The sequence below is a fragment of the Prunus dulcis genome, chromosome 3 (genome assembly GCF_902201215.1).
Source record: "Prunus dulcis chromosome 3, ALMONDv2, whole genome shotgun sequence".
Taxonomy (NCBI): Eukaryota; Viridiplantae; Streptophyta; class Magnoliopsida; order Rosales; family Rosaceae; genus Prunus; species Prunus dulcis.
Window position 1 is genome coordinate 14,705,662 of NC_047652.1, and position 70,443 is coordinate 14,776,104.

Here is a 70,443-nt window from a genome sequence, read left to right on the forward strand (position 1 = left end):
AAACTCACCGGTCTACCACAAGCAAAACCCCAAAATTTTCGACTTGCCTTACAGCACCAAATTGCATGTACCGCATCTCCACCCCTCTTCCCACAACGTAAGCACAAGAAGGAAGGAAGCACCTTTCACTGGACCAACTGCACACCAGTAGGTAAAATATCAGAATCATCTCTCCAAAGGAACTACTTAATCTTGTTTGGGATCTCCAATTGCCACAATTTTTTCCAAGAAACCTTGTGCTCTTAATTTTCAGTTCCATCACATTGTTGAATTAATTTTCATATGAAACCAATGGCTGATAATATCAATTTTCTTCCCAAAGAGTTTGGAGACATATTGTAGCCAACAAACCTTAAATTTTATACCCACAATCAGAGGCGGATCCATTAAGGCGCAAGGAGGTGCAGCTGCACCTCCCTTCGCCGAAAAACCATTGTAGGTGCTTCAAACTGCCCATTTGCTCAACTGGTGTACAGATTACCTTATTTGCATTTTCAACATTTAAGTAAATGTCTTTGTCCTTTTACTTTAATTTATTTTTATATTACTCCATTTACTTAAGTTTACAATGTAAATAAGGAAGTACCCCCATTTGGATTCAAATAAAAATACTAGAAAATCAAATTCCTACCAAATCAAAATATGAAAAATCGGTTTTAGTGCAAAATACGATTTATGCTAAAAATGATGGCTCATTAAGTCAATATATACTTCATACTAAAATCCCATAAAATCAAGTTTTCTTATTTGATTTGTAAGGAATAAAAGCCGCCAAAAATTATCTTGAAAAAATGATTATTCCGAAAAACCATTTTTCATACTTAATCAATTTTGCATCTCCGCTAAAAAATTTCTGAATCTGCCACTGCCCACAATACAAATGACCTAATCCAATTCCAAACTTTGGTTGCTCTAATCTAATCAACATCCAAAGCAAAACTAATCTTGATTAATTTACAACATAATGATCATTATCTTGTAGCAGCCACAGCCTGACATAATTAAAATACTGGGTTTGGTTTCAAAGAAAGGGTTTGTTTATTCAGCCATGTCTGCCTCACCACCAATACATGAGATATTTTCAAATTCATTAATTAATTCATTAATTATTTCAATAATGTCAATGGAAATCGTTAATTAATCAACCACATGATTTCTAATTATATCATGCCGTCACTAGTTCATCGTTATCGTGCCGTCACAAATAAGAAATTTGATTGATCTCATGGGACGGCGACTGGTCCCACCTTTCCCCATCATTCTGTCAATCAGTCATCGATCACCAACAATAAATGTCGAAAGTGTTCGTTTTCTTTTTTCTTGGTTGAATTTTTGTAAATCTTTTTTAGTTTCGAATGCTTTTTTTCTTCACATGAAAAATGCTCGAAACCAAACTGTGCAGGTGATTGATTGGATGAGCGGCATGCAGCTGCTGGAATTGCCCTTTGTAATCATTGTGCGTGCAGGAAACTTCAAACATTAGGCGAATTCTAATAAGCCCACCATTCTTTTTTTAAAAATTTTTGTTTTTATAGTAGATCTAGTATTTATTTGAGTGCATGTAATACTTTTGTGGTGTATATAGAGGCCCTTCTTACTTGGTTGATGTTTTTTTTTATATATTTAATTAAAGAGGGTCATGATTTTAAATCTCATAGACGACAGTTGTTGAATAAAGAAAACGAATAGTTCATTTCTAAAGAATGAAATATTTTGTTTTTTTTTTTTCGCCAATAATTCATTCGTAATGAAATTTAAGAGCATTAATGAATCCAAAAATGGTGAGATAAGTGATAACTACTTAGATGGAATTTATAATTTTCAAAATTCCAAGTATTTTTTTCGGGTTACTTTATGTTTTCACAAAAAGTTCAAAAGTTTTGGAAATTCTATGTTTCGAATTGTTTCCCAAAACCCCTTCGATTAATTTTCTGCCTAAAAATTATTGATGTCATAAAACAAAATTTTCTCAAAATAAGTTAACCTCTAAGATGCTCTACCTTATCACAACTTGCCCTAATACGATATGAGGAAATATTATTCCCCGTTAATGAGGAAATGTTACTTGGTGCAGTGCTTGTTGATGAGCATTTAATAATTAAATTAATTTTGATTCAAATTCTTGAAATGATAAAGATTTCATAGAAAATTATCTTTATTCTCATTCTCGTTTCAGATAATTAGTAAATATTTTAATGAGTATTCCTCATTCCAATCCTGTCACATTTTGATTCTGTTCTATATTGGTCGTACAAAACATGGCATAAATGAGAAATTATACTTAGTAGAAGTACAAGTTTATTTAATCCGAAAAGGTTCCCTCAAGTTATTAAGGCCTAATGTTAACATAGTTTACATAAATATTTCTGAGGAACTGTCATTGTCATTGATCTTCAACCTAGAAGTTCAAAGCACATGCATGATACTGTTAACAGAAATGTTTAAACAAGTTTCTGAACCAGATTCTGAAATAGCAAGAAATTCATCCATAAAAAAAATATGAAAAAGAAAAATCATGAGTAATCAATAGAAACTGAAGGCTCACAAATGATAATGCATAGTGTTCCATTAAATACAGCTACAATCAATAAAAGCATACATAATAACACAATAGATGATCAAGTCCAAAATGTACAAGTCCTACAATCGGCATTTCCATCCCGGGAGCTGAAAAACGAGAGCTCGTGATGGTCGGAGCATTTGAGAAGGAGATCACAAAACCGTCTCCCTCTCGGGTGGTCCAGCCTACCTACACATATGCTATATACCCTACAGACATTATAATACTACCCACTAGCAACACAAAGCATGAAACAGATTGCCACTGCTGAAAGGCCTGAAAAAACAAGCAGCCTTTTGCATAGCAGATTGGCCTGGAGAGAGAGTGTGACGGAATAAATGCAGGAATTTAAAGGAACTGAAAGTCAGAACCAAAGTGAATTTGAAGCTTCAAAGATCCCTTGTAAGAAAAAGTCACAAGGCTTCTAGGATCATTGGCTGTGTTTAGAAAATCTGCAACCAGCTGTGATGAGAAATTAGAAGAGGGACTGAGGACTAAACTGATAAAGTAAGAAGTAAAGGAAGAAAGACTATGTGAGTGGAGGAGTTTGAAATGCAATTTGGTAGGTGTTTGGAAGATTTGTCAAGGGAATTTTGCCTAAAACTACTTCTACAACCTAGAGGTGTGAGTGTGAACCGAGGACAGCCTAAAGACTATAATTCCCTTACCACTATGCAGAGCTCAATCTTTAGAAAGAAAAGAATAATGAACTTTTCAATCTTGGTCCTTCCAAAAGAAGTTCTTCATGGGATATGAAGAGGAAGAGGAGGAAGCCGAACCCGAGTGGTCTTGCTGCCTTTCAAGTTCAGGACAAATGTTATTAAAGTCCTGCTGATTTGGATTGGTAAAAGGGAGATGTGATTGCAGCAAAAGATTGTTGTTGGTGTCCAAATCATCCCACACAGGACTTCCTGGACCCCAACCTGCTGGAATTGCATTCATCCAAGCCTCTGCCATATCCCCCCAAACCAATTCCTCCGGCTGTGAATTACCTCCTCCTGCAGCATTCATATTCGCCTGAAATTCATCACTCGTTTTAGCTTCACTTGACCCCAATCCCGAATCGTCATCGGTATTGTCTTCTTCGGTATGTGGCAGTGGTGGTGGTGGTGGTGGTGGCATTGCCTCCGTATTTGAAGCTTTAGGGTATTTCTGAACTTTTCGAGATTGCTTACGGTTCCTGGTTGTGGTAGGCATTGAACTTTCGTGAGCTGTTGGAGAAGTAGCTGTTGAGCTTGGAGCTGTGGAAACTGATGTGTTGTCTTTATTGAGGAACATCTCAGGGAAATTAAGCCTAGCATTCTCTCCCCTCAACTTGAAGGCCTCGCGGTCATAAGCCATGGCAGCATCTTCAGCTGTGTCAAAGGTGCCGAGCCAAAGGCGAGTCCTGTTTCGAGGAAGACGAATTTCAGCTACCCATTTCCCCCAATGCCGTTGCCTCACTCCCCTGTAAAGCTTGGTAGTATTATAAGGCATTGCCGGCGGTCGAAACAATGGTCTTCCATCAGGCCCCAACCTGTTCATCATCATAACTCTCCCTCTTGGACTTAAATTCAAAGCATCACTCCAATACTGGAGAATTTGATGCTGCTGCCGTTGTTGCCAAGATGTTGAGTCTCCGAGAAAGGGGGGCGGATAACTCATGCCATGTTGCTGCTGCTGTTGCTGCTGCTGCTGCTGCTGAGAAGCAAAAGAGATCATTTGCTGCTGATTTTGTTGTTGTTGCTGTTGTTGTGAAAATGGTGAGGGGTATATAGGCACAGCTGTGGTATTGAATTGGTTGGGAAATTGAACAGGCTGCTGAGAGCCATCAAAAGCAAAAGGAAAAACTATTCTTGAAGATGATGAAGATGGACAAGGAGTGGTTGATGAAGTTGCTTGATGAGCTGAAGAAGCAGAGGATTGAATTGGGTCTTGACGTTCAGGGCTCTTGATTTTCTTGAGAGGCCTCTTTGACATCATGGAAGCTTCATTAAAACCCAGCTTCCATGGCTGGCTCTCGAAGCTAAAACCAAGGTCCTTGTCTTCATTAATCTCCCAATCCAGGCTTGTTTCCATCTCGCTTTCCTCCACACCCTTCTTGGATTTACCGCTTTTTTTAGCCGCAGCCATACTTGCTGATTTTACCTTCTCGCTTTCTTTCTGAATCTAAGGCTCTCAAATACAATCCCAGAAGCCAAAAAGAGATTGAGATTCAAGAGAACTTCAGATGGGTCACCGAAGTAAATACGCCAAGAAAAAACAAAACAAAACAAAAAAATCGATTCCGATAAAAGAGAAGAAAATTCAAATAACCCAGAAACAAATTTTGGCAAAGGAATAAAAAAAAAATAAATACAAAGACTGAATTTTGGAATCCGGGTTTCAATTTGAAAAGCTAATCCGATCGAACGAAAAACAGAATCGGATACCAAAAGCGCAAAATCTTGAGGAACCCATCTAAATTCTCTGAATGTAGAGCTTGAATTCAACAAAGAGAACGAGCAGGGCACGGCAAGTAACGAATATGCGAGAGGTTGTTGATGAAGTGCAGAGTGTTTGGGTGTGAAGACGAAATGTTTTGGTGCGGCTAGAGAAAAGCAGAGGAGTGAGAACAGAGGAGTACCTAAAAATCTATGTGAGGAGAGACAGAGCAGGAGAGGGGGGGTTTATAAGAGAGGAGATAAAGATTTTGAATAAAGACTTTTTGAGAAAAGAGAGAGAGAGAGAGAGAGAGAGAGAGAGAGAGAGAGAGAGAATATGTAGAAGTCTCGGGATTGGTTGGCTCTGCTTGGGCCCCACACGGCTTGCTTTCCTTACTTACACTCCAATTTCTCTCTCTACCCACTAACCACCCCCCATCTGTCCTTCCGTCCGTTTTTATCTGTAATTAAAGCAAGGGGATTTCACTATTTGTTTTAAAAAATAAATAGAGGAAGAATTCGCTAGTGTAGTGGTTTATAATATTTATTCCTTCAGGTAAGGTTCTGGGTTCGAATCCTAGTATTTATGTTGTGTGTATGAGTTTAATATACTATCGGCTTTTTCAATAAGAAAGGTCCTAAAAAAAGAAAGAAAAAAGAAATATGTTGCTTGTATCCGTACAGTTTATGTGGCATGTATGTGTGTATTGAGTGTTGCAAGTATTTGACTGCTACAAAATTAGCTTCACAAAACATGTGTTGAATTGAATAGTAAGATGAGTGAAATCTTGTAGAAAGTACCAAATGGCTTGAATAAGGTGTTTGAATATTTATCATTTGCCTCATTGGTCCCATCCCAGTAGGAGGGGGGTGGGATAAGAAGTCTAGAATGTTGGACCCCCGTTAGAATTTTGAGTTTTGAACATTGCATTCTAAACACATTCCCAACTCCGTGTCAACTCTTTTCTCATTTTCTACTTTGGGACTTGAGTTGTTCCTAGAAGATTTAGGTTAGTTCTAACTGCATTTCTACAGAAAAAAGGCCTATTTTATTTTGCTTTTTTTTTTCTTTTAAATTTCCTTGCAGTAGCACACATGTTATCATTTCGTAGAAATCGTAATTTTGTCGAATAAAAACTAACGAAATGAAAACTGCATTTCTCCGGAATAAAAACTGCATGTCACTAGATCAAATGATCATTACGCATCTTACTTTCATAAGATCTCATAATTCGATCACAACTAACGAAATTCATAAAATCAACTTGATTTCATGTGGATTCATTTTATGTAGTTGGACTAAATTGGATGCAAATTTTGAAATTTTTTATTACAACTATGTTTGGTAACTTTAGGTCCGATAAAAACAAAGTAGTTTTTCACAAATATGCCCATTCTAGCATGACATTTTATTATTAAAGTAAATCATTCAAGTTTGATACTTGAGAAAAATTTGTAACACATAGGAACCAATTAAAAATTGATAAGTGACTAATTGCGGGCATATTTTTATTTTTATTTTTTTTCTCAAATAGGCTCTTTAAATTATTTTATTAATATTATAAAATATTGTGTTAGAATGATCTATTTATGAAAATCACCCCCTTATATTACAGTATTCATTACTTTTTCAAACTGCTGATGGAGTATGATAGAATAAAACATGATCTTGGGCTGGCAAATGGTCAACCAAGTAGAAATGATCATTAAACCCTAAACCCTAAACCCTAAAGAAAAGTTACGTCACCAATTTTCCAACTCCAGCCGGCCAGCCCAATCATTTACCAAAAATGAAGTTACTAATAATAAAGTTGCCAAGTAAATAATTTCATAATTGCTATAAAATAAATAAATAAATAATTTCATAATTAGGATTTAAACATGCTTTTAGAAAAAGAAAAAGAAAAGTTGAAGTCACTTCAAAGAGATTTTAGACATGCTTTTGTCTTTAATTACAGAACAAAAAATATCTTCAGAGTTGTGATACGTGGTCAAATCTTTATTATGGTGATTGGATGGTGTGGTCAAATTTTTATTTATGATCTCCTACCTCTCACATACAAAGAGACGTTTAAGTAATTTTAAGCGGTTTATTAAAAGAGCCCCGGTGAAATTAAGGCCCAATTTAATATTACTTTAAAAATAATTAGTTGTAAAGTAAAATAGTTTTATATTTAATAAACAATATTTTTAAAGTTATTTTTAAACTCTTCCTATATCTATAATGTTAAAGGTTTTTTTAAACGAAAATTTTATAAATTGTTCGTATGACATATATGTTAATTCACGTGACAAATACAACGTGCAAGTAAGCGAAAAATGCGTCAATCGGGCTGCTTATCTGAATACATACTTTAAACCAACTGTTTTAGCATGTCGAAGAAAAATTAAAACAAAAAAAAATTGAATAAGCTCAGAGGGGTAAGCTAATTAATAAGCATAAGCATATAATGTATGGGGTTTGTTTGTGTGAAACAAGTGATCCACGACTCCTCCACGTTAGAGGGCTCTCACTTTCGGTGAGAGCCATTAGAAAAAATAAAATTGTCATATCTCGTTTGTCGTTCCGTAAGTCAACAAACATAAAACGGTTTCCTGAAAGGGGCGGTGAGAATCGGCACGTGTCGGTGGTCCACTCTTCATCTTTAATCATTTTCTTCTTCTTTTTTTTTTTTTTTTTTTTTTTTTTTTTTTTTTCTATGAATATTTGTCCAAGTCCACTAAACAAAGTTGCTTGTCTTTTTACAAATTATCATGCCCCATCATAGATATTTTGGGGAGCTACATAAATTCACAATTGAAAGTTGAATGCTACGCATAAATTCTTTTAGTTTGAGAAAATTCACAATTGAAAGTTGAATGCTACGCATAAATTCTTTTAGTTTGAGATTGTGAATTTGCTCTGATGCTGTTCTAGATATTCATTAAATTATAAAATTATAAAATGAATTACAATAAAGTAAATTATTTGAAAGAAAAAAGGAAAGTAGCAATAACAATAACCTTCGACTTCCCCTAACTTTTTGTGATACATCTATTGTTTAAGCATGTAGGATCTAGCATGTTTCTGAATGTGTTAGAAAATTCACATATGTGTTTTTGGATGACCATATAGAGGTGTTGGCGATGGTGATTGAGAGCTTCTACTTTGATTCTTTTTTAGGAAATTCCTAAACTGACTTAGAAAGTAAGTCTTTTAGTCGGTCTAGAGATTTTCGAGGCGCATGACAGCATTGAAAAATAATCATGTGCACAGATAACTCGACAAACACATGTTGTATTATTGTATATATAAATTTTATATTAGAAAAAAGTTGAAAATTTTACAACCATAAAAATGAAAAATCAGGCCTCAAAGAAAATACCATTTTATTTTTGTACTCTCTAACTTTTTATATATAATCAGTCACTGGAGACAGTACAAAAAAATAAAGTAGTAAATAGAACAATCCGGAATGCTGGTTTCCGAACTCCTTTTTAATGTAATCCAAAACTCAATAAGACGTTCCACCACTAAAGGAGTTCTTGAACAACTTTTACAAGTCGAAAAATTTGACCACCTTTAAGATGATTGGCCAGAAAAGAACAAAAACAATCCCCCTTATTAGACATCTGTGTGCATAAATAAAAGAAGCTTCCTAAGTTGGGAATGAAACGTGGCTTTGATTCGTGCATTTTGGTTGCTTTCACAATCTATCTAGAGAAATGGAAGATCTCTTCCTCCTCCCAAAAACCATTTGGTTTATGGACAAAGAAAGACTGGTCTTTTTCTTTGACCCCCTCTCCAACAGTATACACAATTCACCAACTTTTTCTGACTCTCTTGCCAATGAAATAAAGAGGGGATGCATTCGCATGTCATGGCATTTCTATAGTTCTTGGCAAAAACATGCATATGTAAAGTGTGTCACGCTCACAAATGATGGGTTCTTTCCTAATATGTGATTCAATATGTAGCAATATTATTATTCTTTGTATGACAGAGAAACAAACCTAAATATGCCATTTTTCAATACGATTACAGAACTATATGCATGCATTATTTGACTGATATTGATGAGCCAAATACATCAATTATAGTGAGTGACGTGAATCACGTGTAGTCTAATGAAGCATTGTATCTGAATAAATTGTTTGTTCTTTGTACCATATTCACATTAAAGCATCCAATTCAAGATAAGGGTGTTTGGACTTTAAGCATAAAAAGAGACCCTATATGTATAGAGGAGGCAATATATTAAAATTGTTGTACTATATAAATTGAAAGGCTCTCATTTTAAGTAAAGCTAGTTCGAAACTCCTATGGAAGCATGCACCGTCAAAGTTGAATAACAATTATTTCATACAATGACAGCAAAATACAAATTTAAAGAGAAAAAAAAGAAAAAAGGATCATGACAGAACTAACACATAGATCGATCATGCAAGAACTAACTTCCCACTAATTATTCTCTTTTTTTTTTTTTTTTCCTTTTTTTTTTTGGGTCAAAGTTAAGAAGGAGAGGTGTTCTCACACACACACACAATGTCAGGTACCATAAAGATTCGAACCTAAGATCATTAATCTGCACGTCAAGTCTTTTCCATTGATTTACAAGACAAGATTCTTTTTCCAATCGGGTACCCATTGACAAATCCTACTACTTATCCATTGATTGTCAGCCGGAAATTCTTGGGTATTTGATTGATGCATATAATTAGTCTGAAAACTCACGTAACCCATATATATATAAATATAATATATATTCTATCAACTGATATAGTCAATCAATATAATACTGATGAGTGGTGGTGGTGAGTGCATGAAATGGTTCTCATATATATAATGGAGTCCTCGTGGTGGAAAAAACCATGGTATTAATTAGTGAAATTCTAAAACAAAGACCCACCTAATAGCCTAATATAATCAACAATCATTCTAATTAATTACTTCCTTAATTATTAATAATATCTTTTGTTTTTTGATCAAGTTATTAATCATATCTTAGCCTCCAAACCTTTGTGCAAGCAATGTCTAGCACAATGTAGCTTGGACACGTGTCATGCATCCGATAGTACATACCTCATTATTTAGACCACTCTTATTAGTTAAAAATGGCCATTGACAGAGAATGCAGGAAGGTGTGTTCTTCTGCCATTGGCCAGTTAGAAAACATAGGTTTCCTCGAAACGAATTGAAGTGAAACCCTAGCTAATTGGCCAATTCGAGGAAGTGTTTTGCACTGACCAAAACGACATCATAATCATCCTCGTTGGCCCATTTTGGTAATGGCCTAAATATTTCAATAATAAAGTATATATATATGCATTTCAAATTCTCGATGCTCAGTTGAGGATTGGTTATGGCTGAAACAGGATGGTGGTCTCCACACACTTCCCTTTCAAGTTTCAGGGGTTTTGAGTGCATGGCAAACACAATCGTGAGTGTTTTCTGTACAGTTTCCTCCACCTTTTGTGTGCAGGGGGTGGTTGACAAAGATAAACTTCAGTATATAATATTGGAAGGTTGGAAAGTAAGAACAAACAGATAAATATAACTACAAGATATTTATTATATAACGACGACAAAATAAATACTTAATTGATCTCATGTGTGGTGGGCAGTCTCCAAGATGCAACAACCATCTTGTACGATTAGTTCAGATGCATCCCATTGGTTTCTATGAGATGGATATTCTTAGGAAGAGTTCAAAATGATTCTAATATATACCTTTATTTATAGGTTATGTTCTAACTTATGTTAAAACTTCAAGGACCGGTAGTGTAAGGGTCTTATAGTTTAAGTGGTTAAAAGTATTAACTTATTTAATCAAAACTCTAGGTTCGATTCTCCCCTCCTTCAATATCGCCTATCACAAAAAACTTCTAGGACTAATTGGACTAAAGCAAAGAATCCAATTAATAGTTGGCTGGAGGACTAATATAAAGAATCTAAATAAATGGAAAATTCAATAGTCTAATAAAAAAGAACTTAAAAACTAAACATTTCTAATTAGAAAGAAAAATTTGCATAAATACCACCTGAACTAATAAGGTTGTGAGCAGTTATCACCCAATGGAACATTTTCGACGGTTTGCTACTCAAAACTTCACTATTTCGTCTAATTTTTCGTAAAAAAGTTTGTTATACATACAAACATGTACATGTAGTCAAATTCAAATTAGTCATAAACTTTAATTAAATCGAAATAGCTAACTGAACAAAAATCGAAAATTAACTCAAAAATATGGAAACTAAACCAATTGAAATATACTGTAAATCACCCAACTGAAAAATAGCAAACCAAACAATTATGGAAATTCTTTGATTTGGTTTTGGTAAGCCCTATCACAGATTATAACCCGCCGAATGACAAGCTTAAAAATGACAAAGTCCAGGAATTGTAATCAAGCGGCGGATCATCTTGCGTCGCTGGCACTATCGAGGAGGAGTACAGAAGTTTGGGTTGAATGGCCCCCCACCTCTCTTGTGCACATCCTTTGCAAGGATGGACTCCCTTGTCCTCACCATGCCTAATTTGGCTGTTGATTGGTCTTGAATCGTTTTGACATCCTTATGGTTGGATTGTCTTTCTGGCGCTTTTCTTCTTGATCAGTCTAAATGTATTGTTTCTTTTATGGACTCTCTACGCATTGTCTGTTTCCTTGCATGGACAGACTTGTTTTCCTCTGTATGGGCGTGGGCCTCTTGTTTAGGGGTTTCTTATGCTTTGAATATAAGATCTTTTCGACCCCAAAAAAAAATACAATAATAAGACAAAGCCCCCTAATCGACATACCGAAGAAATTTAGTACCCCATTTCACAAGTAATAGCTTTTAATATATGATAAAAGCAGCCATCTTCACTTATATAAATCTATCTTGACCTCGTATGCTTGACAATGTATACATGGTATGCGCCCTATCAAAAGGGGATGACAATAGTTGGAAAAAAAAATAAAAGGGAACAAAAATAGTTCAATAAAGAAATAAGATTTAAAAAGAGAATGTAATGCCAACGGGATCCAGTCTAGTGGAAAAGAGCATTGATTTGCAGAATAAAGGTCTCACATTTGAATCTCCACAATATCATAGTTGTGTGTGTGTAAGAAATCCCCCTCCTATATAGTTTAAACTATCGCTTCTACTAAAAAAACAAAAACAAAAAACAAAGAGAATGCAATGAATGATAGGCCTGCGAACATGGAGGCCAGGCAATGTGTGTACTGTTGAATGTAGACCCATTACGACATTTAGGCCCAAATGTAAGGGCCTTCTACCATTTTTCTATTGGATGTATTATTTCTACAAGAATTGATTTTTCTTGAGCCCATTACCAATACAAGAGGCCCAGAATCTGGCTTTCCACCTTTCACTAACTATAGATTGATTAGAAAAAAAATGTCTTTCTGCCGCAGATGCAGCAACATCCACACAACTTCCCCTTGTTGCTTTACTTATCTATAATGCATGATTTATGGCGTAAATGCATGGAATCCACACTTTTGAAATTTGTCCTCATTATCCAGCAAAAAATTTCCCCACTCTGAATATTGACAGGTTTTTCTAATTTCTTTTGGGTGTCGAAATGCCCTCTCTTGAATGGCAAATGTTTGTGTAGATGTGAGTTAAGTCAGTTGGCCAAGATAGTGTGTCTATCCTCTTGCTCCAGAGTTCGATTATCCTCCCCACACATTAGAGTAGTTTAGAATATCACTTTGTTGAAAATCAATAAAACAATATGACAGAGTTCTTTCCTTAGAATGAGCCTTTTCTCAGCCATTGGGCCAGTTTCTCTCTCTCTCTCTCTCTCTCTCTCTCTCTAACTAGGCCAATGCTCAATGAACTTATGCCAGATCACAATGCTCTCATATATTTCATAGCCGGGCAATATTTTCTTGGAAGTCCTAGTGTTGCATCCAATCCGTTAATTGGCCAACAAACTTCTTTTTAGGAATTGGTGAAGCAAGGTGATTTATGACCATGGCATAGACCAAAGCGAATTGTTCCCACCCTTACTATTTAGTTGTTTTTCATTCGACAAAAAAATATGGTGAGTGCTAAAGAAAAAAGAACAGCAAACTGTGATAAGTAGCACCACAACTTGACCACTAGCTATAATCACCTACCAAGTGAAGAAACATTCTATCTAATCTTTTACATACATATTCGATTTCTTGTTTGACGCCGGAATTAACCTTACCCTAGACCATTACATGTTTAATACGAACTACCACTTCAGTAAAGGGTCTACTGTAAAAAGTGAAAAGTTACCACCTAACGAAAAGTAAAAGTGAAGAATTACCCATATAGGATTTGAAAGGAGGAACGGGGTCTATAACATAAAGACAACATACTAGGATGAGAGGGCATGGCATGAAAAAGACCGCAAGGGAAAAACTGACCAAGAAAACGGTGAACCACCATCACTCATTCACGCTCTCCCTTGGATTAGATAAGATAATGGAGCGCCTTCCACGTGGCACAGTCATAGTGGTGCCTAACGATAAGGCTAGCATTCAAAATGTTCCTCTGCTTCATGTGGTCTATATGGTGTAATGTCAGCATTTTTATGATCCAAAGGTCCAAATTTGATTTCAGTAAAGTAAATGGAATTTGGACCCTAGGATGTGAAATAGCTAGTCAGACCACTATATATAGGAAGGCTGAACAGAAGCTGTGCAACTCAACTGAAAAGTAAAGACCTCTAGCAAAGAAGAGGGCTAAAGAGAGCACAGAGCAATGGCTTCCTCCATGATTTCTTCAGCTACCGTGGCTTCGGTTTACGCTGACCGTGCTGCCCCGGCACAAGCTAGCTTGGTTGCACCATTCACTGGCCTCAAGTCTGCCTCAGCTTTCCCCGGCACCAAGAAGACCAATGACATCACCTCCATTGCAAGCAATGGTGGAAGAGTGCAATGCATGAAGGTAAGACTACTTATCAACATGTTGCTACAATTAATTTACATTCAAAACAATATACCCAAATGCATGTTGAAGTAACTACTTCACGGGGAACGGAAATACATAACTTGTGAATATACAAATGAATAGTCTGGATTACAGTATGATAACCTAATATGTCGCAAAAAAATACAACTTTTTTCATAATCGTAGCATATTTACATACCCACTATTAACTATATTTAAAGAAAATGTAGTTTATTTCCAAGCTTACCAATCCTTTCGTGTGCTTCCTGGCCGCTAATTACTAATAGTTCCTCTATTTTGTTGGCCAAGAAGGTACTAATCGAAGTACTAGAACATCAATTTATCGAATATTTTGATTGATACAGGTTTGGCCAACAGTTGGACTGAAGAAGTTCGAGACTCTCTCCTACCTTCCACCACTCTCTCCTGAGTCTTTGGCCAAGGAAGTAGACTACCTTCTCCGCAAGAACTGGGTTCCCTGCTTGGAATTTGAGTTGGAGGTTAATAATTTCTTTTTATAAACTTATTTATATATGTTAGCTTCATGTAATATTTGTTTGCTGACTTAATTTTCTTGAACAAAATTGTGGTTATATAGAAGGGATTTGTGTACCGTGAGAACCACAGGTCACCAGGGTACTATGATGGAAGGTACTGGACCATGTGGAAGCTGCCCATGTTTGGATGCACAGACTCTTCCCAAGTGTTGAAAGAGCTCGAGGAGGCCAAGAAGGCTAACCCCAACTCTTTCATCCGTATCATCGGATTCGACAACGTTCGTCAAGTGCAGTGCATCAGTTTCATCGCCTACAAGCCTGCAGGCTACTAATTTCAAGTTTCATGATTTTTATTTTATGTTGTTTGTGGCTTGTTAGCCAAGGGTCTCAGTGGTTTGTTTAAGTCTGTACTTAATTAGGCCTTTCAAGACCTTTGTTGGTTTCCTTTCTTTCCCTTTTTCGAGACAATTTCCTTTGTTTTCGAAGTTGGTGTTTTTCGGATTCATAATGTGGTGGTGTTGAGAATATTCATGAATAAAATGATATCCGTCTTTTATGTTCAGTCCGAATAAAGCTACATGTAGCATGTTTATTAATTACATTACTAATCACATCTCTCGTTTCTTATTAAGACACATACATTCACGCGCATATTTATATCTCACTTTGTGAGAGGTGTGGTGAACAATGTTATTGGTAATAATGTAATAATAGTTTTATTGTTTTCTAATTAGCATTTTAATTCAGTTTCTAATTTCCTTTATGAGTTTGGGAATGTACACAGATGATGGTGAATTATACTGGGGAAAGTTGAAATTTGTTCTGAAGATTACTCAAGGTGAATAAGATCTCTTCAATGATTTGCTCAAAATACTTCTCTTAAATGCAATTGTTCATGAAAACAATTTAGCCAGATAAGTAACTAAAGTCAGTATAAAATTAAAAATTACCAACAAATTGCAGTATTTGTATGTACCCAAAAGGAAAAACAACAAAAGCTTTCTCAAGTCTGTTTAAATTGGATATATTCAAACAAGATATACAACTTTTTAAGCTCAATCCTACGTTTTCTATTGAAGCATGAGTTTATAACTAAGCAGAACATTAAAGTCGTTAACCACGTCATAAGCCCTCAGGTTATAGATGGGTACCAAATTACAAAATCACAACTTAAGCTCAGTCCTACTTTGATGGCACATTTTTTGAGCCAGAATTCAGCTACTAATTGCTAACTTAATTCTTGCAATATTTCTTTATTTTTATTTTGAAATTCAATAAAACCTTCTTCAAGCACTTGTGCGCTTCTATCAATTTCGTATCACACATTTTTTCAATTGACCGACTCATTTTCTTGGACCCTAGATAGCTACACTTGTGGACATGCATTTCTCCAGATAAAGAAACAGATAAGCTGGGTCATTTCAAAGTCGCCGCACTAAAATTACAACTTTACCCTAAACCCTATATTCATATCCACACAGAAATTTCGAAGCTGGCTTCCAACCGTGTTTTGTGTTTACACGAGCTTGATGACGACCAGGGCCGGCCCTGGGTGATTTAAGGCCTAGGGCCGAAGTTCAAGAATGTGCCCTTTATAAACAAATAAATAAATATAATTACAATTTTTTATCAAATAATAAATTTTATTAAAATTATAAGAGTTTACAATCAATAATATAGAAAACTTTGGGCCTCAAACGAAGGAAAAAGAGTACCCGATTGAAAACATTACAATCAATAACAAATTAACTTGCATGTCCCTATGCTTCACCTTCATATGCACCTACAAAATAAAAATAGCAATGAAATCCTAATCACAAAAGATCACTTAAAATGTCTTCTTGTTGCAGTTTTAGAAGCAAAATCATCAATTATACTATCATATTTAATGTTTTCCAACATGTCTCTTTCAATGCATAATATAGCTAGTCCATTTAGCCTATCTTGAGCCATGGTGGTCCGCAAATAAGATTTTAATAATTTTAATTTAGAAAAACTTCTTTCAGCAGATGCCACAGTCACAGGTATAGTCAGTAATATCCTATAAGCAACCATTACATTTGGAAACATATCCACACTCTTCACAAATTCTAGAATTTTAATGGATGTCCATGGTTTATCTGTTTCAATTGCTTCACTTGGTAACATCACTTGCAACACCTGTAATTCTGACTCTAAATCTCTTGCATCAATATCAGTATCATTGTCATTTTTTAAAGCATTTTCAAGATTCAAACAAGAGCTTCTCAATTCATTTTCATCCAAAGAAGTCAATTTTGCAGCATCAAATAAGAACCCAAAAATAGATTCAAAGATATGCAATTGTTCAAACCTACTTTTCAATTCACCAAGAGCAATATCCACTATGACAAGAAAGTAATCAGTTCTAAAGGATTCTTCAGATGATTGTTGTTCCCTCTCATTATTGGAAATCTCATCAAAATGTCTCTTTCTACAGGTTTGACGTTTTTTAAGAAATATAGGCTCAATTTCCATATCTAATGCAATTACTTTAGCATCAATCATGGCAGAAGTAAACCCATTTATCCTATAGTTTTCAAAAAATGAAACGAGTCCTTCTAATTGTCTTACAGCAACATCAAGACGCATGTCTTCAGATTGTAATTTTTTACTAACTAAGTTAATCTTGTGCAAAATGTCATACCAAATAACCAAGCTTAATATAAACTCGAAACTTGAAAGCTCTCCTGATGCTAAACTTTCAGCATCCCTACTCAATTTAGCATCTTCACTAATTTCAGCTAATTTAAATAAAGCTTCTCTGATTTTAGAAGCTTGAGATTTTATTGCTTTAACACTTTCTATGTGACTTTCCCAGCGTGTAGTTGACAATGATTTCAAAGTTAAACCATCAATATAATCAAGTAACACATTCCACCTTTTTGTTGAATTAGAGAATACCGTATATATGCATTGACATGCTCCAAAAAAGGATTTTGCTTTGACACATGACTTGGCCATATCACAAAGTATTAAATTAAGACAATGAGAACCGCATGGCATGTAAAACGCTCTAGGATTTATATCAAGTAATCTTTTTTGTACACCCATATTTTTCCCTTTCATATTTGATCCATTATCATAGCCCTGCCCCCTTACATCATCAATATTTAGTTCAAGCTTTTTTATTACATCTTGCAATTCATTAAAAATTCCTAATCCAGTTGTATCTTGCACAATTAGAAACTCTAAAAAGTACTCTTCTATATTTATCGGAGTACATGAAACATCTACACACCTTAATATTAAAGTCATTTGTTCTTTGTGACTTGCATCAGGAGTACAATCAAGAATCACTGAAAAATACTTTGCCTCTTTGACTTTTTTAATAATTATTTGTTTAACATTTGATGCTAAAATATCTATCAACTCATTTTGAATTTTATGGCTAAGATAATGATAATGAATTTTCTTATCTTGAATGAGACGAAAATGATGTTGCATTACTGGATCAAACTCTGAGATCATTTCAAGTAGGCCTAAAAAGTTACCATTGCCATCTTCAAAAACTTTTTCATTTGTTCCACGGAATGCCAAATTATGTGTAGCAAGACATTTCACAACATCAATGATTCTTACCATAACATTTTTCCAGTGTAATGTATCTTTCTTGATTAGCTCTTGTAGTTCTTTATCAATTGTTTGACTTGTTTTCAATCTTATTTGCAACTCAACACAAGACCTCAAGTTAGTAATGTGTTCAATACTTTTTTCATGTTGTTTAAGCTTATCACCAAGATGTTTCCAGTCTCTAGATCCTTCACTTGCTAACTGACTTCTAGCATGCATTGTTTTAAACAGCTTACAACAGAAACAAAACACTTTATCCAACTCCTTTGAGTACACTAACCATTTTCTATCATGAGTCTCCCCATTTGGTAATGTTCGAAGATAAAAATGTGAAGAAAAATGTCTGCATTGTTCATCAATAGGGAATTTGTGATTATTTTCTCTTATAGGACCATTTTCTAAAAGTAAATCCCTCATTTTTAGATCAAGATTATCCCAGACTCTTGGATCATAAATGTTCAAATTAGTTTCATTTTCATTTTCATTTGTGTTCTCATTTTCATTATGTTCTTCAACTAAATTTGGTACTTCACGGTTCAAATTAGTTTCAATTTCATTTTCATTTTCGTTCTCCTTTTCATTTATGTCATTTTCATTATGTTCTTCAGCTAAATTTGGTGCCTCACTATTTTTAAGGAAATATTTATTTAAAGATCCTCTTAGGTTTTGAGCAATTTCTTCTTCCTTTTTCTTTTTTTGTCTTTTGAGATTTCCAGAAAGTTGCTTTTTAGAAAACATTTTAAAAAATTTATCATAAACACACAAGCAATCAAGAACAATAAAAGTAAAACTAATTAAATGAAGACAAAGAAAGAACAATAAAACCTGTATTTTGGGTCCTGTATGCTGTGCTCTGGTGTTGGTGCTCTCAATTTCGGAGAGAATAATCAGCTTCCAACTCAAAGTATAGCTTTGTTCCTTCCTTCCACACTTAGTTCCAGAGAGAATTAGAAATAAAAATCGATTTCAAGCCAAACTGCAGACAGAGAGGTTTTGCTTCTTGGGAAAACAATAAGGACGTTGACTTTGTTTTCTTCTAGATCTGTTGGCATCCTTTTTGTATTATTGTTTTACAATACCAAGTAAAACTCTTAACTAATATCACATATGCCCTTCAACTATATATATATGGACTAAAAAAATTTTGTGTGCCCCAATCAATTGTGGGCCCCGGGCGATGGCCCTAGTTGCCCTGACCAAGGGCCGGCCCTGATGACGACCCTCCAGATGAAATTAGTGATTTGTTAAAGAATGAACCAGTCTGGTGTGAAATGACCAAAGGCAGTTGTCATGCAAAGCCAGAAGAAGAAAAAAAAAATAACGGACAATCATGCTAAAATATGAAAATTATGAGAGAATATTTGTTTGTGGGAATTTTCTGTGTATTCTTTTCCTTGTAGGAGGTCATATTTATAATACAACGAGCCCTGAATGGACAAGTAAATAATAAATTCCTAAATCTATTTACAGTAAGAAATCATGAATTAAAGTAAATCAATTACAATTATAATAGGAATTCTTGGTGTGTAAGGAAAGGAAGTCAATATCCACAAGTCACGCCAACACTCCCCCTCACGTTGGTGCATAGATGTCGCCAATGCCCAACTGATCTAGTGAATTGTGGAATGCTTTACTGGAAATTGCCTTTGTCAAAATATTCCCCAATTGATCCTCGGATTTCACAAAAGGAAACTGAAACACTTTAGCCTCAAGCTTCTGTTTGATGAAGTGTCAATCCACCTCAACATGTTTAGTACGATCATGTTGAACCGGATTCTGTGCAATGGCTATAGCAGCCTTGTTGTCACAAAAGAGATTCATTGTGGATGTAGGTTTATACCCAAGTTCAGTAAGCAACTTTCTTAACCAAAGAAGTTCACAAATTCCTTTAGTCATGCCTCTGAACTCGGCTTCTGCACTGGATAAAGCTACTACATTCTATTTCTTGCTCCTCCATGTCACCAAATTACCTCCCACGAATGTGAAGTAACCCGATGTGGATTTTCTATCTATTACATTACCTGCCCAATCTGCATCTGAATAACCATCAATATTTAGATGACCATGCTTTGAGAACATAAGTCCTTTTCCAGGTGTAGACTTCAAATATCTAAGTATCCGAAGAACTGCATTCATGTGGTCTTCACTTGGAGATTGCATAAATTGACTGACAACGCTCACCGCATAAGCAATGTCTGGTCGAGTATGTGACAAATAGATCAATCTTCCCACTAACCTTTGGTATCTTTCTTTGTTAGTTGGAACTTGATCCGAATATTCTCCAAGATGATGATTCTGAACAATAGGAGTGTCCGTAGGTTTACAATCTAGCATTCCTGTGTCTGTCAACAAGTCCAAGACATATTTCTTTTGAGAGAGATATATGTCTTGCTGCGATCGAGCCACCTCAATTCCCAAGAAATACTTGAGCCCACCTAGATCCTTCATCTCAAACTCCGTAGCCAGATAGTCTTGTAGCTGTGATATTTCCTGTTTATCATTCCAAGTAATAATCATATCATCAACATAGATTATTAATGCTGTTACCTTCCCTTTTCGATGTTTCAAGAACAAAGTATGATCTGAGTTGCACTGTTTGAAACCATTGTTCTTCATTGCCATGGTGAACCGTCCAAACCATGCACGTGATGACTGTTTCAATCCATAGAATGTTTGGTGGCTTCCCACGATTTTGCCTGAAAGGTAATTGATATCCAATAGTTTTATCATCTAAATGCATAAGTCTAGTAGGAGTAGTTACCTCGAGGATATTCTCAGAAGATTGGTATGTTGGTACTGTTGAGTTAGAGGGGGGTCTTCATCTTGTTGTTTTGTACTGTCTGTAGGTGTGAGACTCGGATCAGAAGTATCTTCGTATGGATCAGGTAAGTCAGGCAATTGATCGCTTTTTGACAGAGAGTAATCTCGTGCTCCATACTCGGGATGATCAATCATTTCTGTACATAGGAGAATTTCTTTGTTTTTCAAGTTGCTCCAATTCTGCTCTTCACTTTGTATCTCCCCATGAAGCGTAGAATTGGATGATGGGTCATGGAAGAACAGCTCAGATTCCAGAAAGGTCACATCCAAAGTAACATAGGTTCGTTGGGTAAGAGGGTGATAACAGCGGTAGCCTTTCTCACATCCAAAGTAACATAGGTTCGTTGGGTAAGAGGGTGATAACAGCGGTAGCCTTTCTGATGAGTGACATAACCCATAAAAACACAACGAAGCGCACAGGGATCAAGTTTGCTACGTTGATTTTTGTGGAGATGAATGAAAGCCACACATCCAAAGATTCGGGGTGTGAGTTCCAAAACAGAGGGCAGAGAAGAATGTGGATTTGAGCATTAAATTGAGTTTTCATCTGTTTGTGGAAGGACTAAAAACGGGAAAACACTTTGTTTTTATTCTTCAGCAAACAAAGTCATGTCATCCGTGTACAATCATCGATGAATGTGACAAACCTTCGAACACCAGAAGGAGCAGTGATAGGCGAAGGTCCCCAGACATCAGAGTGAATTAACGTAAATGGAGTAGTACACTTGTTCGTACTCAACGGGTAGGGCACACGGTGACTTTTGGCCAAAATACAAGTATTACATGTGAAGTCGGAGTCCTTGAAACCTGAGAATAGATCTGGTATAAGATGCTTCATATAACTAAAAGACAGATGTCCCAATCGACTGTGTCACAACCAGATTTGCTTTTGTTTGCTATCAAAGGGATGTGTCACACTGTTAGCCACGCTGGGACTAAAGTCATCGACATAATATAGCCCCCCTCTCTTAGTATCACGACCAAGAATCTCCTTAGTGTGAATATCCTGAAGCAAACAAAAACTCGAGTAAATGAGTACATAACAATTCAATTGTTCAGTAAGCTGACTAACTGACAACAATTCAGTAGATAAAGATAGAACAAGTAAAGTATTAAACAGCGTGAGAGAGGATGAGAGTGCAACAGTGCCAGCCCCTGTCACAGGATAAGTAACACCATTGGCATTTGCAATACAGGTTCGTCGAGGTTGTGTAGTATTCAGAAAATCATCAGGATCAAATGTCATATGATCAGTTGCACCGGAATCAATTATCCAGCTACTGGAATCAATCTTATCGGAAGTATGGAATCCATAACCAGTACCATTACTGGTCATATTGCATTGTCCTTGATTTGTAAGAGTAGCCCACCAATCGAGGTAGCCATGCAATTTAAAATAAGTCTCACAAGTGTGTCTCGGATCACCACAATATGCGCAATCTGGTCCATGTGTCGGGGTTGTTAGTCGAGAAGTCATAATCTGTGCAGCGGAAGATGCATAGGATACAAGTTGAGTAGGAATTTGGATCGGAATCTGAGCCTGAGTCGGGGCAGGAGTTGGAGTCGAAATCGGGATCGGGGTCTAAATCAGAGACAAATTCGGGGTCGGGGTCATCATCGGAGTGGGGGTCTGGGTCGTCTTCATAGTCGAGGTAGGGGTCGTCGTCGTCATAGTCGGGGTCGGGGTCAGGGTCGTCAAAAGATGATCCTGATTCTGGATCGGGTTCGGGGTCAAAGTCTGCATCTGTAAGAGCTGAGCCATCTGGCCACTCAACTCAACGATGGTTGGTTGAGAATGAGAGAAGGAGTCGGTGGTGCTACCTCCATGAGGGTTGAAAAAATCATCAACCCCCATAGCGGCGGCGGGGGTTTGAAACTAGAGTCAGTAATTCCAAAACTTGGCTCTGATATCATGCTAAAATATGAAAACTATGAGAGAATATTTGTTTGTGGGAATTTTCTGTGTATTCTTCTCCTTGTAGGAGGTCATATTTATAATGCAACGAAACCTGAATGGACAAGTAAATAATAAATTCCTAAATCTATTTATATTAAGAAATCATGAATTAAAGTAAATCAATTACAATTCTTGGTGTGTAAGGAAAGTAAGTCAATATCCAAAAGTCACGCCAACAAATCATTGTGTTAAATTAATTATCCAAATCATTCAATCTTTATGTTTTTTTTTTAATGATTATTCATGTAAAAAAAAAACTAAATCGGAAATTGTTTAGACATTTAGGTACGTAGGATGTGTGCACTTTTCTTACATGAAATATAGGAATTGAAAGAAACCCAACTGTTTTAATCCAAAGGGAAGGCTAAATCTCATGAAACCAAAGAGAAAAAGATTTGCGTACGAATCGAAGAAAATAAATAAAAATATGCTTGAAAGAGGTAATCTTACAACAGGAATGAATATCATGGGGAATGAATAAACTTCACAATACTCAAAGAAAATCTCGTTGTGGTGTGAAACTTATTCTGTCCTCAACGACTCATTTCTGGTGTTTTCCAAGACATAGTAGCTTGATTTATTTATAGTGAAATATGACAAAATTTCCAACAAAATTATGGAAACATAATTAATCGTATCCACTATTGGGATATTTTTTACATAACATTTCTAAATTTTCCTATAAAAAAAATAACATTTATAAATTTGATAAATATACCTAGATGCGAATTTTACGATGTTGCAAAATTAATTTTTTTTTTCCATATTTAAAAAATTTATGTTATTCACCAACCACCATAACTCTAGTGGCAAGTGTACTTATTACTAAGAATGAGGGAAGTTATGAATCAGGAAAATTAAGAAAGGGAATAAGGAATTGGAATTGAAATCGGATCAACTACTCCCCCAGTTGATCTGATTTCTAATTTTAAGGGTATTTAATGACGAATTTTAACATGAAATTTACATAATTTTTTTATTCCTTAATGGAAGTGGCCGACAGCCCTAGCCCACTTCGTCCTTTCCATCATGTGGCTTGCAGCTGAGTTGGATTTGGGCTCCACATAATTTCCGCCAGGATTGCAATTTGGTCTTATATTCCACTCGAAACCCCAATAGGGCCAAGTTTTAGTCCGCTGCTATACTTGGGTTGGACAACCATTCTAGGACACGAACATTGTTAAATTGCTCTTCATTGTTTTTATGGGCAAATATCATTAAAATTATAAACCGAAGAAAAATTATGTGAAAAAATTAATTCCTTTGATCAAAATTGTAAAAACAAAAAGTAAACATATCAAATAATGGTTTCCAGTTCTGTATGGGACATTGAAAAATAAAAAGAAAAAGAAAGACTATTGAGAGTTTGAGAGAGATGATTTTAAGTTTAATGTGTTCAAGATGGATGGAGACAAATAATTGGGTAGAGTACGAATTTTTTATTTATTTATACAAGCCATATTGGAAGAGAGAATCGAACTTAAGACCTCAGTTGCATGAGTAAACATCCTTAACCACTTGACCCACAAATCCCTTGCTTATAATTTTCTTTTTTGTTGTAAATCCGTGATAAGATGGATGCCCACTCTAAACCCACCATACCTACATACACTATGTAATATCTACCTCTCCCACTACACCTTTGTGATGTGATTGAAACCTACTACTTATGTAGTAAACTATGTATTTCCTATGCCTATAAATAGGCACCAAAGATGAATGAAAAACACACAAGACTAGATGAGTGGAAACTCATGGTTGAGCTCTTGAGAATTGTTCTTCCAAATTTCTCTCCAAAATCCTCTTAATTCTATAACACGTTATCAGCACAACTTGCTCACCAACCAAGGTTCTTGGAGAGTTTGAATCTTGGTATATCTCTTCCTTATTATTCTTATTGAATTTCAATTAATTTGTTTTACTAACATCCATATATGCTAATTTATGAAGTTTATGGCTAATTCTTTCTTTGCACAAGGATCCTCTAAAGTTGAAGGCAAAAATACATATAGATGCTATAAAAGAAATTTTTGTTTCTCATGTTTAATTGATCACAGCTTTCTTACCTTTTTGAGCAGGATCTTCATCTTGTATATGTTATTCAATATAACATAAACATGCTTATTGCTTTAAATATATATATAGTTTAGGGTACTTATATGCGCGCGCGCACACACACATATATATATATATATATATATATATTATAATATATGGTAATATATTATACCTATATATAGGTGGTGGTTTTATTCCCATATTTACCTTTTATTTAAAGTATGAAGTAAAATTAGTACCCATACAAGCACATTTATTTTATCATCACATTTACTTGTTATTTAAAGTATGGAGTAGAATTAGTATCCATACAAGCACATTTATTTTATCGTACGTTTACTTTATTATTTAAAGTGTGATGCGGAATTAATGTCCATACAACAAGCAATTTACTTTATGAATTTATTTTACTACACATTTACTTTTATTTAAAGTGTAGTTGCTGGTATTAATTGTGTGTTATGATGAGTTTTATAGCATACACAGATCAAGACTAGAAGTTCCTTGATCCTCATCATACAACTACATCCGGACCTGAAGATCCTTGATAATGATAATAATATGAGAGCTGAAAGTCTCTTCGGTACTATATTTGTAAATAAGTGATTGGACCTGAAAATCCTTGATCCTTGACATGTAAATAAGGACATGAAGTTCCTTGATAATGTAATAGTACCGTATACATGAAAAGTGTCGTACACATAAATAGTAAATGTAATGGCAAATGTATTATGAACAGTAACTGTGTATGCGAATGGTGTCGTACACATGAATGGTAATTGTACTGGCAAATGTATTGTATACTTGAATTTAAACCGTATTCATGACTTGATGAATAGTATCATATACATGAATAGTGATGTATGCATGAATAGTAATCATTTTGGGTGAACCGTCAATATATATATAAAGGGACATGCAGTTCCTTAAACTCATGTATGAGCAGTTAAATGAGTTGTCAAAAGTTCCTGAAAAATATGGACAGCTTGAAATATGTACAAGAAATTATAAGAATGTCCATACCATGAGAATATGTGATTTTGTGACATGCAGTTCCTTAAACTCATGTATGAGCAGTTAAATGAGATGCCAGAAGTTCCTAAAATATATGGACAGTTATGTGAGGGCCAAAAGTTCTGAAATATGTACAAGAAATTATAAGAAAGTCCATACCATGAGAATATGTGATTTTGGTCCGAAGTACAAAATCTAGCAATGTTGAGAAGTTGAAGTTCTAACAATTAAATGGACAACCCTTGATGTATTATTACAAGTCGTGGTATACCACATATTTCTTTGGCATAAGAAAATGATGAAGCTTGATTTTATCACACCTTAAGAAGAAATATATTTTGTGAATCTTGGTTGTTAAAGATTCACCGTGAAATGAATAATATCATGATAAACCTTAAAGGATGAAATGAGGCTCCCCATATTTTGTTATATTATATGATTTGGGCCGAAAGCCCATGGATCCCAATATGTCAAAAATCCCAAACCTGAAGTTTTGGGTATATAATAGTTCATGCTCTTCACTACTATATTACAATATTATCATGGCTTTTCCTCAATTTATATTTCATGCCTATTTGAAAAAGGCAATTAAATTATGAGGTTGTATTTAACCCGAGCCAGAAGTTCCTGGCACACATGCGTTGAAATATATAATTTGAGAGATTTAATGTGATCATTTTGAAAAGACGTACAGGTGCAAGTTTAAGAATTTGCCCAATTATTATTAACAGAAAGAGAGTATACAACAGATAAATTGTTTTCACCTGTAAGAAATAAAGCAGACTTTGTAAAATCTATCAAGCTGCATTATGGCTTAGAAGTTCCGGGAGAAAGAGAACAACGCCTCTTGAGCTTAGCCATGAGCCTCTCTTGGTCTTTCAGAATCTTTTCATTGGAAATCTGCAACATGTCGAATTTTGTCTGCGTATCTATTGAGTATGAACTCACCAGTTTCAACAAAGTCTTATTTTCCTTTTTAAGGTTTTCAACCTCTTGCTAAGAATTATGAAGCATTCTCCGAAGAGATGAATTTTCAGTCTTCAGCTCCTAAATCTTGTTTGCTTTGGCAAGCAAACGATGAGCCATGTTAGAAACAAAAGCAGCACTATGAATGCTAAAAGCCATTGAGTCATCAATAACCTTTTTGTCAGACCTTCCCATTAATAATATCTCATCCATTGGAGTAAGGAAATTCCTATCTACTATGATAGCAGTTGTATCATTCATCATAACAGAATCATTAACCGTGGGATGACGATTTTGGGATACAAAGGATGGACGCTAGACTTTGGTGTCATGAGTTGTTTTAGGAGCAATATTTAAATTGAAATGTTTTGGGCGAGAAGAAGAGGAAGTCATTTTAAAGGTTTCAAGGAAAGTCTTAGAAAAGCTAAACTTTCAGAAAATGGAAGGAATTTGAGTTATTCCAATTAGGTCATACAAAGACAATATCTATAAGCAGAAATGTGGCAATATTTCTAGGATCCCAATATGTCCTTTTACTTTTCCAAATTCCAAAACTTCACGTGGCTTTCATTAATGTCTGTCGGCACTTTAATAGTTTCAAGGACTATTTTTGTCAAATTGATCTTCCTTTTATGGATTTCACGGTGTCACTTTTTCAAAAGTGTCTCGAGAACTTCAAAAGTTTTTGTAGTTAATTTGAAATTTAACGTCTCACACTATTCCTTTTCTTGTGTATAAATATGTTACTAACAAACTTCATTGCAGATCACATCTTATCCAAATGGTAGAATATCAACTTGTTTTTCCTATTAGTGAGCACTTGATGTGCTTGAGAAGCGAGACTATCTCTGATCATTTCTTTAGAAAGCGAGACAATCCCTAATCACGCCTCTTGTGATCTCAAGGGACTGTAGGGCAGTCAAGAACGAGCACATCGCTCTAATCTCCTGAAGTTCTCCTAGGCTAGGAGAAATAAGAGTTTGTTGTCTGTTACCTCACCAGTTTCCTTCCCTAATTGCTTACCTACCTTGCAATCAATATCACAATTCTTTGTATCTTTTCTTTCTTTTTATAACTCTCTGTTCCTAGGGGATTTGGTTTCTTTATAACCTTCATTTGAAGAACAAATCCATGTTTGAACCTAACACTTAGGGTTATTTTTTTGATAGGGACGAAAGAATTGAATTTTTGCTCTTGCAAGATATAACTAGATTATCAAGCATTTCATTATATTTGCTGAGCTGATACGAGCTTGAGTGATATTTGAGCAAAGTTTCTCTCAACTAAGGATGTAAGCAATACTTGTATTATTTCATGTTTGTACTCTTATTAGTATTTTGATATTTTTTACGAAATCCTTAGTGGTAACCAAATGAGGACATAAGACCGTTCTAGAAAAATGACTTGTATCATGACCATTCCAGAAGAATGGCTTGTATTCATGAATTATTAATGCAAATTTTACAAATTTCAAGTTGACTACATTGATAATACATTGCATAGATTAAAGCCTTAGAAGAGCAAAACATGGGTGTAGCAGTGATCAATATGATGGACACCCATTTTGTAGCAAATGATATGGATTAAGGTCCTGGAAAGACAATCCATTAACATGTCAATATTAAAATAATGCACGCCTAATACGTAGCAAATTATTTGGTTTAAAGTCCCAAAAGGACAATTCATTAACATGTATGTATTAATCTGTGGCATAGCTGCAACATGACAGATATATGGGTTCAAAATATCTCAACTCTCTAAATGGAGATTATCCACGCCCTATTATAAAATAACACTCCATTGGAGGTTATGATTTACATTCTCACATAATTCATCTCACAAGAGATGTCTGTTTGGAAAAAAAAAAAAAAAAAAAAAAAAACAATACAAGCAGCTGGAGTGGCTTGGGTACCCAAAAGCAAATAAATACTTATAATTGATGCATGCACATGCACATGAGAATGGTGGGATCACAAATTGATGAATGAAATTTTTTGATTTTAGAGTAGCTACTCAAATCATCAATGAGCTTTGTTGATTGGAACCACGTTCTATTATTAAATGTCGACAAAATCATTGGCCAAAATGGAAAAAGGCAATTCCATTACAGATCATAATGAACGTGCAAGAACAAACCCATAGTATGAACCCCAAAAAGATGTTAGCACTGCAGGTTATACATAGGTGTTCGAGATAAAGAGTAATACACTCACTTTATATGACACAAATGTTTATGGTAGAACCAAGGAATATTGAGGTTCTCCATATTTACACATGCAATCGTGCCTTCTTATTGCATATTTACGGAGACCAATATGCTATCTTTAAGGGTTATTAAATGCATGGAAGCATATCACTAGAAGCGATTCCCTAAATATGTATAAGAGGAATAAATAGCTGAGTATAAAGCTATAATGTGTGTCATGAAGTGTAATCCCTTAAATTAAATACCTGAAAGATTAAAATTGTATGAAGCAAGTCTTTAAAGGACACGTGCCTGAAGCACAAATTTGTACTCAATATTAATATGTACAAATTGCCTCAGAGAGTACTTTGATTGAATTCAAATTTAAAGATGTTGCAACGTATTCAAATGTTTAAAGTTATGGGAAATATTTAGACTCCTGAAGAGCCTACGAAGAATAACATATGCAATTATTCTTAAAATATACAAAAATATATATGAATGATTGACTATACCATATAAAGTTTCAATACTCTTATCATTATAAATCTGAGCTTTTATTTATTTATTTATATATATTGAAAAACCTATGAAATTATTCAAGTCATTGTATGCAGTAAAATATTTATAAAAATAGCCTAGATATTGTTGTATTATTCTAACCTCAATAGGGATTAAATAAATGAAGACATGCATACATCCTCCAATGATGCTACAAGAGCAAGTTTTATACAGGCATTACAAAAGCTCAATCTGTGAAGGACGAATGTGATAGCAATATTAGACCATCAAATAATCCATGTATGGAGTTATCAAGGAGAGTAGTTCTTTAGGGGGAGCATCCAACAATGTGCAATATTGATTCACAAAAGTAGTACCAATTATGACATTCAGAGAAAGTAAACAATATGGCTTAAAAATATTTTTGCTAAGCATCAAGGAGAGCGTGCAGTCAATAAAGATAATGTCGCATGCGTGTCAGGGTTATACACAGAGTTTTATGTTACACATGGTTATATACTTTTTTTTTCCTTTCGACCAGTTTTTGTCTCACTAGGTTTGACTGGTAAGATTTTTAATGAAGTATAGTTCATGCATGGTAGACATCCAGGAGAGTTGTAAATCCATGATAAGATGGATGCCCACCATATCTACATACACCATGTAATACCTACCTCTCCCATTACACCTTTGTGATGTAATTGAAACCTACCACTTAGAGCATCCACAATGGGCTCCCTAAATCACATCCTTAGACAAATTTTAGGGAGGAATCGTAAAAATGCAACTCCAACCACGCTCCCTATCCACCTCCTAAAATAGGGAGTCCTCTAAGAGCTCCTAAATCTGAGGAGAGAGAAAAGACTCCTAGTGACTCCCTATAATTTAATGCTGCTTTATTTAATGAGTATTTCAAACCTTTATTTAATTCTAATTATTTTTTATTTTATTTTTTAATAGAGATGGATCAATCAAAAAAGAGTTATAGCATTTATGACTCTCCAAATTAGGGAGTATGGTTGGAGTTGAAATTTTTTAGAGAGCTACTAAAATAGTTTTCTTATATTTTCAGCTAAATTTTAGCTAAGAAATAGAGAGTATCATTGTGGATACTCTTACGTAGTAAACTACGTATTTCCTATGCCTATAAATAGACACCAAAGATGAATGAAAAATACACAAGACTAGATGAGTGAAAACTCATGATTAATCTCTTGAGAAATGTTCTTCCAAATTTCTCTCCAAAATCCTCTTAATTCTATAACATTTTAAAAATTTTAGTTTGGTCCTCATGATTTTCATCAAAATATGACAAGGCGCTCTTTCCCTGACCCCACCCCCACAGCTCCACCAGGATCGTATCTACGAATTACATTCACCCTCACCCGAACTTCTTCCCAGTTCACCTTAAACATCAGCAGTTTCGAAAGAGTTCGACAACATGGGTTAAAGTCAAACACAAAACAGCAGTCCATGTGGAACGGTCTATAAAGAAAAAATGATACAGTTGAGTTTCAAGGTGAGTCGTCCTTTTTGGAGGTAACGCGAAAATTGGACCATTGTTCCAAAGAGCACTAGCATAATTAGGCCTTGCCAAAATACATTTACAGGGTAACAGATCAAACTAAATAACCAATAGTTTTATACAGACTCTTCATAAACATCAAGACCCATCTTATATTACAACAGAGCCAAGGCTTTAAACATATACATACCTTTTCTCCAGTTTGACACACTTTCGTGATGTTCCATCAAACCTCTAGCAGCGACATTAGCAATGAGATGATCACCAACAAAAGCACATATCCTATATACAATACTAATAGATCTCAGTTTCTCCAAAAATTATCAAAACTCCCTCCTCTTGTTAATTCTGCTGTATTTGTGAGCTGTGATGGCATTTAGCTCTTCTATGTACACTTCTTTCAATGAAGTTTAGGCAAATGCTGGGATGCTGGAATTTTGGCGATCCCTATTGAGACAATCAAATCCCTCTACTCTAACTGCAGCAGGTTTAGGTCCGTACTTCATTCTAACACAACCTGCTTTGCGTGGGGACGATAAAGTTGATGGGGATGGAGATGCCGAAACAGGAGTAAACTTCTCATCTCCGAATCGGGCATCTTGAATTAATGGGTTAGAAGCCCTACTGGGAGGGGAGCCACAAAAATATGGGGGTGAGGAGGCAACATCGTTCAAAGATTGTTCCAATCCATAGCCCTCCTGTAGACACCAACATGTTAGTCAATCAAAATACCCCATACATCCAATACAAAACCATAACATTACAGAATCAATCTAAACAATCACATCTATAATATTTTGAAAATTGGGAAATGACACATTGTTGAAAGCATAATTTATGTCTATCCTATAAAAGATTAATTTGTTTAAAGTTTAAACTTAAGATAAAGTTCCCATGAAAGAATTCTCCAAAGAACAGACAGGCAGCAAAAGATTAAGTCAAGGGATCACCATGGTTGCTGCATTGGAAAAACATAAAAAACATTGTTTTGCAACAGATATGATACACATTTTATTTTATAAGGGAAAGAAAAAAACACAAAGATTAAATCAATTGCAACTCCAATTAATTGCCTATGTGCATTAACTGCAGCCAGATTATCATCAACATAATATCAATTAATCATAAGGAAATGAAATAACTATTTACCTTCCTGAGAATGAGGTCCAGAAGCTCTGCCCCAGCTTTTGAGTCACTAAACTCAGATTGATGACTGCTGATTACAAAAGAAAATTGTTATCAGCTAAAAACAAGCAGAAAAGTAAAATAAGGTGGGAAGGACAGCATCGGTTAAAAGAGGTACCTCATCTGCCATCTCAAGGGCCTAATGGGGCTGTTGGACAAAATCCCAACTCGCCTAGGCTTGGGGCACACCACAGGGTTCTTGGTATCAGAGATAAAGGCAGACCCTCTGACGTCTTCACAGCCCACATAAGAGGCGTTCTGGTGCTGAACATTGAAATGGTTCATTTTCGAAACCGTTTCTGTTCCACAAAAGAACGCCTGTCCATATTACAGACAACACCATCAGAAAAGAAAACAAAAAGCAGATAAACTTCCCCAGAAATATTCCAAATCCATAGAAAATCTTAAAATATTGTTTCACAGAGTTGATCTCCATTTAGTTGCAAAATAAAAATGACCAAAATAATGAATCCAAGTCAGACACGCACATGTTCTATACAAATGAGCATAGAATTTCATGAAACCAAAATAACTTGGAAAGAAACATGCACAAAAACAAAACCCGTAAACTTTATCCCCTATTGGTTTGATTTATTCTTCTATTTTCTAGGCAATCAAACAGGAAGACAGAAGATGCGGTCGATTTCACAACAGATCTAAGTCACACCTTCGAAAAAACGGAGCTTTCCTCCGTCACATACACCAACTTCAAAACAACACCACCCAAAAAGCCGTAATGGTTCGCATCAAAACCTAAGCTGAGACGGCTTCGACACCATTTGGAAGTCTCCCAAAATCGCAGAAGAAGTGGGGGTTTTAAATTGGTTTTAGCAAATAGTAAATACAGCTCAAACGATTTTACACAACAAAATTTGACCACAAAACTTAGCCTTCACAAAAATTACAAAAGGTAATATAGAAAATGAATAAATAAATTACAACGACGAACATTTGACTCGGATCTGTTACACAACAGTTTCTGGGAAATAGACTAAAAATAGGAAATTAATAACAGCCAAATATTCAAAGCAATAGATCTAAAACAAACAGAAGCAAAGCTACTATGATTTTTGCACAGAGAGAGAGAGAGAGAGAGAGAGAGAGAGAGAGAGAGAGAGAGAGAGAGAGAGAGATACCTGAAGAGAATCCTCCGTAGGAAGAAGGAAGAACGCAAAGGGAGGTCAGAGCCACAAGGAAGAAGCGAAGAAAAGGGATCTGGAATTCATTTTATACTGGTGAAAGTAAAGTCTTGCCAAGGCTGACACCACGCCATTTAATCCACGTGATTTTTTATCTGAATCCGCGTGAATTTGTTGTGAAACACTGAAAATGGATTTTGGTTTCACGTATTTGTGATTGCGGGAAAGAGTCAAATTTTTGTCTCTTTTTTCTTAATTCTTTTTTTGTGCCAAACTTCTTAATTCTAATTTGGGTTAACCACATTTTACTCCCTACATGTTCGGAGTCATTATCAAAATAGGCCACGCGGTTTCAATTTCATCAATATCAAACTCAACGTTCTTAAATATGACAAAATTACACTCTTCATCAACTTAATCGTTTAATTTTTTGTAGGCTTAAATACTAAAATGGTCTTTGTGTTTTATCACGTTGGCCAATTTAGTCCTTATTTTTTCAATTTAGCCAATTTGGTTCATATGTTTAGCACTGTTAGCCAATGTGATTCAATCTGTTACACTTATGTTAAAATATTAATAATAAATAAATAAATATTTTGAATTCAATTTTAAAAATAAATAATTAAGAAATAAAAATAAAATTTAAAAGCTAAAAGAAATAAAAATATAATTAATCTTAACCGCAACACCCTTCTCTCTTTTCTTTGTCCCCCCATCAACCATGGGTAGATTCACAGAGGCACAAGGAGGTGCAGCACCTCCTCTCACCGGAAAATGCATTGAAGATGCTGGAATTTGCCCATCTTTTTGTGCCTACCAAGTGTTCGATTAAATGCCTCAAACAAGCTTTTTTGTTGCTATTGTGTGAGACTCTAAATATTTACCTTAGATTGTTGGGCTCGATATCATGATCATGTAGGAGAAACGATTCGTCAATTAGAGCTCCACAACCAAAGTTATGAATTTTAGAAGTTTTTGAAGAATTTTGAAGCAGAACAGAGTCTATGAGGAAGATGACTCAGAATGTTTGTAGTTACAATCCCGTGCTTCTCAACTTTAATTCCTTTTCAAAATGGGCCACTAGCAAGGCGCCATATGTCAAATTTTAACTAGACCAACTTCAAAAATTCATATGTGCTCCGAAAAAATCACCGATAATTACCCCAAACTCGTAATCACATGTACTTTTATCTCATGACCTCCAAATCACATGTAATTTTGGTTAGATTAATTTTCATTGATTTTTGTTAGATTCATGGATGATTTCATGTGAATTTTGGTAAACTAATTGTGTAATTGACATTGATTTTGTTCATATTTGATATGAATTTTGGTAAATTAATTGTGTAACATAAATTTTGTGCATATTAATTTATATACAAAATAGAATATAGTCAGTTAGCCTTAGATGTAAGGGCTTTTTAGTTTTAACCCATAAAAAACTTAACTAATTTGGAAGAAAGATAATTAATTTTGCTTAATTAATATAAAACCAAAGCCACCTAATTTTATCAAAAGGACATCCAACAATCCTAAAATGATTACATGTGCCATTGTAGAATTGTATCAGAAGGGTAGAATTGTCTTATCAGAAGGGTAGAATTGTCTTATTATCAGTTGTTATTTTTTATCTGGCCCAACGAATCTGGGCCTCTCTTTGAGCTAATCCAAAATAGTAGTTTTTTTCTAGGTATTAAAAATAAACCAAAATATCCAATATCTTACAAACTAATTAATAAAGTTAATTATGTCTAAAACCTAATTTTTCTTAGATGGTAAACTCTTATTTATTTTAATTATGAATAACATTAGTATTATTTAATTTGTAAGGGTATTTGGTTGTCTATTTTTTTTTTTTTGGTTCCCTTTTAGCCTTTTTAATATTGCCCCACTCTTGAAAAATTCATGGATCCACCACTGTACCACCCAACTACTATCCCCACGCACACCCAAAAACCCCAACTTCCCCAGCCACAACCACACCACACTCGAAATCTAATCCACCCCACCCCAACTACTAATCCACCCTACCTCTCACCTAGATCTAATCCACCCCAACCCAACAATTCCCTCGCCATTCTCTTATCCCAATTGCGTCGCCTAAATCTTCCAGCGCACTCTGCCACGTGGTCGTCACCCTACTCCCTCATGCCTATCTTGGTTTTCTTTTTTCTTTTTTCTAATGAAGTTGCAATATTTTTTTGAATGAATTCAATTTTTATAAATGAATTTTTATGTTTTCAAGAGAAGAAGAAAAAAAAGGATTATCATGTTATTTAATGGCAATTTTAACAGAATGGACTACATTGACTAACAGTGCTAAACACACGGACCAAATTGGCCAAATTGAAAATACATGGATTAAATTGGCCAGTGATAAAGCACAAAGACTATTTTAGCATTTAAGCCTTATTTGTCAAATTAATGACTTGGCGAATGAGTTCTGTTAAACTAGTGACATGGCAATTAAGATACCCACTTTTATGCTGATGTGTTAAAAAATATATATATATTTTCCCCAAACCACCCAGCAAAACGAGGAGGGCGATACTGATTCAATATGATGCAGCAGCATCAACCTTCGTCAGTATGATCATTTGTCCTTAGAGGGTGTGAAGAGGAGCGGGGCACGATCATTTGTCCTTAGAGGGTGTGAAGGGGAGTGGGGCACGATCATTTGTCCTTAGAGGGTTGCTTCTGCCGGACTAGTGGTGGTTATAGTGTCTGCCACTCTTGCCACTACTGAAGGTATGCTGGTAGCCATTATTCCTCTTGGGGTGCTGGGTACCCTGGTTATCTGGAGCAGGAGCAGAATGCTGATGTGTGGCTGGGGTGGGTACCGAAGCAGATGGGGGATCACCAAAAGTGCTACATGCCGAGGTGGCTGGGCCACGTTTGGAGTTAAAGTACTCAGTCTTTGCATGGATTGCTACATGCTTCATGAGTTCAGCATAGGTATTCCATGGGTTGCTGTGGACCAAGTAGCGGAAGTTGGATTCGCGGAGACCATTCTTGAAAGCTCCGAAGGCAGCTCGATCGTCAGTATCCAGGCAACAGAAGTACTCGTGGTTGAAACGGGTTGTATACTCCTAAAGGGGTTCGTCCTACAAGTCATCCGCGGAGTACAAGTGATCAGTTTGGATGATAAAGTAGTTGAGGAAGGTCTTCTTCAGATTGTCGAAGGAGTTGATAGTGCGGGAGTTAAGCCGATAGAACTAGTTCAGATCAACGCTACTAAAGGTAAAAGGGAAAAGGAGACATATGCCTTCGTCATTGAGGCCCTTGCATCCGAAGGCAGACTAAAAAGAGTGGATATGGCTGAGAGAATCCTCCGTGCCAGTGTAGAAGGCAATACTGAGTGGCTGAATGTCCTTCTCCTGGTGATAATTGAAGATACGTTTAGTAAAGGGCCCAAGGTGTGGTTTCACCTAGAGGGGCTACTGGCTGTGGTGTTGCTCACTCTCAAGATGTCTGACCTTCTCCAAGAGAAGCCTCATGACCGGGTTGGCATGAGGGAGAATGTCGGATGCTGAAGGCCTGAGGTGTGGGTAAGCCCCACTCTTCGAACACTTCGGTATGGTAAGACTCCAAGTCAGTTATCTGGACGATAAGGTTCCTAGTCATTCGAGTCCCCTGCACATTCTTTGGCTGGTAATTGGGTGGGCTTCTGTGGGGGGCCTAGGTGTGCCACCCATGGGTCATTGAGGTCAACATGAATATGGATAGGATTTGGCTGAAGGTTCGAGAGATGGTCCTTGCAATCCTTGTAGATCTTGGTCGCTTCATGGGGCCGGTCTTTCGATGGGGAGATGAGAAGGAGCCGCGACTTGGTCATCTCCAGATGAAGGTGGCCTTTACCCTTACCGAGCCCAAACTGGACCGAGGCGCTGTAACCGGAGATCATTGGCTGGTTCAGCTGGGAATGCTCAACATCCTGGGTAATGTCCTGTTGGGCTCCCTAAGGGTAGGTTCTTTCCTAGTTACGCTTTAGGGCGCGATAATCATGCTCTAGTTAGACATTCTTGGTATAAAGACGTTCGTATTTCTCCGACATCTTGGCAACACTGGCATGGAGGCGCTCTACTTCTGCCAGACATTGATCTCTATAGAAGGTTTCTTTATGGAGGTATCCCCGGGGGGGTATGGTGCTAGGTATTATGGCTTGCCTCGCTCGGCATAGCAGAGTGTGGGGTGAAGAAGAGGCGAAGGGGCCTGATGGGGGAGGGAATTAGCGGGGCTAGTAGAGGGAAATGAGATTCCGAAGTCGATTCTCATAGACGGCGCCAAACTGTTGATGCTCTTTTTGGGAGGCTCAACTTAGAGAAGGATAGGATCTTCAGCAGGGGAGAAGGTGAAGACCTTCGGAGTTGGAAGAACCTATAGAAGACAAGAAGGAAGAAGCAGTCGTCAAGCTTCGGACACTGGTGTGGTGCATGCTGAAGGCTTTCTGATGCTTAAGTTAGTTATATGTGATAATTTTGGCAAAGTAATAGTAAAGGTGAGAAATTAGTTAACCTTTTTATTCGGGTACTGTTCCCTATTTATAGGGAAGTGAAAATTGGAGTTTTGCACAAAGTTTCGACGTGGGACTTTGTGCAAATTGCTGTGGTAATGACATGTGTCCTTGGAGGTTAGGTTTGGCAGTTGGAAGCTTTGGCAATCGGGAGCTTCGACAAGTGTTTGCCGCTCCGGAAGAGTGTCTTCCTTTGACATTAAGGTGATGACGTTTGTCACTTCCTAGGGATTTGTCTGTGTGTCCCTTTGAGGTATTTCAGTAAGGAAGAAGACGTGTCTGTCATAGTGCTAGTCGCTTTGGCGTTGAATATGCTCGGTTAATTATGGTGTAAACATATAGTATTATTATATTACAACTTCCAGAACGTACAAGTTTGACTTCTAGAGCCTACAAGTTTGACTAAGTCTTGCCCATATTAGATAATATAGAAAATACAACAATACAAGAAGTTGGCAGAGGACTTGATTCTGTGTCCTTAGAGGACATAAATAGACCCAATCAAAAAAGAAAAAACGGATACAAATAGTTAACATGTGTTATTGTTGTTCTAGAACTCTAGCCATGTTTACAGACTATGAGTAGATTGTGGATTGTATTGGATTGGAAAAGATAAATATCATTCATTCGCTACCGGATCTTGGGTTTGAGATCGGGGGATTGGAGTAATGAGATTATGTATCCCACCTTTTTGGTAGATTATCCTATAAAAATGCACATAATATGATTACGGTGAGATTATCCTTTATCTTATCAACATTCATTTTTCACAACCCACCAAATAAGGCATCTAGAATTTTCTTCCTTTTCTTCTTTAACTAGGATACCACGTAACCCTATGTGGCCTATTTCTAGCCTTTTATGCCGAAATTTCTTTGGCATTTTGTGATCTATATCTGGATTAACCCTATATTGTTACTATGCTTCTATATTTGTATTACCTATTTGTGGGCAGTTGTATTTGCCTTATTGGCCGATGGTCTTTGTACCTAATGTATGAATACAATTAATGCTTTTATCTCAACAACAAAAAAAGAAAAAAAAAAGAAGAAAAGGATACCACATAACATAACGTGTTATTGTTAATGAACCGTTTCAATTGTATGTCTCAAATTGTCAATTACTCGTACTTTTTTTTTTGTGTTGGAAATCAATTACTCGTACTTAGACCAAATGGTCGACGCCTTTGAAAATTACAATCTGACGTACTAAACCTTCCCACTGATAATAAAACGGCCAATTTGGTCCCATTATTTATTATTTATTATTTATTGTTGAATATTTCAGATAAAGCACTCCCAATCAGATCGCATCTCCAACTCTGCAGCCAACACGTGCATTTTATATTTTTGTTGCTAAGTCAGATTCTCATTTGGTTAGGATTTCTTTTCGGGCCCTCTATTTTATTTTTCTTTCTTTATTTTATTATTTGATTCAGAAAAACAAAACCAACATGGCGTTGAAACTGGCAAAGCCTTACAGGCGCCACCCTTTTCCACTCGACGGTACATGAGTTAGCTTAGAACACTATCTCATTCTGATATTGGTCTTTTTGGTTTTCTGTCTTTCTGGTTTTTCACCTTTAAAAGAAACCCTGTTCGAAACGTTTCAGAGCAGTTGAGGGCCAAGTTTTGTTTCCCAACAAAGAGAGAAAAGAGCATAGAAGCAATGGCGCCCAAAAAGAGGCTGCAAGGTGTTGATGACAAATTGCAGAAGCTTCTGGATGCTAAAATGGATGAAGCTCCTGCCAGAAGGCGGGCTCGTGAGGCCTTCAAGGAAATTCAGCTGGGGATTGACCATATTTTGTTCAAGGTATTGTTTTCATATGTTCCATTTGAATTTGAATTTTTTGTTTTTGTTTTTTGTTTTTGGGAACGTGAACTTTTGCGTTGTTTATGGTTCCAGCGAGTTGTAATTTGAGAGATTGCAATTGGGTTTTCTAGTGGGTTGATGATTATTGGCACTGAAACTTTTTAATGGGTTAATGGGAATCGGTGGTTAGTTGAGGACTGAACTATTTTTCACGTTGAATTTTCATTGACATAACTTTTTTTTTTTTTTTTGTTTAAAAGATTTGCTTCTGAACTGATTTTATTCATTTTTACAGTCCACACAGCCACACACATATATTCAAATTGGCTATGCATACTATTTTTCTTTGGTTTTTGGTCATCTTTCTGAGATAGTAGTTCAAGATATTATATAATATTCATTCTTGCTGTCTTTTAATTACACTCTTGGAACATTTTCTCAGTAATATTTATTGTTTTTTGTTTGGTTGTGTTGCAGACACCCACTGATGGATTGAAAATAGAGGAGGTAAAAACTCTTTATTACAGCAATCAACTTAGATTTTGATTTTTATTGGTACAAACGGCTTTTGGGTGCGAGAAATGCAGTGGAGTGATATGCCAGTCAAGGAATTATATGCCTATGCTGTGTGTTTGTCTCTGTGTGTGTGTGTGTGTGTCATTTCTTTGTATTTTAATTTTTAATATTTTGTGCAAACCTGTACGCCATTCTTATCTGCAATTTTTTTTTCTTCTTCTCATCTATCTTATATTGGTTCAAGATAGTATTCTAGCATCCAACCCAAAACCAGTTCATAATGGGTAGATACCAAGATCTTGTATACTATGGTTCAAAGCTTGACATTCCTAATGTGGGATGTGTACTCTAGACATGCCCCCTCACGTCTGGCGTGGTCAAACATGTGAAAAAACTTATATTAGGTGACGTGGGAGCACATGTGGTAATCAGGGACTGACACGTGGATGAACTCTAACACTGATAAAATTAGACTATGCAGTATTTATACTCTCACCAGGTCCAGTATGAGAAGGTTTGTTGATCAGTCATACGATCTATACCCATGGGCAGCTTGAGAGTTACAAACACTTCTCCTCTGAATTCAGTTGTGGCCATTTTTAACTATACTTGTAAGCGGTATTGTTTCTGCAAAATTAGCTGTCATGTATCATGCTAGGTTAAGGTGTTCATAAGCATTGGGGCTCGCTCGTTAGATTTCCAAAGTTTCTGCTCACTACTTTTAATATGAACATGGTCTTGGCAAATTCTATTGTGCAGTTATATGAGGTAAACTCCAGGGGATTGGAGATCTTCTGCAAAAGTTGGCTTCCAGAGGCATCTCACCCCAAAGCAATAGTGTGTTACTGTCATGGTTACGGAGATACTTGCACTTTTTTCTTTGAAGGCATGTAACCTGTCATAAGATGATAGTGTTGACCAAATTGCGTTGTTAGTCATGCACTGTAGTGGAACCTAATAATTTCATAATTTCTGCAGGAATTGCGAGGAAGTTGGCGTCATACGGATATGGAGTTTTCGCAATGGATTACCCTGGATTTGGTCTTTCAGAAGGCCTTCATTGCCATATTCCTAGCTTTGACATTCTTGTAGATGATGTCATTGAGCATTACTCCAATGTCAAAGGTATGCTAGCATAGTTATTAACCTTCCTGTTAGTACTTTCGAATGTGAGAATTGTTGAGCTGAAGGTGAGGATTAGGATATTTAGACAGGAGGCGGATTGCATCCTTGTGCAGTCACTGAGTCAGCTGGCCAACCATCTTGGTGCATCAAACATGCACTGGGTTGGCAGATGAGAAGCATGAACCGGAAAAATCTAAGTGCTGGATGAAGTCTTTGTATTATTTTTACCCTGTGGCCATCTTGTCAACCTTACCACCATTTGGGACAGTAATGGGATAATCATATAATAGTTAAACAAAGCAGAGTTGGAAACAATTTGTAAACTTTCTAGAAGTAGAGCCTATGGCCTCTTTTTAATCTATATTTTTCAGTCTCTGCTTGCTTTCCTTTAGGAATGTTATAGAAGATTGAGGCAAGGAGGCCCTCTTCATTGCCTCTCACTGGTGATAAGAAACCTCAGTTTCCTGATGCTTGAGGTAATGTGGAATTCATTTGATTTTGGAAGTTTATTTAGCACTTATCAGCATTTGGAATTTTATGAGGGACCTAGTGTTTAGGTTTCATCTTGCCTTCCTCCTACTTGCAAGTTTCTCCTGGGGTGGATTGTTAATTAGACCCAGCTTTTGGGTCAAAGTAGTATAAAGGTTATCATCCTACCATCACTGTCCCATAAAAGAAGATCCTCTCTTCCATAAATGGTTTCGCTCAATTTTTGAATATAAAAGCCTATAATTGTAGCATCCTGTCCCATAAGAAGATCCAAAACTTACTTTGAAGTTCCTATCAGATATTGGTCAATCTGTGCTTTATTGTGAGTTGGAAAGGAAGTTGGATTGATGAGGATCCAAAGAGTAATGCAATTGTCACTTGATTACTTGTAGGAGAATGGATATCTTGACATAACAGTGACAGGAAATAGAACTTTAGAAGGAGAGTATCCGTAATGGAAAGTGCTCCCTTTTGCAGTGATGTTGGGATTGAGAGAACTGGGTTATAGCAACCAAAAGACTGTCAACTACTTTAGGTGAGGAACTGTTGATGACAGATACCATCTGCAGTTTTCTCTATCAGAGGATGAGTGGAATATTGTGTTTATGTGACTATATTCTTTCCAAAGAGTTAAGACGAAGATTCCACCATAATCTTGTTCTTGATGGAAAGTTCCCCAAAGTGAGCCAACCAAATTTTCCAAGTCGCTCATGAATCCTTTTAGTGACCAGATGAAGCAATATATATATAACCCCAAAAATAAAAGAAGCAAAATGATGTGGAAACAAATTTTCAAGGGAAGTTTTTCTCTTGACGGACTGTACCTCTTTGGAGCTACTTATTCTTTCTAGTTTGCATCTGGGTTCAATAATTACACCTCTTGGCTGGGGATGAAGTTTTTTCTTCATCTTTTCATCCAAACTTATAATAAAGTGAGAGAGACTAAAAGATCTGTACACAATCTGTTGTGTTTAATGTGTGTCTATTCTTTTAACAATAACATAACCAAAATGCCAATCTCAGTTTAATTCTTGATATTTACATAAGTTGATTTGTACTGCAGAGAACCCTGAGTTCCATACTCTTCCAAGCTTTCTCTTTGGACAGTCCCTGGGTGGAGCTGTAGCATTGAAGGTTCATCTAAAACAACCTAGTGCATGGAATGGCGCAATTCTTGTTGCACCAATGTGCAAAGTAAATTCTGCTTGACTGTGTTAGCAACAATGTTTTTCTTTGGTTTTTACCTTCTTTTAACATAACAGTGTATTTTCTCTTTTTTGTTTTTGTAGATTGCAGATGACATGGTTCCACCTTGGGCATTAACACAAATCCTGATTGGTGTGGCTAAGTTCCTTCCAACGAAAAAATTAGTTCCACAAAAGAACCTGGCCGAGGCAGCATTTAAAGACTTGAAGAAAAGAGAAATGGTTTCTCTCTTTTCTTTCTCTTTTCTTTTCTAAATAATTTCTCACATAAACCTTGTTTTCCTTCCTAGACATCATGACAAAATGAAAACTTTCAAGCCATTGTGGAAGATCTTATGTTTAAAAGATGTGTGTTGTTCTTTATGTCGTGATTTCATGTGCCATTTCTTTTAGTCTTCTTTTTTAAATTGTGGCTTTAAAATTGCCCTTTTCCTGAATGCAGACAGCATATAATGTTATTGCTTACAAGGATAAACCACGCCTGCAGACTGCTGTGGAAATGCTCCGAACAACTGAAGAGATAGAACGTCGACTGGAAGAGGTATGCTAATTTCATGACTTCTCTTTTATTACAGTCATATTCTGAATCAACTGGACTAACCTCTAAAATTTCTTTGATTGCGTTAAATTCTGTCCAGTCTATTCAGCATGCACCTTTTTCCCTTAATATGTGTTGGCGTATTTTCTGATACTTTTTCTTTGTTCTTTGAGGCCGTGAACAGTTGAGGCATTTATAGAACTAGATGGTAATTCTTATCAGCTTAATTCACTGATGTTTGGGTTTATCTGAATTTGTAACTTCAACCCAGTACAGTTGGATTGAGTTATAATCCAAAGGATAAAAATGATTTTTATATGCATCAGATATGACCTACATCTCTTGTACTTCAGGACTAGTGATATGAAGTGGCAGAAGACATACATCGTAACCCCACCGATGACGTGTTTTCTTATAAACCTTTTTTTCATATTCAGTTTTTGGAAATCTATATGGTTCAGCATTTGTTTTGTGAGGTTCAGGTTGTGATTTATTTCTTGTAATCTGATGAAGATTTTGCTGTGAGTTTATATTCGGAAATCGTGCTCGCCCTGAAAAGTTAGTTGATTTCAGTATAGTTTAGCACCAGCAGTATCTAGAATTGTAACTTTATTAGGTTACTTATAATGGTCATCATTACAGGTCTCTCTTCCCCTATTAATCCTACATGGAGAGGCTGATATTGTAACTGATCCATCTGTAAGTAAGGCCCTGCATGAGAAAGCAAGCAGTTCTGACAAGAAGCTCATCCTTTACATGGATGCATATCATTCCCTTTTGGAGGGTGAGCCAGATGAAATGATAGTTCGAGTTTTTGATGACATCATTTCATGGCTCAATGAGCACAGTGAAAAATTTACGGGCAGCTAACTACTCTGCACATCTGTGGGCATCTGCAATCATGTTCTTCATGTTTGCTTCCGAAAAGGGTAGGGGAACAAAAGGGAAAGGAGCATTGGATTGGATGTGTCTATTGTGATGTACAGAGTTTTTTGGTGAATAACATTGGATTAGTGTATGATTTATGGCACACAATTCAAATAAACTTTAGGTTTCAAAGTCTTTCTCTTGATTAACATGAGCTGGGAGGCTGAAGCTTTTGGATGTTGACCCGTTGTAATTTGAGATTTCACAAAGGAACATTTTCTTTTCTTCTTGCTAGATTTCATCTTTCTTCATTCCCATAATGGAAGAATAAAATTATTACTTTTGCTATAAGTTGGTTTAATTAATTTTTTGTCAGCAAAGGTCATTTACATGCTGGACTTCATAGGAGAAAGCCTATGCTAGCCAGCTTTAGAACTGAAATTTCATTTTATCAGAACCTCTACTACAATTTGTGTTGGAGCCTACAAGAATGAAGGACTTGTCCCTTTCTGCTAGAGGAGTGAATTTTAGCCATCCAATTATAATAAGATATAAATTGTCATATTCTTTGTTTGTTGGGTCCACTCATAACAGAACGAATGCACAGAAAGGAACAAACAAATGCAGTGCAAGTGGGTTGTGAGGAGGTGAACGTTGTTCTTTCTAACTTTGACAAATACCTGGAGGTTGTGCTCTTTTACCTTACCTTCCTTTAATTGCTTCTCTCTCTCTCTCTCTCTCTCTCTCAGTTTCGTGAAATTGTTGTATTATTGAAGTTCTTTACATTTTCTTTTCCTATTCTTAATTTCAGTGTCGTAAAAAAATAAATTATGGAGCCAGTATTATTTTCTTACTGGGTTTTCTGGTCTCACAACAAAGATGACCTTCTCTTCTTGCTTTTGCCATTCTCAGTTCTCCCTCAAGGTATGGCTTTTCCTAAGCTTTTCAATCTTCATGTTCTCTTACAATTTTTTTGGTCCTCAGCCTTGTATTCTTTTAAATTTGTAGCTTAGTTGATTCATCTAGGCGTTCTTAATTCTTTTATTTGCTGATCTTTAGTAGGAAGGGGAGGGGTATATGGAGTAGTTTGAAATTAGTTGTATTTTGTCCAACATAAATAGGAGTTGACATTTCATAGTTCTATTCTGGTAAAAGAGTTTCTGTGGGTGCTAAATGGGTGTATTCTAGTGTAGTTCTATGGATTTACAATTGGGTAAGCGGGCATCGTCTTTCTTGGCCAAGGAAATTGTTCTTCTTCCTTTGCCTTTCAGTTGAAAAGTTCATTGAATTTTACGTATAATTTGTTATCAAATTTGTCTTCATGATAAATGTGGCAAGTCGAAAATGGCAGCAATATTGTATAAAATCTGGAAAGAGGCATTTCACCAGTTTGAACTTTGAAGTACAAGATAACGTGCAACTTCTTTCATAAATAATCTCATGTCATGTGTAGAAACTCTTTATAATTTTCTGAGTTGGGTAGCTTCTCATAGAACTAAATATTCGTTTCTTATAGGTTGACTATGCTAAGAAGACTATAAGACATTCGAGTAACTATAGAAGCATCACATTTTCACCCCGAAGTTCTCATACTCAAGTCTTCGGTCAACAGCTTGAGACAGTGGGAGTTCAATTACACAGGGACTGGAGTTTTGTAGGAGGTTCAACAGTTACTGTAAGAACAAAACTCGAGAGATCCATTCCACACCGAAAAGGCTCTGGAATATACGTCTCATGTAATCCTTTCGGCCACTTTGAATTCTTTTCAGTCATTTATTATTGATATCATTTTCAATGTTATGTGGCTGATTTAAGGCTTACTAGCTTTAAGTAGGTTTGTAAGTTGTTTCTTATGAAATACCCACATATGTTGGAATCAATTTACAAATATTTATATGAGCAGAGAATAGTCTGGCTCTATACAGGATCCCAGTCTTTAATAAAATTCGGATTGTTGATATGCCATGATAATGCGTCGATATCATTGTCGCCAACAAAATGTGTCGACATGTTACCTATGCATTTTTGCCAAAATCGATAAAAATATCAATGCGCATATCGATAGTTCAGTCTTTAATTAAAGACATAACGTCCTGCACAGAGAATCTCTGGACCAGAGAAAGCTGTAACTAGCTTTGATAACTTTGATCAGTTTTGTAAGAAAAAACTATATCTGTGAGTACATATTATGGTTTTCAAATTGACACAATTACAACTGCATTGCAATACTTGTAACGTTTGGATAGACGGTCCTTCGCATGAAATAAAGGCACAAAAGAAACCAGAATTCCTGTATTGCATGAGGCATAGTATGATGTGATAGCATGGTTTACGGCTTCATGAATTTCGTTGAGAGAACGAATTTTAAGGATTCAGCATAATTTTTATTTATTTTTATATTACGGGGTTTTGCTTATATCCAATTCCTACCTGAATGTTGTGGTGTTCGCCTTTGAGAGTTGCAGACAGTAAGGTTGTTTTAGCTTAACAAATTACCTTCTCATTCAAATGAAAGAGAAAATCTTACCCAGATCCATAACAATAGCATCCGATTTAGTAATTGTTTTGCAGAATAACATACCCAGTTTTTCACTGTATGCTACTGGCTACCAAGCTTCTACAAATGTTTGAAGATCCTTCTCTAATTTCTGCATCTCTATAAGAAGATCACAATAACCATATCATATGCTGATTCTTATGTTTGGTAATTTTAAGAGTTATAATATATATTTTTTGTTTCTCTAACACGAATGGTTTTTAGTCATTATTTGTTTCATGATCCATTTATCATCTGTTGACCTCTCATGCTAGTGAGTGATAAAGATTATGGGAGGGCTGGAATATGAACGATAAAACTAAGGTTACTGTCTTTTTTTTGGGTCAGGGTTGGCAAGTTCTCAAATTGCTAGCAGAGTTTTTACTTTGGGAACAACTGCAGTTCTCCCATTTTATGCCCTCATGGTTCTGGCACCTAAAGCTGAACTGGTATGTTCTCCTGTATTTATCCAGTCCTACGACTCTCACACAATGTTGCTATCCATCCTCATTCCAATTTATGCAGGATTATACAAAAAAATCCTTTTTTGGCTCACCCACTAAAGTCACAGAAATTGAGGGGAAGTAAGTATAATTCTGCAAGATTTGCTCAACCTAAATTGATGTACCTAATTCGTTTTGATCACATAAAATGCAGACAAAAATGTCTACGGAAAGTAGCATACCATATATTCTGCTCGGAGTTCTCTATGCTTATCTACTATACCTCTCTTGGACTCCTCAGACGCTACGGTTGATTTTTGCGAGTAAATACTGGCTGCCTGAGGTGTGTATTAGAATATATAGGTTCAGCAATCTTTTCTCATAAGTTATGAAAATTTATACAAAATTTTGTTTTCTACCTATGTACTGTGTGCAGCTGACTGGTATAGCAAAGATGTTCACAAATGAGATGACATTAGCTTCTGCCTGGATTCATTTGTTGGCTGTCGATCTCTTTGCTGCAAGGTAACTCTCTCTCACAGACACGCACAGAGAGAGAGAGAGTTGTAACACTCATTAGTTGTGTTCATTCATGCAGGCAGGTTTTCTGCGAGGGTCTTCAAAACCAAATTGAGACTCGGCATTCAGTTTCTCTTTGCCTGTTTTTCTGTCCCATTGGAATTCTTACTCATCTCATTACGAAAGCACTTACTAAAAGTGCTGGAAGCGCAAGCGGGCCCAAAACACAGTGACAACTAAATTATGCTGAAACAATCAAAGGATTTTGGGGAAGTTGAAAAACAAAATCGTGATATGAATGAAGATTATTATTTTTATGAGCAAACTACCAATTTATGCCCTTGTTAATTTAGGTTCGTCATAGAGTTGCTTTGGAGTTCTAATCTACCACCTACATAACTTCACTCCGTTTTGTTTTTGGGTTTTTTTGTTCGATCTATGTTCTAGGTACGTGCAGCGCGCTTGCATATTATAAGTATAGGTAGATGACTTTGTTGATTACAGGTTGTATGATGTAGTAGGTATAGTGTTTTAAACCTACATTGTATGGGTAGATGACTTTGTTGATTACCGGTTGTATGGTGTTGGAAGTTTATTACTGAAAGAAGGTTATCTAATTGCAAGTATGTAATCGTAGCTGATTTGAAGAAGGGCTGATGAAATTGTAACTACATTTTTCTATAAAAGGTGTGTGAAGATAAAGATAAATTTGTTTTAGAGTACAGCCCGTTTAAATAAGGCCTGACACGGCACAACTCATATCTTTAAATGGGCTTGGACGAGCTAAGTAGGCCCAATGAGCTGGGCCAGGCCTTTTAAAGCTCATTTATTAAATTATATTTATTTTAGAAAAAATTAATACGTAAAATTAATGCATTTCTATTTTAAATTCAACTCTATTTCTTTTCTCTAATAATATATATTAAAATTTAACTTTTTCTTTATATATAAAATAATGATTTTATTTTTTAAGTTTCAATTTTAAAATCCAAACCACTAATCTAGTCATTTTCTATTTAAATTAATTTATTGGCCTCTTTTTTAACAAATAATAAATCTTGTTTGTATATACATAATTGTAAAAAAGATTTAATTGAAGCTGACAATACATAAGTCAAATTTGGTGTGGGCCCATCTCGACTTGTTTAGTGGTCTGGCACGAGCACGACCTAGCCTATATGGGCTAGGCCTGTGGGCATGGGCTATAATTGATGATTTTCATAAATGGACGGGCCCAACACGGCCCGTTTATTACATGGGACGAGTCTAAATGGGTCGGCTCGGCACGGCATGACATGTTTGACACCTCTATTTGAACCTCCCATAATAGGCTTGGGCTAGAATCATCAAATTTTCTTTAGAGCAATAGAATTTTCAAGAAAAAATGCAGACCTAGAAGGGTAAAACTGTAAATTAATCACTTTTATTGGATTCTAATGTCTACTATTATAAAGCCAGGACAAAAATAGTTGGAATCACATGCTTCACCACCAAAAAAAAAAAAAATGAAAAGACAAAAGCACCCTTGAAAAACAAATTTGTATTTGAATCACATTGTAAAAAGGCAATAAAACAAAAAAACAAAAAAAAACAAAAAAAAAGCTTTTCACATATAGCCTCGTTATGATGTGACATTTTATAAAATAACCTTTAAAGTTTAATACTTCAGAAAAAATTCATGATTTACTTTAAAGTAAAAACTTGCAATACACTAAAAACTAATTAGAAAATGACAAGTGATTAATTGATGGATTTTTTTTTCTCCAAAAAGGTTCTCTAAAGGTTTTTGTATAAATTATGTAGTTGTCATGGTATTTTTTATAATTACCTAAAAAAAAGTAAACAAAATGACTTATCGTGAAATGAGCAGTTCCCTTCCCAGTAGCTAGCAACCTTAACTAAATTCACCGAATGCTTTGAAGTAAGAGTGAAAAGTTTACTAGCAATTTATTCAACGTAAATATTTTTGAGGTATTTTAATGTGCTAGTCCTAAGAGCATCTACAATCATGCTCCATTATTTTTTTTATTTAAAATTTAGATAAAAACACTTGAAAGCTATTTTAATAGCTCTCTATAAAATTTTAAGCTCCAACTACTCCCTTATTTAGGGAGTCATGAATGCTTTTAATTTATTTAATTCAATTTTTGAATAAAGTGTAGGCACAAAAGCAACAAATAAAAAAATAGTTAGCATTAAATAAACGGTTAAAATACTATTAAATTACAGAGAGCCTTTAGGAGTCCTTTCTCGGTTCTTAAATTTAGGACCTCTTAGAGGTCTCCCTATTTTAGAGAGAAAAACTTCTGCATGGGGATGCTAAGGTAAGCATTCCAATTAAGTATAACTAGTCCATAAGTTCCTAACGGCCGGCAACCACACTTAAAAAAAAAAAAGGTTAGGCGTTGACGATCCAACTCAGTGATTTCTCTCCTGATCTTCTCCCCCCACCACAGCAACTTGCCTCGGCATCAATGTCGACATCGCCACCCTCCATCCTCCTTGCATCCTCTTAACTTCCTTCATCATCATAGACATTGTCTCTCTCTTCTCATGACTCTCTCTCTCTCTCTCTCTCTCTCTCTCTCTACACAGACAATAATGAAGGCGACTACCTTGCCAACTTCCAAATTTCATATGGTTGACATTAGATCTGGAGGCCAACCTCTAGTATTTCTGATGTGAAAAGAGAGAAAGAGAGGGAGAGATGAGAGAGAAGAGAGAGGATTCTAGTTGCAGGGGAAGAGAGGGTGAGATGAGAGAGAGAGAGCCAGTGAGATCGATGAAACAGAAGAAGAGGGGTTTTGAGTTAAAGTGATGGGGTTGCGGAGGATGGAGCAAATGTGGCAAATAAAAAAAATTGTGTCAAAGTATTTTGACAACTGTTGAGAACTGATTGGTTGAGGATACTTAGGTGGCATGCTTATCCTGGCATTCCTGTGCGAGGGAATTTTTTATCCTATTTTAGGAGGTGAATAAGGAACATGGTGTTTTTTCAACTCCTCCCTAAAATTTGTCCAAGGATGTGGTTTAAGGAGTTTATTGTAGATGCTCTAACTCTTTATTTGACCATCTTCTCTACCTAAATCTCGATGGATCCATTCACACAACAACAAAAAATAGGACCTAAAAAATATGAAATTATATATATTGATAAAAATATAAAATAACATATACAGGTTAGGAATACCTTCAACTTATTAGTTGTAATTAATTTATAATAAGTATGTTTTAAATCACATCACATTATTGACTTTTAGGACATAAATTTTACATTATGCACTAAAGACTTATTAAATATCATTTGTGAAATTTTTATATAACTTATGAAATAAAACAAATTTTTTATTTTATTTTTGTGAGAAATAGAATTCATTCATAGAATCAAAGACGTACAAAGAACGACATCAAATAGTGGCCTCGTTAAAATTTTCCTTGGACAACCTCATGAGATAAACCTCAGGGGAGGAAAGAGTACCACACATGTCATGGACTAACAAGAGAGCCTGATCTAGGTCACTTTGGACCATTACAATGAAAGAACAAATCAAAAACAAAAACTAACACATAGACCTCCGACGAGAACCTCAACTATAGACTAACACAGTAGACCCATATGAGAGGACCGCAGAACATCCCAACTGTAAAAAAAAACCTTCTATGAGCAAAATCATAGTCTTTTGATACCCACACAAACTGCAAGGCATACCATAGAAGAAACTAGAAGAGAACACACAAGAGGAACACAAAAACAACAGTAAAAGGACCCTTGAGAAGCACTCCACTTCAATTTAGAATCGGACAAAAAAAACCTCATATGACCGAGCATAGTTCTTTGGTCGGCGCAGAATAGAGAAGAGCACCACATCCCAACAACTACTACCAGTGTCACTACTGCCGCCGCCGTTGAAACAGAGACAAAATATCAGCCACTAGGTATCACAACTCTCCCGAGGAGAGACACAATCCAGCGTCACTACTGTCGCAGCCATAGAGACAAAGACAACACCAACCACCTAGAACACTGCAAAAACAATCAAACAAAATAAACAGACAAATAGACCTAGATCCAAACAGAACTAGACTATGTGGGGAGGGGAAGGGGAGGAGAAGAGGAGATAAGAGGAAGGGAAAAGATGGCATAAAAAGAATGGAGATAAAGAGAGGAAGGGGAAGATGGGCGGAGGGGAGGAGGGGTAGCGGCCATCTCCCACCTTGCGGTTGTTTGTTGGCAAGGAGAAATGAAATTGGTACTTAGGTGACGAGGGGTAAATTTAAATGCTATTCAAACAGACACAACAATTTTCACACACTTTAAACTTGGACCAAACATACTTAGGACTAGTCAACTGTTAGTCATGTAAAATCATAACCAAGAACACACACACAAAGTATAACAATCTGTATTGCAAGCCTAGAAGATGACTAGTGACAACCTAGGCACTCAAAAGGACTTGTCAATCTAGGCATCCCCTGTGCTAGCAACAACTATGGTGAAAGTGTGTGAAAACATCATAATCAAATAAACAGCAAATAACAGATAATGATGACTAGTCAACCGCAAGAACACAAACCTAGAAATGCATGAACATCATGCGATGACTAGTCAACCATGAAGAACACAAACGCAGAAAATAACTAAGCTGCAAATTAGATATTGTCTACCCAGAAACCCACCATTGGGAAAAACTAGGTGTCATCAACCGACCATGCAATTCACTAAGCAAAGAAGATTCTTATAAAGAAACACAAGCAAGCTCAAGAAATCTAAGATCTATTTTGGAATATAAGCAATACCCATTTGTGCAATTTTCTTCTCCAACTTAGCAATGCTAGCAGCTTAGTCCTTCATGGTAATGACAACTCCTTCTTCAGTTCTTTCATCCCATGGCACCAGCTAGCCAGCTCAAACTCAGTGAACCCTAATCAATTATATTCAATGCTGCTACTTGCAAACAAAATTGTTAAATTAAAAAATAATCATAAAAGATGAAAAAACACAATTTCTTTCAATGATATGTACATCATCAAATTAGGAGATAAATGCATAAATAGGAATCATACTACAAAACAAATATCCAATCACTACTTGAACCTCTTTCAAGCTGGATTGAGATCGTGTGAAACTTGGCTTTGCCATCTGCATCACAAGCATTAAACGAAAAATACATTAGATATTTGCATTGAACAAAAATTTGGGAGGAAGCAGTTCCTTCTTCCTAAAAGAGAGGTAAAGTAATTTAACTGACAAAGATATCTCAACTAAGAGGACTCATTCTCCATATTTTTCAAGTCTTACTCTCTTTGAGTTGTTTTCTTTGTCCCATCTTAACCTCTTGCCTGTGTCTCTTTTAGTTCCCTGAACTAAATGCATCAGTACTATCACTTTTTATATGGTTCTCTTGCCATAGAGGTTTCTTTTTAAATGATGAAATCTGGGAATGCTGACGAAAACTTCTTATTTAAATGATCATTCAAATCTTTTCAACAGAAATCGTATGAAGAAACTTTCAGAGTTTTAGTACCCTTTCAAGTCTTTAGAAACTAAAATCTTTTAGTTTTTGTTTCTTGTTTACATTACAATTAGTTACACTTGGTACATGACAAGATTATAAATATAAAAAAAACAAATGGTCAAGCTCAAAAGAGAAAGGTAAAAGACAGCAAAGTATGTTTTGATAATTGTGGATAGATTTCAAATTTTGGTATTTTTGCCATTGGAAATAGCTTGAATTGTGAATTGTGAGAAATTAGTTTAGAATACAAAATTGCCTACGTTCTAAATCAAGATAAATTACTATGTTAAATAAACAACTTGACTTAACCTTGAGAGCAAAAATCTTGCAAGTGGGCTTATGTTTGCTTTGGATTGAAATTCCTTGTTTTGCTGCTTTTTCTTGTCTTCTGCCTTTGTGTTCTGTGTTTCTTCAGAAGCCATCTTGCCCTTAGTGAAAATGCGAGCAGCCAGCTCCTGCAGATCTTTCAATGAAGATTCATTTGAACTATTTGAAATGCAAAGATGAAATAAGAATCCGATCTAGAAAACACAAACCTCACTAGATGAAAAATAGAGCTTCGCGTGAGAAGAAGGAAGATGAGAGAGAGGGTATCGTTGTCGATGGAGCAAATAAGAAAGAGCAGAGAGAGCGGGTGTCGTCGTCGTTGATTGAGTGAAGAAGGAAAGTGGAGAAAAAGATGGCGTCGTATCGTCGATGGAGAGAAGAGGGAAGATAAGAAAGAGGGCGTTGTAGTCGATGGAGTGAATAAGGAAGAGGAGAGAGAGAGGGGCTGAGATCTGGTTTTAAACAAAAAGGTAAAATTGTATTTTACCTTTATAATTTAGACAAGCCCAACGAATCTAGGCCTCCTCTTTGGCCTAATCCAAAATAACAATTCTTTCATAAGTATTAAAACCCAAACAAAAATATACAATATCTCAAATACTAATTAGTAAAGTTAATTATGTATAATACCTAATTTTTCTTTTACTTTAATTCATAATTTCCTACTGTAAATATAAATATGACCTTTTATAAGGAGATGAATATACAGAAAATTACCACAAACAAATATTTTCATATTAGGTTTTATATTTTAGCATGGTATCATAACAGAGATCTTGGAATTGTTAACTCTAGTTTGAAACCCCCGCGTTGCTATAGGGGTTGATGATTTTTTCAGGCTCAAAATTTGACCCCGACTCAGGCTCAGATTTTGATGTTGATTCCTACTAAACCTATATCCTATGCATCTTCCACTGCATAGATTATGAATTCCCGACTAACGACTCCGATACATGTACGAGATTGTGCATACTGTGGTGATCTGAGAAACACTCGTGAGACTTGTTTTAAATTGCATGGCTACCCCGAATGGTGGGCAACTCTCAAAGATAGAATGCAACGCAACACCGCTGGTAATGGTGCTGGTTATAGATTCCATACTTCGAATCAGAGTGATTCCACAAGCTAGATAATTGATTTTGGTGCAACTAATCATATAACGTTTGATCCTAATGATTTTCTAAATACTACAAACCACGACTCACTTGTATTGCTAATGCCAATGGAGTTACTCTGTGATAGGGGCTGGTACTGTTGCATATTCATCCTTTCTCTTACTGTGTAATACTTTACTTGTTTCCTCCTTATCCAATAAATTGATGTCCGTTAGTCAGATTACTAAACAATTGAATTGTTGTGTACTCATTTACCCGAGTTTTTATTTGCTTCAGGATATTCACACTTAGGAGATTCTTGGTCGTAATAATAAGAGATGGGGCTCTATTATGTACATGACTTCAGTCTTGGCATGGCTAACAGTGTGACACATCCCTCTGATAGCAAACAAAAGAAAATCTAGTTGTGGCACAGTCGATTGGGACATCCGTCTTTTAGTTATCTGAAGCATCTTATACCAGATTTATTCTTAGGTTTCAAAGACTCCGAATTCAAATGTGATACTTTTATTTTGGCCAAGAGTCACCGTGTGCCCCTATTCGTTGAATAAGAGCAAGTGCACTACTCTGTTTACCTTAATTCACTATGATGTTTGGGGACCTTCACCTATCACTGCTCATTTTGGCGTTCGGTAGTTTGTAACATTCGTAGATGATTGGACATGGATGACATGGCTTTATTTGCTCAAGAATAAAAAAGAAGTGTTTTCTCGTTTTCATTTCTTCTACAAACAGATGAAAACTCAGTTCAATGTTCACATACAGATTTTTCACTCAGACAATGGTGGAGAATTTGTCAATCATGACTTTCAGGCTTACTTCCAACAACATGGAATTATCTATGAGATGACTTGTCCTCAGACACCACAACAAAATGGTGTTGCTGAACGAAAGAATCAACATCTTTTTGAAATAGCCCGAGCACTTCTGATTGGAGCTTATGTTCCTCACCATCACTGGGATGATGCTATTGTCACTGCAGCTCACCTTATCAACCGCATGCCTTCTAGTGTATTGAACTTTAAAACTCCCTTACAAGTACTTGCGCATCATGGGCCCTTGTCCTCTGTTTTAGTACTTACACCCTGAATCTTTGGATTGTGGCTTTCGTTTATCTCTACAAAATCAACATAGAAAACTTGATCTTTGTGCGCTTCGTTGTATTTTTATGGGTTATGCAACTTATCAGAAAGGCTACCGTTGTTATCACCCTTATACCTGACGTACCTACGTCACTTTGAATGCGACCTTTCTAGAATTTGAGATGTCCTTCCATGACCCAGCCTCTAACTCCAAGCTTCAAGGGGAGATGCAAAGTGAAGAGCAAGCAACTTGAAAACTGAAGAAATTCGCCTCTGTACAGAAGAGATCGATCGTTTTGCCTCTAACGATCATTCGTCCTGAGGTCTGGAGTACAGAATTGCTCTCCCCCAAGAAACGATCGATCGTCCAAACCCGACGATTGATCGTCCTAAGTCGCCTGACTCCTGACCCCTGCGAAGATGTTTCTTATTCGAGTCTCACACTTATAGACAATATAGAACAACGAGATGAAGACCCTCCTTTAACTCAATAGTACCAACAGACCAATATCCTAAGAATATCCTTGAGGTAACTACTCTTACTATACTTGTAGAGGATAAATCTATTGGATACCAATTACCTTTCAGGCAGAATCGTGGGAAGCCACCAATCCGTTTTCACCTGATATTGGCAAGACATCAAAGTATCCAATTGCGAATCGTGTATCAACTGAGAAGCTATATGCATCACTCAAGGCCTTGTGCATCAGTTGTTTGCTTTTCATATCCTAAACAACGTTGTTGAAGCATTGAAAGATCCTAAGTGAATTCATGCTATAAAGGAATAGATGAAAGCTCTTGAGAAGTATCAGACTTGGGCACTAGAAAATTTACCATAAGGAAAAGGGAGTGTCGGATGTAGATGGGTGTTTACCATAAAACACAACGCTGATATCTATCGAATGATACAAGGCAAGACTTGTGGCAAAAGGGTACACATAGACTTATGGTGTAGATTATGAAGAAATCTTTGCACCAACAGCAAAATTGAACACAGTCAGAGTCTTACTTTTTGTCGCATCTAATTTGAACTAGCCACTACACCAGTTTGATGTAAAGAATGCTTTCTTACATGGAGAACTCACAGAGGAGGTGTATATGGACATTCCTTCTGGATATAATACTACTCAGACTGGAACAATTTGCAAATTACAAAAGGCATTGTACGAACTGAAATAGTCACCACTTGCATGGTTTAGGCGGTTCACCATGGAATGAAGAATAATGGTTTCAGACAGAGTAACTCAGATCATACTACGTTCTTGAAACATCAGAAAGAGAAGGTAACAACTTCAATAATCTATGTTGACGATATGATTATTATTGGGAATGATAAAGAGGGAAATATCACAGCTACAAGACTATTTGGTTACTGAATTTGAGAAGAAGAATCTAGGTGGACTAAAATATTTCTTGGGGATTGAGGTGGCCTAATCACAACAAGGCATATTTCTCTTTAAACTGAAATATGTCTTGGACTTATCGACATACACAAGAATGCTAGATTGCAAATCTGTAAACACTCCTACTATTCAGAATCATCATCTTGGAGAATACTCGGATCAACTTCAATCTAACAAAGAAATAAACCAAAGGTTATGGGAAGATTGATCTATTTGTCTCATACTCGACCAAACATTGCTTATGCGGTGAGCATCGCCAATCAATTTATGAATTCTCTGAGTGAAGACCACATGCAATTTTTTGAATACTTAGATAGTTGAAGTCTACACCCGAAAAAGGGCTTATATTATCAAAACATGGTCATTTGAATGTTGACGGTTATTCATATGCAAATTGGGCAGGTAGTGTAACAGATAGAAGATCCACATCGGGTTACTTCACATTCGTGGGAGGTGATTTGGTGACATGGAGGAGTAAGAAACAAATGTAGTAGCTTTATCTAGTGCAGAAGCTGAGTTCAAAGGCATGACTAAAGGAATTTGTGAGCTCCCTTGGTTAAGGAAGTTACTTACTGAACTTGGGTAAGCCTGCGTCCACAATGAATCTCTTTTGTGACAACCAGGTTGCTATAGCTATTGTACAAAATTCGGTTCAACATGATCGCACTAAACATGTTGAGATGGATCGACACTTCATCAAACATAAGCTTGAGGCTAAAGTGATTTAGTTTCCTTTCATGAAGTCCGATGTTCAATTGGTGGATATTTTGACAAAGAATAATTTCCAATAGAGCGTTCCACAATTCATTGGAACAGTTGGGCATTAGCGACATCTATGTACCAACATGAGGGAGAGTGTTGGCGTGACTTGTGGACCATTGACTTTCTTTCCTTACACACCAAGCATTCTCATTATAAATGTATTTGATTTACTTTAATTCCTGATTTCCTACTGTATATAGAAATATGAATTTATTATTTACTTGGCCACTAAGGCTCTGTTGTCTTATAAATATGATCTCTTACAAAGAGAGAAATACATAGAAAATTCTCACAAACAAATATTCTCATATTAAGTTTTATATTTTAACCGAATTTAGAAAGATATGGTGAGAAATTGTAGCTCGACAAACATTTCATGCACACATGCATGTGTATGTATGAAGAAAACAAACATAGTTTTTATAAACCTTTTCTTTGTCTTGAGTCTTTTGTATACTCATGAAAGTCTTTCTCAGTTTTGGTTTAATGTATCTGGTGTTATGTTTTTGTTTTTTGGATTTGTTCACCCGTTTTGATTTTAATCTTGTGATGGTAGGGTGAAGTTCCCTATTGACTTGACAACCATTGATGGTCAACAAGTCAACTTTCTTTTGTGCATGAGCGTGTCACTGCTAGCAGTTTAAAACACTAGCAAACTTCTAAAAAATATATAACTTGCACCCCAAGTTACTGACTTTTAAATAAGCAATTGTGAATTTTGGTGAGGAATATCTCCCAAGTAAGTTCTTTTCTTGCCTCAGACTGATGAGGACTTCACAATTTTTCACAGTACAAAATTGGTAGTTTTGGCTAGAATAAATGAAAATAAAGTAATCTGTTTAGGTAGAACTGCTCATTACAAAGCTCAGAAAGAGAAAAAGCCAACCCCAGAAAAGACAAAAGAGCGTTGGACTTCAATTTCTGTCTGGGTAGCTGCTTCTGAACTAGGTTGGATTAGATGTGTCTGTGCTTGATTGGATTGTCAACACCTTCAATTGATGAGTTTTAATTGGAAATCGATACCAACATTTGAGTTCGGCAGAGCTTCAATGTATTTCGAGCCATGAAAGGCTTGATGAACAGGCAAAATTGAGGACTCTCCAGTTTGAAGGGGACAGAAGTGGCTAGATTGATGGTCACTGAGCTGGAATTGCGCTATGGTGCCTGTTCTGCTTGACCAAGGCTTTTTGAAATTTGTTGAGGTTGTCACATTTGTGAAAAACCTTGACTCTACTTGACTTGGCTTTGTTTTGAACCAAATTTGTAACAAGAGAAATCTCGCTTTGTAAAACTGTTTCTCTGAACTGAACAGAAAACATAGATTCGAATTCTAGCCGATTTATTTCTTATGGCTCGATGAGCTTTGGTCACTTCAGTGTTTGAAGGCTTTTGAGATCAATTGATCATTTTGAGTTTGTCAGTTATGACTTTGAGAGTTTTTGTCTTGATTGATTTTTTGGCTGTGTTTTGATCTATTCACCTCCTCTCACATTTATAGGAAATGCTGGAGTGGGGGTCTTTTAATCTTTTAAAAATGGGTGGCAAATCTTTAAAAGATCTTTTCTCTTTTCAATGTCATAAGATAAGGAAGCCATTTATTTTGGCAGAGAAGAGCCATCAACAATCAGCTTTCATAGAGGTCTTTTCCTTGCTTTTCTGAAAGAAAGACCAACTCTCTTTATTCTCTGTTTGTTCCTTGTAAAGAGAAAGAACACAATCTGTCATGATGGTTAGTTTGCTTTTCCTGTTGAACAACTCCCTCGCTCCCTACTTATCTCTTGAGAACGTAGTATGCTTATCTCTTGGAAAGGCCACCTGCTTTGGTGCAGAGTTTCTCTATATGTATTATATAAAAAGGGATTCTGATCTTCTTCCCTTGGCTGCAAAAAATGGAGAAGTCCTCCTGTAAGACCTGCCTTCATTAACTCCCTATCAACTCCTCTGTGATAGTTGAAAATTTTGAGTTTTCAATAGCTAGGAAGTCACGTGGGGGCTTTCTTGAGAAAAAGATCTGTTGTTTTTGCATTTTTGGGATAGAGACCAAGTCGTGAGATTTTCTCAGAAGCTGGGCTTTTATCAAAACTATGTGTATCAATTTTTTTAGTTGCCAATAATGGTATTTGATTTATTTCATATCATGGCTACATTTGTAATTTGTTCAAAATGGTTTGGGCTTCTCCAGTGTCTTGGTTTTTTCCTTCTGATTCCTGTAGACGAAAGCTCAAATGTTCAGTTTATGGGCCTCTCACAAAAATGGGCTGGCGTGCAGAATTTTGGCCCAAACAGGATTGTAATAGTACTTCGACATTTAAATCCTGAAGGCTCTATGCTAAATACTCATGAAAGTTTTTCTTAGCTTGTATGTCAACAATGTGATGCACAGTCACCGCGCCACTAAAAAAACTGTAAATTAAAAAGGGCCTCGTAGTGCAAGTAGTTAAAAGCATTTTTTCCACACTTGAGATTCAAAGTTTAATTCTCACCTCCAATATCGCTTGTATATATAAGTAAATTTATTTAACTAGGAGTTGTAAAAAGCTCTTAGTAGCCTTCCAAACTTTGACAAAAAAGAAGAAGAAAGAGAGACAGTAAATCCAAATTAAAATGACAATATGGATGCCAACATGGTCTAGCCGAGTGGAAAAGGGCTTAGACTTGCAGACTAGAGGTCTCATGTTCGAACTTCTGTGGCATCTTAGTTGTGTGCGTGTGTATGCCTCTACTCTATAGTTTAAACTATTGCTTGTACTGAAAAAAAAAGAAAAAAAAGGAAAGAAAGCTATCAGTTGAAAACCATGCCCTGATAGTTTTCAAAGACTTGATCCCCGAAATTCCACCTCTTCTACAACTAACGGGTCCAATAAGAGCCCACTATTTGTCCAAACCATGCACTCACTAGCACTCCACTTTTTTATTTTTATTTTTTATAGTACAAGTGATAGTCTAAACTATAAGGGAGGAGAATTTCTCACACACACTCCATCACAGTGTCATGGGGATTCGAACTTGAGACCACTAATTTGCAAGTCGAGCCCTTTTTCACTGGGTTAGACATCATTGGCCACTGACACTCCACTTTTAAAGATGACATGATACCCTCAATTCCACCTCTTCCGATAAGAATGTTTTTAGCCTTGCTAGGAGCCCACCACTAATTGTTGTATTATAGGGCCCAACAGGACCCCCACTATCTGTTCAAATCATGTTTCAATATTGTCGACGCCTTAACCATCTAGGTCTAATACCTTGAGAGTTAGGCTCAATGAACATCTAAGTGTAGGGTTTTTAACTCCTCGGTACATTTAGTAGTACCACCACATAATATATTTTTTTTTAGTACAAACGATAATATAAATTACAGGAAAAAAAAATTTCTCACACACACATAATTATGATGCTTTAGAAATTCAAACATGAAATATCTAGTCTACAAGTCAAAGGTCTTTTTCCCGTTGGCGTACACCACCTATATCAAGTTTTTATTTGGTTGGAACCACCTATGTCAAGTTGGGCAGCTCAAAATAGTAAATGCAATTAGCCCAATAAAAGAAAAGGGTGAAGGTTGGGCTATTGAGCGCGAGGTCAATTTTCACATGAATGGCTGCTCTCCTCTCCCTTCACACCATCTCCAAACTTCAAGCCAACCTCTCTACTTCGAGGGTTACGGTAAAGCCCCGAGCTGCCCTCCATGGAGCTCAGAGAATGCGAGTCCCTTACGAGCTCAAGCAGGAACAGTCTCGTCTTTTCCACCAGCTGCCCTCTGGCCTCAACATGGAGGTAATTGTGCAGAAGGGAGTTGCAGAAAAAGAATCAGATGAGAAAAAGGAGAGAACAAGTGAAAACCCACCTCTTGTTTTTGTTCATGGAAGCTACCATGCTGCTTGGTGCTGGGCTGAGCACTGGATGCCTTTCTTTTCAGCTTCTGGGTATGATTGTTATGCGGTTAGCTTGTTGGGCCAGGTGGGTTCTCTCTTGCTCTCATCTGAAAATGTGCCATTTTGATGCTCGTTCTGTTGATTAATTGTGTTTTTTTTTTTCTTCTTCTGGTCCAATGTGGAAATGAGTTTACGATATTTATGTGGCAATATTGGTGTCTCATTATCTTGTTGTCAACTCCATATCTTCTTGAAGCTTATTTGATGAGAGTAGGGTAAGAATTTGATTTCATGGATTCTTCGTTAACTGGGTTGAAATTTATCAACAATTTTCTTATGGTATTATATTTTGGACATTAGAGCTGGCAAGTACTTTATGGGAACAGGGCAAGAAAAGAATTCGCCTCCTTTCTTCCATGTTGGAGAAGTACTTCTTCTGTCTTCTCTCTGTCTCACACAAACACATAAATAGTAAAGAAGATAGCGTTATTATAATTTAAGAATATAAAGAGATAAAATTTCATTTCATTTTATAGCAAGTGACAATTTGGGCAGAAGGTCAGCATTTACTGCTCTTGTGCAAATGGTGAATTATGAGTCACTTGACTCTACAGTAGAATATGAGCTGAGATATTGAACGACTTGAAAACTAAGTATGAGATGCACTTAGCTGTTCTCGTAATCTATATGTTTCCAGCTGACAAATGGTATTCATAGTTTAATTTGAGCCACATATGAGGCGTAATCTCTCTCTCTCACTCTCTCCTTTTTCCCTTCGTTATTCCTCTCATAAAAAAATTGTACTTGACTCCGAAATGCAATCGGATGATTCACTATGACCATCAGACGACGAACTTGTCGTATTAGTTTGCAGTTTGATATTTAACTCATGAAAATTGTTTCTACTAGCCTATCGGCTGACAACTGGAACTATGGGATCATTATGGTTATGACTTGTGAGTGTTAAAATGCTATTTTTAGGGAAGTGTTATTTTGTAATGCACCATTGACACATTAGCATATATATGGAAGCTGCGTGTTCTGATTTGTCGTACATCTTCTAATTGGTCAGGGTGAAAGTGATGCACCCAGTGCTTCTGTTGCTGGTACTCTCCAGGTATTGTAGCTGTCCACTAGTAAAGAACTTCTTTTGCAATTAAATTCACCAGCATCTGCTCTGTATTTGTTAGTTTCCGTACTTGGTAAAATGTTCTTATTCCTGTTAACTCTAAATTCTGCAGTAGACACATGCGAGTGATGTTGCTGATTTCATCTGCAAAAAACTCACTTTTCCACCAGTGTTGATTGGCCACTCTTTTGGAGGTCTCATCATTCAGTACTATATTGCAAACGCTAAACCTGACCAATTTTTAGGTAACTTCTACTTCTATCATTTTAAATTTTTACTTGAAAGGGTAGACTAAAATCTTCAGATGGATGAGGCATGGGTCATAAGTTTTACGTGGTTTGGCTGAATCGTACCCACATCTAGTGCAAGAGGAGAGAAATAGCCCTGAATAAACATTGAAAATTTGAAAGGATGAGTATTTAAACACCCAACCTTAACCTACAGCCCAAACCTTAAGTATTAGCAGGGATGTTTGCAATTTGCAAGCCGCAGGGTTTGTTTGCAACCTAAATGAAAATTGTATTGTTTAGATCTAAATATTGATTGAAAGAATAACTACTTGAAACTTCGGTATGAACTTTGTTTCTGTAAAAGTATTAAATGCAGTTTAGTTGACGTGGCTTGATATAATTAATTGAAAGAGTAGTAATATGGCCTAGAGCCATGAGGGCTGTAACATGTTTTGGGTTTTGCTTTTCCTTGTGCCCAGCCAACTTACAAGTCCTATTAGTTTTCTCTTTATTTCTGTGTGGCCCAAGCCCAACAATATACTTTTGTTTTTATGAAAATTGTTTGTTATGATTTCTTCTATTTTTTCTCCATTTGTTGCGAGTGAGAAATTTGGATGTATTTTGATTTTGGGTTTGGGAGATATTCATGATTATCTTTGTATCTCCTTTGATTTTATAGTGAAATTGCTGTACCCCCTATGTGGGTGGATGTAGGCCTACAGGATGAGCTATGTAACTCATTATGTTTTGTTTATTCCAAATTACTATTTCTATTTTCTTGTTGTCTGTTTACTGTCATAGAGAAATAATGTTGTGTTCTGTCATAATAAGTTTTAATGTGAGTCTGAAACTGTGATGCATGCTCTTGATATTAAATATCTAACTTTGACTTCAAGCAAGATCAAGTTTCCGTCATGATCTGGCCACTGGCATAGCTTCAAAAGCATCATATTTCAACTCAAGTACTATTTTTCTCAAGAGTAATTTTCTTATGTATATATTTCTTTGTTGATTGTGCTTATTGTAGACATGAGAGATTTTTTCCCTGAGCTTACGGGGGCTGCACTTGTTTGCTCTGTACCTCCTTCGGGCAATAGGTAACTAACATACTGTCTTTTTTGTGATTGTTTATTCTTATTTTTCTTTCATTTTGAATGTAATTAGTTTCAAACTGACATTTGCTATTTTTTTTTTTCTCCAGTGGCTTAGTGTGGCGCTATCTCTTTTCCAAACCTATTGCTGCTTTTAAGGTTTCTAGTTTCACTCTTTTATATAGAACCTCATTCATAATGGAAAGTTGCTACAAGAAACTTTGGCCCATCTTCCTTTTGTTTTGGTTGCATTTTTCAATTAAAATGTCTTAAGTTGTGTCTTTTAATTTGTAAGTTGTACTCAGTCTGTGCAGCCTATCATCCCTAACATTCTTTGGAAGGCTGTTAAACATTATTAGTGCATGAATCTAATCTTAATAGAAAATGAGATACCCTTTTTCAGGAATATTTTTAGCTTCCTCATGTATGCTTTACAGTATATATAGAAGTTAGTTCTTATGATGTTGTTTGTTGGAATTTTGAGTAGGTTACACGTAGCTTGGCAGCTAAAGGATTTCAAACTTCTCTTCCTCTTTGTAAGGAGACATTTTTTTCTGCAACAATGGAGGATCACCTAGTTTTACGGTTTGTTTCCCAGAAATTATTTTCTAGTTCGTCGGACATTTGTTCAACTGACAGATGACATTCAACAATATATTTCAAGTTACTATTGAGCATATTGACACGCACACACACACACACACACACACTCTCTCTCTCTCTCTCTCTCTCTCTCTCTCTCTCTCTCTCTCTATCTGTGCAAAAGAAAATTAAGTAATGCACTTTAAGTCAACATGATACCACAGCTAAAATTAGATTCTGCTTGAAGTTTCCAGAGACGATGTGTCCAGACACTGAGCCTCACTGCAACAAAAATTTCACAATTAAGAATAAGTATTTGCAGATATGTGGGATATTTCTTCACAGCATACAGTTAAAAAAAAAAAAAAATCTGAAATCGACAAATATTTTTTTGTATTAGTTTGCAACATATGGGGAAAATTTTGGATGTGCATGTGTATGTGGTGTAGGATTTCTGGAATTGTAAAAGGTGATGGAAGGCAAACTTTAGATGTGGAAGATAACTAAGAGACAAACTTTATAAACTTATATGATTGCATGAGTATTCTGAGTTCCAAAAGTTAGTTATTACCATGCATCATCTTCATTTGGTTTTATTTTGGATTGTATGTTATTTTGGTGCATGGTGGATAGGAGTAGATGAGCTAATCTTTGGCATGCACACTTCTGTTTGATCAAATTGTTCTACCATAAGAAAAACTGTGCTTGTTTAATGGACAATAGATGGAATGAATTTTAAAATCTAAAATTCCTGGTCTCATTTAGGGATTTGGTGGCCTTCTTCCAAATCAGTTTAGGGTTCTCATACATAGAGCAAATGATTGTGAGCGTTTTCTAGGTCTGTTAAATGCACCACGACAGCATTTGTGTCAAAGATAAGTTGAAACCAAGAAAAGGTGGTTGAGTAAAAGAGGTCTAGAACTGCAAGATGTTTGTACAAAGAAGGGCCAACACCAAAAGTAGGTGATTCTGTCAAATAGGGTAGAACAATAGGGTACAAGGATAGAAAGAAGACACTAAAGGGAGTGAAGAACTTGATGGTACATGGGTATATTGGGGCACCGGATCGTGAGTTGTATATCCTTATAATTGTTGGTCGATAGTGGAACTCATGGACATAGGCAAGTTTTGTGACCCATGTAAATTTGTTTGTTCTTATTATTTGTTAATTGCTTGTATACTTGTGTTGTGTGGTTTGAGTATTTTTGTGGTCTTTTCACAACAATACAGATCTTTTTTCCTCAAAATTGTCCATTTGCAAAGAAAACCTTTAATTATTTCTGTTTTCTTTCAGTTATCAAGAGCTAATAAAGAAAAGTTCAAGAATCCCATTATTTGATCTGCGGAAGCTCAATGCAGCGCTTCCAGTTCCTTCAGTGCCAAAATCGGCTATTGAACTCCTTGTGTTGGGTGCAAATGATGATTTCATCGTGGTAAACTTCGTATTCTAGAATGACTTGGTTCTTTTCTCTAATATTGCTGATGGAACATGCCATTCTCTAATTTCCGCTTCTTTGCCTTGCTGATTCTTGTTTCACCTTTTTTCTTTCTATAAAAGGATGCTACATAAGTTTGTAAAATTCTATGCTTATATGATCCTCATTTTCAAATTGTTGTCTGTTGATTCATTTGAAGTAAAAAATAATAATGGTTGTCTTTTCATTAACAAGAAGTTTGTTGACCAGGATGCTGAAGGTCTCAAAGAAACAGGCCGGTTTTATGGTGTCTCTCCGATATGTGTTGAAGCGGTTGCCCATGACATGATGTTGGACTGTTTATGGGATAAGGGTGCAAAAGTTATCCTATCATGGCTAAAAGATTTGAAGAAATAGGAATATTCAGTGTCATTTTGCGCTTGTTGATTTAGTTGGCACTTGTGCCTCGTAACTAGAAGGAAAATTCATTTCTTCTGGCAGGGAAATTGACAGAACTAAATTTGAATTTCACATATCATCCTGTAAACGCCTAATAGTGTGAGACAGACCACAGGAAATGAAGATCCTACGACTTTATTATTTGAAATGGTAAAAGGGCACTAGTTAATATTTCATTACAGAAGCCAGTAGCTTCTTCCTAAGAAAAAAACCCATCTAAGCATTGGAGGGTTCATTTGTTAGATTTTTTATTTTAAAATTTTGTTTCAAATTTTAATTGAAGATGAAGGAAGTAGAGAATAGGAGAAGGGATGGATTCATGTAAAGGAGAAAAGAGGAAATATGAATTGAATTAAAAGTTAAAAATCAAGAACTATAAAATTAAGTTCAAAGAGTTATGGCTTGATATATAATTACATATAACTTGGGATGACAACTCTTCGGACTAGTGAGTGTTGTTTGTTGATGCGAAAAAGTGGTTCGGTACTTTTGGGCTCAACTTAGTGATGTTTGGGCCTTAGCAAGAGCGCCTGATTTGCAAAATAAAAAACGCTCGTTAAGACCTAGGGCACTGGTGTGATACTGGCCGAAGGCTCTCCAAAGCTTAAATAAGTACGAATTTAGTAAATAATCTAGACAGAGCGATTACTAGTATGTTGAAAGTTCCAATTACCTCCATTTTGGGACTTGTGCACCTTTTTATAAGCCTTGGGAGGTGTGCATGTTGTGAAGAATTTCGAAGTGAGACTGTAGACATTCACTTTGGGTGTTCCACGTGGTCAAAGGCTAAAGTTGCCCTAATGATGCCTTCGGCAGCTATGGGTGCTGAGGGCTACTCTTCCGATGCCTCTTTTTGTCCACGTGTCGTGTCTTTATTGGTCGTTGATTTTGATATAAACAAGAGTCCTCCAAGTTCCCAACTGAGAGCGCCTCTTAGTTGGGGACTTGCTTTTGTCTTCGGTACCCGTGGGTTGCCGGGAAAATGCTTGATATTCAGCTGGCTCATACGGTGCCGTTCGGTGTATTTATGGGGAGCCGAGGAGCCAGGACCCCTTTTGGGGGTACGATCTCTTCGCATGAGGCACTGTTAGTATGAAAATTGTATTGTCATTTCCTAGACTCTAGAATAGGTTGGGAATTAGTGTGTGAACTTGTTTTACTGGAAGCTTTGGCGCAACACATTCATTCTGGATCTTTGAAGTATGACGTGATCGATATGAGAAACTGAGTTCAGGTAAATCATGACATAATCATGCATTCATTATAGGATTCCTAGTTGGAGCTATTTTCAATCAAGTATTTTCATGTTAATCCTATTTTTATTAGGATTAGATTTTTTATCTTGAGATTACTTTCCATAGTTAAACTCTATTTTGATTTAAGTTAAAATATTATATTGATAATTGGATAAATGTTTGGTTGATGTGTTGGCGTCTCAATGAAGAGACCATGATGTTTAGAAGTCTTAGTTGAATTGGTTTTGTGAATCCTTGTTGCATAGGAAGTGTACTCGCGTGGGCTTCTCTCAATTGAGAGAAACCTGCATGGGATAAAACCATTGTTGTTTTCTTTTGATCAGTGGCTTTCAACGTATTGGTTTTTCTCTGAAAATATTGAGTTGTTTTGAGAAAGCTTGCTGTGCTGATTTTCTTAGATAAGTCATCAAGTGTTCCTTGTTTACTTGGTGATTTATCAAATCCTCTCTTCCTTCATATTGCATTCATATGCATATCGGTGACTCATACGATTGAGGGCACAAAGACTGTGGTGGCAGTTTTCCTCCGGCGAGCTTGAAGCAATCGTGACCAGTATTGCGTTCAACATAAGGAGTGTCGAAGATCATCCCGTGACAGAAGTTGAGTTACGAAGAAGTCGGTAAACATTATCTAGAATGAGTCTAGGATAAGTGTGTGAGTACTTCTTGTAATCATCGTTCTATAGTGGATTTGAGTTGGACTGAGGAGTCCCGTGGATTTTCCCCAGAGGTGGGGTTTTACCACGTAAAATAATTCTCTGCGTGTTCGTTTATTTTAAGCTTTGCACATCTCAGGATTGATAACTCATATCAATCCTGCTTCAAAGGTTGATCATTATTTATTGCAAAAAATTCGAATTAGCTTGTTTAACATTCTCCAGGCATATATATATAGATATCCTACAGGTATTTTCAATTGGCATCAGAGCAGGTTGCTGGACATACTCAGTAAGATCTAATATACCTTAGGATGGATCGTGCCTCGGGCTCAATTGCACATCCACCATATTTTGACGGCAACAACTATGGCGCTTGGAAGGCCAAAATGAAGTCGTTTCTTTGGTCCTTAGATGAACGTGTATGGAGTACAGTGGTTCATGGATTTCCTAAACCCACAAAGAAGATCGGAAAAGGAGATGAAGAAACCACAATCCTCAAAGCTAGAGAGGAGTGGACCACTGCAGAAGTCACACACAGCACTAATAATCAAAAGGGGTTAAATGCTTTATTTACTGCTGTCTCTTCAGATCAATTTGAATATATATCTGGTTGTGATACTTCTAAGGAAGCTTGGGATATTTTGCAGGTTACCCATGAAGGAACAGATACTGTCAAGGGAGCCAAGCTTCAAATGCATACTTTACAGTTTGAGACACTCATGATGGATGAGAATGAAACTTTTTCTGAATTTTATGCTAAACTGTGTGTAATTGTGAATGCTTGTTCAAGTTTAGGTGAAAAAATTCCAGAAGACAGGGTTGTGAAAAAGATTTTGAGATCCTTGCCTCAACGATTTCAACCAAAGATCACGGCTATTGAAGAGATCCGTGACTTGAACACCTTGAAAGTTCAAGAACTCATAGGGTCCATACAAACCTATGAGATGAAACATCTAGCCCCTAAAAAGAGCAAAAATGTTGCTTTCAAGGTTGTGAATGAAGAAGATGATGGGCATTCAAATGAAGATTGCAGTGATGAGGAATTAACGATTCTCACAAGACGATTCATGAACTTTCTCAAGAATCAGGATCCAAGGAGTCGAGATTCAAAAGGTATAAATTCTAAAAATAGGTTTGTTAACTATACTGATGGTGGGTCTAAATTTCGCAGGTCAAATGAACGAAAGAATCCAAGAGAAAAGGTCCAATGTTTTGAATGTGAAGGCTATGGACACATATCTTCGGAATGTGCCAACACCTTAAAGAAACAAAAGGATAGCAAGAATAAGGCAATGCATATTACTTGGAGTGATAGTGAATCGAAATGCGAGAATGATGAAAAGACGGTTGCACTCATAACCACAGTTAGCTTGGATGAATCACATGAGGATGATGATTGTAAAGAAGTTGCTTGCTGAAGCTGGAAAATTGCAGGATTGCAAACGAGTTTCAATCCCCTGATGCAGATTCTAAAAAGGTAAGTGCAGGTATGAACGAAAAATTGATGTTTTTGCAGAAAAAATTGACTGATCAGAATAAATTAATTGCTTCTCTAACTTCTGACAACAAAGCCCTTGAACTTGAACTTAAAAATTCAAAGGAAAGGATTGTTTCTTTAACCATTGGTGCAGAAAAAATTGACAAGATGATTAGCATGGGACGAAGAGAT

The 70,443-nt window shown here is 36.2% G+C and overlaps 7 protein-coding genes across 10 annotated transcripts; 4 read left to right on the forward strand and 3 right to left on the reverse strand.

Moving 5' to 3' along the window:
• Positions 1-2,505: 2,505 nt before the first annotated feature.
• On the reverse strand, positions 2,506-5,229 carry LOC117623168 (ethylene-responsive transcription factor ERF053-like). The gene has a single exon (XM_034354046.1). The coding sequence runs from the start codon at positions 4,670-4,672 to the stop codon at positions 3,275-3,277; it is 1,398 nt and encodes a 465-aa protein (XP_034209937.1). The 5' UTR covers positions 4,673-5,229; the 3' UTR covers positions 2,506-3,274.
• Positions 5,230-13,526: 8,297 nt separating this feature from the next.
• On the forward strand, positions 13,527-14,932 carry LOC117623153 (ribulose bisphosphate carboxylase small chain, chloroplastic). The gene is made up of 3 exons (XM_034354022.1): positions 13,527-13,870; positions 14,239-14,373; positions 14,472-14,932. Exons 1-3 carry the CDS (start codon positions 13,685-13,687, stop codon positions 14,700-14,702), a joined length of 552 nt encoding a protein of 183 aa, XP_034209913.1. The 5' UTR covers positions 13,527-13,684; the 3' UTR covers positions 14,703-14,932.
• Positions 14,933-16,194: 1,262 nt separating this feature from the next.
• Positions 16,195-18,180, reverse strand: LOC117621831 (zinc finger MYM-type protein 1-like). Its single transcript, XM_034352376.1, has one exon. It carries the CDS (start codon positions 18,178-18,180, stop codon positions 16,195-16,197), a length of 1,986 nt encoding a protein of 661 aa, XP_034208267.1.
• A 12,789-nt stretch (positions 18,181-30,969) lies between these two features.
• Positions 30,970-33,572, reverse strand: LOC117622648. Of its 3 annotated transcripts, none has more exons than XM_034353396.1 (4): positions 33,309-33,572; positions 32,291-32,490; positions 32,137-32,203; positions 30,970-31,685 (listed from the first exon to the last, which is right to left on the reverse strand). In XM_034353396.1, exons 2-4 carry the CDS (start codon positions 32,455-32,457, stop codon positions 31,398-31,400), a joined length of 522 nt encoding a protein of 173 aa, XP_034209287.1. In that variant the 5' UTR covers positions 32,458-32,490; positions 33,309-33,572; the 3' UTR covers positions 30,970-31,397. The 3 variants fall into 3 exon arrangements, with proteins under 3 accessions (XP_034209287.1, XP_034209288.1, XP_034209289.1); XM_034353397.1 differs by having other exon boundaries at positions 32,137-32,200; positions 33,309-33,477; XM_034353398.1 differs by lacking the exon at positions 33,309-33,572 and adding an exon at positions 32,840-33,032.
• A 5,667-nt stretch (positions 33,573-39,239) lies between these two features.
• LOC117622259 (caffeoylshikimate esterase) lies at positions 39,240-44,724 on the forward strand. Its single transcript, XM_034352866.1, has 9 exons — positions 39,240-39,329; positions 39,437-39,636; positions 40,114-40,143; positions 40,912-41,038; positions 41,131-41,277; positions 42,830-42,960; positions 43,056-43,193; positions 43,414-43,512; positions 44,152-44,724. Exons 1-9 carry the CDS (start codon positions 39,278-39,280, stop codon positions 44,377-44,379), a joined length of 1,152 nt encoding a protein of 383 aa, XP_034208757.1. The 5' UTR covers positions 39,240-39,277; the 3' UTR covers positions 44,380-44,724.
• A 110-nt stretch (positions 44,725-44,834) lies between these two features.
• Positions 44,835-48,207, forward strand: LOC117622260 (protein ABA DEFICIENT 4, chloroplastic-like). The gene is made up of 7 exons (XM_034352867.1): positions 44,835-45,062; positions 45,188-45,300; positions 45,893-46,112; positions 47,261-47,361; positions 47,570-47,698; positions 47,792-47,880; positions 47,954-48,207. The coding sequence occupies exons 2-7, from the start codon at positions 45,256-45,258 to the stop codon at positions 48,105-48,107; spliced, it is 738 nt and encodes a 245-aa protein (XP_034208758.1). The 5' UTR covers positions 44,835-45,062; positions 45,188-45,255; the 3' UTR covers positions 48,108-48,207.
• Positions 48,208-61,610: 13,403 nt separating this feature from the next.
• Positions 61,611-67,036, forward strand: LOC117622167. Of its 2 annotated transcripts, XM_034352744.1 has the most exons (8): positions 61,612-62,039; positions 63,027-63,071; positions 63,199-63,328; positions 64,341-64,410; positions 64,515-64,563; positions 64,892-64,989; positions 66,281-66,419; positions 66,672-67,036. In XM_034352744.1, exons 1-8 carry the CDS (start codon positions 61,677-61,679, stop codon positions 66,816-66,818), a joined length of 1,041 nt encoding a protein of 346 aa, XP_034208635.1. In that variant the 5' UTR covers positions 61,612-61,676; the 3' UTR covers positions 66,819-67,036. The 2 variants fall into 2 exon arrangements, with proteins under 2 accessions (XP_034208636.1, XP_034208635.1); XM_034352745.1 differs by lacking the exons at positions 64,515-64,563; positions 64,892-64,989 and having other exon boundaries at positions 61,611-62,039.
• Positions 67,037-70,443: the final 3,407 nt, after the last annotated feature.

Excerpts from the sequence above, each read along its gene's own strand:
- LOC117621831 (XM_034352376.1), bottom strand. The coding sequence starts at position 18,180 with ATGCATGCTAGAAGTCAGTTAGCAAGTGAAGGATCTAGAGACTGGAAA.
- LOC117623153 (XM_034354022.1), top strand. The coding sequence starts at position 13,685 with ATGGCTTCCTCCATGATTTCTTCAGCTACCGTGGCTTCGGTTTACGCT. Across the intron at positions 13,871-14,238 it reads GAAGAGTGCAATGCATGAAG|GTTTGGCCAACAGTTGGACT; the intron begins GTAAGACTACTT and ends TGATTGATACAG. Across the intron at positions 14,374-14,471 it reads GCTTGGAATTTGAGTTGGAG|AAGGGATTTGTGTACCGTGA; the intron begins GTTAATAATTTC and ends GTGGTTATATAG.
- LOC117622260 (XM_034352867.1), top strand. The coding sequence starts at position 45,256 with ATGACCTTCTCTTCTTGCTTTTGCCATTCTCAGTTCTCCCTCAAG. Across the intron at positions 47,699-47,791 it reads GTAAATACTGGCTGCCTGAG|CTGACTGGTATAGCAAAGAT; the intron begins GTGTGTATTAGA and ends TACTGTGTGCAG. Across the intron at positions 47,881-47,953 it reads GTCGATCTCTTTGCTGCAAG|GCAGGTTTTCTGCGAGGGTC; the intron begins GTAACTCTCTCT and ends TCATTCATGCAG.
- LOC117622648 (XM_034353396.1), bottom strand. The coding sequence starts at position 32,457 with ATGAACCATTTCAATGTTCAGCACCAGAACGCCTCTTATGTGGGCTGT. Across the intron at positions 32,204-32,290 it reads CCCTTGAGATGGCAGATGAG|CAGTCATCAATCTGAGTTTA; the intron begins GTACCTCTTTTA and ends TTTTGTAATCAG. Across the intron at positions 31,686-32,136 it reads TGGACCTCATTCTCAGGAAG|GAGGGCTATGGATTGGAACA; the intron begins GTAAATAGTTAT and ends TGGTGTCTACAG.
- LOC117622259 (XM_034352866.1), top strand. The coding sequence starts at position 39,278 with ATGGCGTTGAAACTGGCAAAGCCTTACAGGCGCCACCCTTTTCCACTC. Across the intron at positions 39,637-40,113 it reads TTGACCATATTTTGTTCAAG|ACACCCACTGATGGATTGAA; the intron begins GTATTGTTTTCA and ends GTTGTGTTGCAG. Across the intron at positions 42,961-43,055 it reads TTGTTGCACCAATGTGCAAA|ATTGCAGATGACATGGTTCC; the intron begins GTAAATTCTGCT and ends TTGTTTTTGTAG.
- LOC117622167 (XM_034352744.1), top strand. The coding sequence starts at position 61,677 with ATGGCTGCTCTCCTCTCCCTTCACACCATCTCCAAACTTCAAGCCAAC. Across the intron at positions 62,040-63,026 it reads CGGTTAGCTTGTTGGGCCAG|GGTGAAAGTGATGCACCCAG; the intron begins GTGGGTTCTCTC and ends CTAATTGGTCAG. Across the intron at positions 64,411-64,514 it reads GTACCTCCTTCGGGCAATAG|TGGCTTAGTGTGGCGCTATC; the intron begins GTAACTAACATA and ends TTTTTTCTCCAG.
- LOC117623168 (XM_034354046.1), bottom strand. The coding sequence starts at position 4,672 with ATGGCTGCGGCTAAAAAAAGCGGTAAATCCAAGAAGGGTGTGGAGGAA.